The 72089-nt window shown below is 35.4% G+C and overlaps 2 protein-coding genes and 1 long non-coding RNA gene across 14 annotated transcripts; 2 read left to right on the plus strand and 1 right to left on the minus strand.

The window, feature by feature from the left end:
- Positions 1–9775: 9775 nt before the first annotated feature.
- Positions 9776–12257, minus strand: LOC128194025 (uncharacterized). 2 transcript variants are annotated; one of them, XR_008245302.1, is made up of 4 exons: positions 12105–12257; positions 11434–12005; positions 10801–11018; positions 9776–10193 (listed from the first exon to the last, which is right to left on the minus strand). It is a non-coding gene; the product is annotated as an uncharacterized LOC128194025 (long non-coding RNA). The 2 variants fall into 2 exon arrangements; XR_008245301.1 differs by having other exon boundaries at positions 9776–11018.
- A 2821-nt stretch (positions 12258–15078) lies between these two features.
- LOC108347413 (uncharacterized) lies at positions 15079–33462 on the plus strand. Of its 11 annotated transcripts, XR_008245307.1 has the most exons (5): positions 15082–16109; positions 19243–19344; positions 27400–27575; positions 27810–31834; positions 33097–33462. XR_008245307.1 is itself a non-coding variant. In XM_052868541.1 (3 exons), exons 1-3 carry the CDS (start codon positions 15231–15233, stop codon positions 17958–17960), a joined length of 996 nt encoding a protein of 331 aa, XP_052724501.1. In that variant the 5' UTR covers positions 15079–15230; the 3' UTR covers positions 17961–18072. The 11 variants fall into 11 exon arrangements, 6 of the variants coding, with proteins under 6 accessions (XP_052724501.1, XP_052724503.1, XP_052724505.1 ...); XR_008245305.1 differs by lacking the exons at positions 19243–19344; positions 27400–27575; positions 27810–31834; positions 33097–33462 and adding exons at positions 17124–17154; positions 17875–18040; positions 18145–19221 and having other exon boundaries at positions 15079–16109; XR_008245306.1 differs by lacking the exon at positions 27400–27575.
- Positions 33463–40533: 7071 nt separating this feature from the next.
- LOC108346610 (probable protein phosphatase 2C 74) lies at positions 40534–42390 on the plus strand. Its single transcript, XM_052868103.1, is given in 5 exon segments — positions 40534–40719; positions 40971–41309; positions 41392–41509; positions 41744–41967; positions 42169–42390. Coding segments are annotated over 5 exon segments (1089 nt in total).
- Positions 42391–72089: the final 29699 nt, after the last annotated feature.

The raw sequence follows: 72089 nt of genomic DNA on the forward strand, positions 1-72089 counted from the left end.
TCCTCTAAATGATCAGTTAACCATTCTTCCACATAATTTGTTCCTCGTGACGTGGTAGGCTGGTCCAATACATCTTCATGCCAAGTCCAAATAGTATAAGTTCTCATTATGCCGAACATGAATAGATGGTCACACATATTGCCTAAGTCTTGGAGTGTTTGACTAAGACAACGAACACAAGAACAAAAATATCTCTCATTCACAGACTTAGCATTTTGTTCAACATATTGCAAGAACTCTAAAACACCCTCCTCATATTCTTCACTGATGCGACGTTCATTCATCTAGCTTCGATCCATACTATGTTTGTAATATACTTCATCAGTTTCAATTTTTTAAATCTCACAAGGTTAGGCCCTACCCATTCAGAAAAACTATTTTTCATAATTTGCTAAGAGACATGCAAAGAAGTCTATATCGTAAATTTGATAAGATTTCAACAACATTTCGCATTGGTCTCCGATATACATGAAATGAGAGTAGTAAAGGATGACCACAATCAAATATACATCCGGAGAACAACACAAATATTGAACCGAAATTTTATCAATCTTATCCATAAACTCCAACGTACATGTTATAGCAAATTATGAAAAATAATTTTCCCAAACTGTCCAATCGGACAATTCAAAATTTAATACAAACGATTGAAAGATTAATCGTTTGTGCTAAATTTCAAACGAGAACTAAGTTTCACTCAATTAGATACTAATAAACTAACATACCAATCATAACAACACAATGAAACTTTATCACATGCATATTCAAAATCCAATAACATGCATACGCAAAAGCCAATAACATGCATACACAAAAGTCAATGACATGCATACGCTGCCCAAGAACGCAAGAAATCGCCGTCCAAGGAAACGAGCAAAACTGCACCAAAACACAATAAAAACTCATTTTAATCGGTTCAAATGGAAGATAATCCATCAAAGACTAATTTAATCAGAGTAAAAGTAAGTTTAAACGGTCCAAAAGAAAAAAACGAACCTAAAAATGCAAAGTTGCAAGAGAAAACGTGAGGAGGAAGATGATGAATAATGCGTGTAACTGCCTTGAGTTCGCGCAAAGTGTAATAAAACAGCCTTAGACGTCAGGGTCCTCCTCCATCGGACGTTTATAGAGACATCAGACGTCCGACATAGGGCCCCGGACGTCTATGTGTATTTAAAAAAATTAAATTTGGCGAAGGCTATCCGCGTCCAATATATGGGGCCCGGACGTCTATAGAGACATCAGACGTCCAACATAGGGGCCCGGATGTCTAAAGCAATGGAACAGGACACCTTTTCACCTACCTGTCAGGTCATTAGTCGTCCGACATAGGGGCTTGGACATCTAAAGCAATGGAACAAGGCACCTTTTCACCTACCTGTCAGGTCTTTAGGCGTCCGACAAAGAGGCCCGGACGTCTATATAGACATTAGACGTCTGACATAGGGATACTGAAGTACATTTTGTTAGTGGAGGATCAGAGAATAGATGGGATACTGAAGCAACTCCCTCACTAGCTGCATGCCAAAAATATTGTTAGGGTTTACTTTTCGACCCAACCGATTACTGAATTAATTGGTAAGTTAACAATCTCTTGTAACTTGGGTACTTTTGAGCTAATAAAAAGATTTTGTGGTGTTTTCAAGTCACATGACCAATCTATGACATAAGTATGAGGTTGACAAACAAGTATGGGCCGAGGATAAGAAGGCCCTTGAAGCGAGTCAGAAGAAGATGAAGTCAATGAGAACAAGGTGTCTTGAATATAAAAAAAGTTGAATAATGAGAAAAAAGAGTTGTAGAAGGAGAATGAGGAGTTGAGGTAGGTAGTGGCTGCAGAGAAAAAGGCTCAGGCAGGAGCGGAGACCGACTTGGTCAATTTTCAGAAATACAACACTTTTCTTTTCAGTCGGCATGGTCTCGATCCAAATCTTGCTCCTATACTCTTTCATTTCTTCCAACCACATGAACTTAGCGACCAATTGCTTTAACTCGTCCATGTTTGTAGACGATGTCATATAGAGGTTGTTTGTGAAAGGTTTCATATGAATAAACATAAAAGACTTCTTTTATGTTAATTAGATGATGTCATGCCCAATGTAAAAGATATTTTATGTTTGTTCAAATACCAAAAATGTAAAATAAAAGTTCATCTAAGTTTTAATTTTGCTATCCTACATTTTTTAAGTCAGATTTTTTTCCATCTAATATAAAATGGGTGACACTAATGATTGTTTTACATTAGTGGATACTTGTCAATATCATATCCACTAAATATAATGACATCATTATTAGGTCCATGAATTACCTGAAAAAAGAATTAGCCTTATCATAGTTTTTGTTTTTCTTAAACAAACCTAAGAAACTCTTGTTTTGCTCCTTCAATGCTTATTTTTCATACATTCATAAGTGTAATACCTTGATTTTACTTTATGTGGTGTCATATTTAAAAAAATTACTTCATTAATGTTGTTTAATATGTATACATGTGTTTATTTTATAATCTTTACACTTCAAGTACCCTTATCTCTATATCCTCTATCATGTTGAGACTTAGGAATTCTTATTAATTCAATATGTAACATGTACTATAAACAAAATTCAATAAATTATTTTGCAATATGACTATTAACAACAAAATTTTATGGATAATACCAATTGTTCACATATATTTCAAGATTCCCATGTATATTTCAACATGAAACATTCATATAAACTAAAGTAGGTTGCTTTTCAATTTCTTTATACTCAATTCTGCATTATATTTTTATTAATCATCTTCCATTATGGACAATATATATATATATATATATATATATATTAAAGAAGTTTGTCATATTTTCTATCAATGCCACATCAAGTTTTTAACTCTCTAATGATAAACATTTTTTGAAATCTATGCATTATTGACAAGTATCATAAGACCTTACAAGGTCCTTTGTTTCTTCCTCACCACCACTTGATATAAGATCTATTTTAGAACCTCCTAAATCATCTATCCATCAACGTCTTGAAAAGTAGTTTTAAAAAGTCTTTGGAGTCATTCAACTCTTATTTTAGATCTAACCTATTCTTTTTACTAATAATAACACTATTGTCACATGGTAAAGTAATCTTTCTATTGTAAACGTTGTAATCCTTTAGGTAGATTTTTATTATATAGTAGTTGAGAACAATAATTAGTAGTTAAGATATATTACGATTTTGCTATTAAGAGAACATTTGTCCCTTTCTTTTAGCTTGCCCATAACATTAAGTTTCTTCCCCTCCACTTGTACCTTTTTTGTTTTGTTTTACTTTATCTCAATCCTAGTTTACATTACAATAACCCACTAACCTAGAATTTTCCATTCACTTAAACTAACAATCAAGGTTATATATTCCAATGACATAATAAAATATTTTTTTAGCAACTCAAAATGAAATGCTCTTGAGCCAAATTAAAAATAAGCAAATAAACATATAATAAACATAACATCAAGTCTAATGCTAGAAGGTAAAAAGATGAACCAATCACTTGATACAATGTGTTATCTATTTTCATTGATATCTAGTTTCATTAAAGTTGTTGAACGTTGTTAGGCTAATAACTAAAATCTTGTGCTGATTGGTGTTATAGTTGATTGTTAATATCTTAAGAAATTATGTGATTGATGATATCCTGAAAACTTATTGATTGGCCGAGAGCGATGTAATCCATTTGTGGAATTAATATTCTTAAACAGATTTGTAGGTATGAATTAAAAATAAGGCATCCAATATGTAGCCACACACACACACATATATATATATATATATATATATATATAATGAAATTAATTAACAGCTTTAGAAAACAATATTATTGTATAAGGTTATTTTATTAAGAAAAATTGTAAAAAAATATTTGTATGAAAATGTATTTTACAATTCTTTATCACTACTTATATATATTCACACACTTATTCTTTAAAATAATTTTGGAAAATGATACTTTAACAATAACATTTGACAACATTTTGACATTGACCACGTGTCAAAATGAGATTTGTGAACGTGGAAAACAATTTGAAAAATTAGAATGACGTGAAAATTGATATTTGGGAGCATGGGGTTTTGGGGGTTTATTTTCAGCATTTAGATTTTGAATTTGAGACTTTACTAGATAGAGAACAAAAGCTTGGGAGAGAGCGCGAACCCGAGAGAAGAGAGTCCATCTTCCTTCGACCAAGCCGTCCATGGAGGCGTTTTTGAGTCTCGAATCCTCCCACCTGCTTCCTTCCCTGTAGCGTAGTGGTATGTTGGTACATTGCTCGCCAGAGTACCACCTGTGGAACTATTCGCGGACCTTAGAGAGAGTCCCTCTTCCTCCGACTGAGCCACCCATGGAGGCGTTTTGAGTCTCGAATCCTCCCACACACTTCCTTCACTGTAGCGTAGCGATGCGTTGCTCGTCGGAGTGTCGCCTACGGAACTATTCGCGAACCCTAGAGAGTCCCTCTTCCTTTGACCCAACCACCCATTGACGCGTTTGGAGTCTCGAATCATCCCACCCGCTTCCTTCACTGTAGCGTAGCGGTGCATTGCTCGCCGAAGTGCCGCCGGTGGAACTATTTGCGAACCCTATTCGTGATCCAGCTTCAGAACATGATATCTTTGTAAGCTCTTTTCTTGCTTATTCAATGTTTGCTTTATAAGTTCTTGTTAATATAAGTTGATGATATTTTATGGACTTGCAAATCTCTTTTGTCAGTAAACCAACTTCCTTAAATTCTACTAATTTATTGATGGTAGAAATACATAAATTTGTTGCAATATATGTTGTCTTTTTGGACGAATTTCTCAAAAACTATGCTTAGAATCTATGTTCATTAGATTTGATAGAGTATTGTGATCAGGTTCTTTAATTGCTTGAATAGATCCAAAACTAATTTTGTCATTCTTAGGTTTATTTTGTTAATTTGAGTTGACAAATCATGATAGAATGATAATTTTGTTGCAGTTCTTACATGTTTTAATCACATCTATTGGTTTGAAATTCCACATGAGACTAGAAATGAACAAATTATCTGGGGATGTGTCTTCGTTTGTAAATTGCATTAGTCTTTCTTTGATGTATGTTCTGTCTCTTTTGATTTTACTTTTGGAACAATTTAGCATTTATAATTCTTTGGAAAGATCCTATATATTTTACCTAATAGATTGGTTATTGACTTAAAAATTTGTAGTAATGTATCTTACAACAATTTAGTTGGTGTTATTCTCACAAGCAACAATTTTTCAAGGTTTTCTCCTGATAGATTAGGCCATTTCCTAGTGAACCTTTTATCTCTATTGCTTCTAATTTTCAACTCAATGTAGATTTTCAACTCAATGTAGCTTTCCATCAGTATGTTCTTTTGGATTCATTGAAAACACTGGTCTATGTGGCTATTGGCTGGATTCATCTTGTCAAGGGTCTCACCCTACCGAGCGAGGTTAGTTGAACTTTCTAGCAAAATACCATGTTGCTCCTTCACATTTTTGTTTTATGGTTATATAGTAATTAGAAAATCTCTAGTCCTCAAAAGTTCTTCCCATGTTAATTTTGGTTGTTATTCTTGTGAGAATATATTGGGTAATGTAAGGGATTGATAACATTGGATCTCTAAGATGGGAGAATATGTCCCTTTCCATCTATGTTTTGTTGTATGGTTCTATTGTATAGTTATATAAGCACCTAAAAGTCTCTAGTTCCTCCCCTAAAAGATATTCCCATCAATGTTTTATTTTTATAGTTTTGTGTTGTCTAGGTTGCTAATTTGATTCTTCCGCATTTCCTGTGTAAGTAAAAGATTTATAATGTCTTAGTTCATGTCTTCATTGAGATTGGAAATCATGGGCATTTTCCTACAATGTTGTTATTTATATTTTTTTTCCCAAATTTCTCTCAACTGCTCTATCTGTCGGCATGTTTAGCAGCATCCGTTAATTAACTCTCCATCCATCCTGTTATCCTATGTACTATTTTATATAGTAGTAATAGATCATGTAATCTATATTTGGAAGTTGCTATTGTTTCTTCTCCACCCATGGTGCAACTATAGTCTCGAGTAAACTCTAAAATGAACTTGTAGAAGATTTAGCAATAAAGAATATCTTTATTTCTATATTTATTCTAATTTATTTCTATCTGTCAATCAATTGTTGAATTAGATATGTTTTCAAAATAATAGACATCCTTTAATCACTCAGTAACGATGCCTTTCAAATTGTTAAGATGCTCATGTTTTATGGAAGACATGCTTTTATGGAACTAAGTTTTAATTTGATTTACTTCCCCCTTTAAATTAAGTTATTTGATAACATGCAGATGCCCCTGTGGTTCATGAAGAGACAAGATCATCTGAAGTGAACCTTTTCTCTAGAACAAGACTAATTGATTCAAGTCAAACTTCAACAAAGCAAGTGAAACCTTCTTGTCAGCTTCACAAGATTCTAAAGTTTAAACTATCACCTGATTCTGAAATCCACAACATCATCACAGATGAGGAGGTCAAGTGAATTTAAAGCTTACGAGAGAACATGGGAATGGGTGCCAATTGTGTACTTTTTTGAAAAATTACCCATTCCCTTGGATTTTCGTTTAGATTTGTACATAGAATAGAACCTTTTTCGAACATTGTTCTTTCGTAGGTGTATATATATACATATGTTTAAGGATTATACCTCTAGTTTATCAAACAATAAGTTAATGTGTTTGATTTGATAATGTTTTCTTATGAACCTCTAATTATAAAGGGTGGATTCAATGTTGTTATTAAAATTAGAAAAAGAAATAAAATAACCGGGATATGGTTAGAATATCTACATTCAACTGCAATGAAATTACAAAAGTATTTCTGATGTATTTTCTGTTTGTAATATGATTTCAAAATCATTCTTCAGACCTTAGATTATGGAAGTATTTTTTTCTTCACATGTGTGTAGAAATTAAAAAGGCTAGAAAAGTCACCTAAGTCGAGTATTCTACAAGCAGCTAGCTAGCCATGTGACGACTTTATTCCCTAAGCATTCCTTTTCGTAATGACTTTTTTCATAGAGAAATTTTAATATCTAAATTGTCTAAATTGTACAATCATTATGATGATGGCTTTCAAATTAAGCATAATGAAAATGTGACGAAATTGTGAATTTTTTTATTAATTTGTTTGGTAATAGGACTGTTTGTTTAAGTTTTATTTTTTAATAATATCATCACATATTAGCGATTTTTATATGCTTAGATAGACTTAAAAGAAATATAAAATCGAGATTCTGAAGTTATGGGAGCATAGTTCAAATAAGTGAGGAGTTACGTTAGCAGTTCTGCACACCAGGGTAGAATAACGTCAACATAAATATTTCCACCTTCAAATATTGAGTATCATGTACAAACACCTTTAGTTTGAACAAGGACGCCCCATCATGATCAAAACATACCACTTAAGTAACCAAATCATGTTAAAAATAAAGAAATATACCTTCAATATAGGTGTAGGAGTATAGTTCAAATAAGTGGAGAGTTACGTTAGCAGTTATGCACACCAAGGTAGACTGACTTCAACATAAATGTTTCCAACTTCAAATATTGAGCATCATGTCCAAACACATTTAATTTGAATAAGGACGCCCCATCATGATCAAAACATAAGTGGGTACTTCAGGCAAAGGCAAAATAAGTGGTAGCAAAGGAAAAATAAGTGGGTACTTTAGGAAAAAGTTTTGCATAGGCAAGTCAACCACAAAGATGACACTCATTTTGGACTACCTAATTTATTTCTCATCATTTCTTCAACTTAAAAGTGATGTGGAACCATATAGTATGTCATTTATATAGAAGTTCATGACCAATGAACCATAATACTCATGTTGCACAAACAACACTGGTACCAAAGGCAAAATAAGTGGGTACTTTAGGCAAAGGTCTTGCACAGGCAAGTCAACGTTGAAGATGACACTCATTTTGGACTGCCTAATTTATTTCTCATCATTTTTTAAACTTATAAGTGATATGGAACCAATTATTATGTCATTTATATAGAATTTCATGGCAAAGGAACCATATTTAGTAAAACTCATGGTGCAGAAATAACAGTGGTAGCAAAAGCAAAATAAGTGGGTACTTCAGGCAAAAGTTTTGCATAGGCAGGTCAACTATGAAGATGACACTCATTTTGGACTGTTTAATTTATTTCTCATCATTTCTTCAATTTAAAAGTGATATGGAACCAATAATTATGCCATTTATATAGAATTCCATGGCAAAGGAACCATATTTAGTAAAACTTATGGTACAGAAACAACAGGGGTAGCAAATGAAAAGTAAGTGGGTACTTTAGGTAATGATTTTGCACAAGCAGGTCAACTACGAAGATGACACTCATTTTGGACTGCCTAATTTATTTCTCATAATTTCTTCAACTTAAAAGTGATGTGAAACCAAGGTAGGAAAGGCAAAATAAGTGGATACTTCAGGCAAAAGTTTTGCACAGGAAAGTCAACTATGAAAATAACATTGATTTTGAAGTAGATAATTAATAAAAAAAATAGTCAAATTTATTTCAAATATCTTAAATGGTTATATTTTAAAATTTCCATTTTTATACTACTTCTTAAATAAATTTCTATATATATATATTTTTTTTTATTTTTAAAACTTTACGAATTTCAAATAATTCTATATTTTTACTATTTTTTAATTTTCTACTTTCTATTTTAAAACTCTTATAAATTTCAATTAAATATTTGAGATTTTGTTATATTTTTAATTTTCTATTTTTTAAATATAATTTTTTATGATTTTAAACGTTGTTTTTATATTTTTTACAAATAAAAATTTTAAATGTTGTTTTAAAGTTTATTACAATAAAATAAAATTCTAGTGTAGAAAATAAAATAACGTGGATAATAAAAATGTGAAAAAGTCTAGAAAAGAATTTTATATTATTATCCAAGTTAACGCTATCGTGATTAATGGAATAATAAAAATTTATTTAATAACAAAATTTTATTTAGGTTTAATCATTCACTAAGTCCCTATTTTCGCATGGAATCTCAATTTCGTCCCTTTCTTTCTGAAAATATCAATTGGGTCCCAATTTTATGAAAATTGCAACAAATCGATCCTTTCCGTTAATTTGGCTGGACGGCGTTAAAAAAATTGATGAGTGAATGCTGAGATGACGAACGAGCGCTCGTCCACCAGAGAACGAACGCTCGTCCAGCAGCGAACGAACGCTCGTCCACCAGAGAACGAACGCTCGTCGACCTCTTACTGCTGGACAACCGTTCGTTCCACACTGGACGACCGTTCGTTCGGTGGTCGACGAGCGTTCGTTCGCTGCTGGACGAGCGTTCGTTCGCTGGTGGACGAGCGCTCGTTCGTCATCTCAGCATTCACTCATCAATTTTTTTAACGCCGTCCAGCCAAATTAACGGAACGGATCGATTTGTTACAATTTTCATAAAATTGGGACCCAATTGATATTTTCAGAAAGAAAGGGACGAAATTGAGATTCCATGCGAAAATAGGGACTTAGTAAATGATTAAACCTTTTATTTAATGTGGAAAAGTCTACAAATTGAGAGAGTTATACAAATTTTGGATAGTTAATGGAATAACAAAAATTTAATAAAATCATTAATGATATATGTTAACAATCACGTCTTCAATTTAATAACAAAAATGAAAATTAAATAACTAAATATATATATATATATATTTATTATGAACATCCATACAGAATGAAGACAAAGAGTGACATTTAAAGTTGCAAAATTATTGATATGGAAATATTTTAGAGCGGTATTTCTTGGATAAAATCAAAAGGAGGTGAAAGTAAACTAGAATGTAGAAGCACTTATGTGCAATGCTACTAAGGAAGCATAATTACCTTCCTTTCTCACTAATGCTTCATGTGTTCCCTTCTATGCTATCACACAACTTTTTACTACACAATTAAACCAACATCCTTTGTAGTGGTTAGCCTGTGAGCCACTACTATTATGGTTCAATTCACCATAACACGCTCTAGTGCATCTTGAACCACTTTTTCATATGCATCAAATGCACTAGTGGCCTCATCTAATAGTAATATTTTTGGTATTCTTGACTATTCTCGTGCAATTGTCACCCATTGTTTCTGCCCTTCAGATAATTCAATCTTTCCTTCCCCTACTATTGTGTCATAATCCTGCACATACAAATATTGATCAGACCAATGCATACATTATTCATAACATCCTACGGTGTCTTAAAAAACTAGTACAAATTTTGATTTTTGTGCATATGGTGCAATAGTCTTTAAGAGATGTGAGGTTATAAGACACTCTACATTACATTTTATACACATTTGCTTACTATTTTAAAGAAGGGAGGGGGAGGAAAATGTATAGTGTTATAACTGAGTCTTCGTAAGTCATTTTTCTATACCTAAGAAGTCTTCTTTAAAAGTTAACATGATGCACCTTATCTTCCTTATACCCAAAGGCTAAAAAATCACATCAATGAAACTGGTTAATAATTTAAAGTTGTAAATAAAACATTATTAGAAACAAAAATATTTTAATATCTTTATAATAATTATGTGTGTATTCCATCCACTAAGACATGAATGACTTTAAGAAAATAAAATTCTTCACTCTAATCACAAGACTCACATGCTTTCTAGACATTAAACAAAACCCCAGTAAGAAGACGAAAAACAAACCAGACAATTTCAAATGAACCCATGTTGTTAAAACAGTTCAAGACATCATAAGTAAATCATCGTAGGCACAATGGCATGAATTTAAATATACCTAGAGAGGAGTTCCAATCAAAAGCACATGGTGTTTGCTGGAAAATTGCATCAATGAAGAAAAACTCAGTCACTAAGGTGGCATTGCTGTTTCAAACTCTCCAAGTTAATAATAAAGTGATGGGAGACAAATATAAGAGAAGGGAATAAACAGATATTAAGTACCAAGTCTCATTATAAGAGCAGCTATATCACTTATATCTACAAATGGGGCAGCACCTACACAAAAAAAGTTTGGTTTCAATATCCATCACTTTTCGATAAAGGCTCTGTCAATGATTCTCTCCAATTATAATTACTGATATAACTGGGGAAGCATGTAATGGTTCCTACATGAACAATTGATCATTAAAGAGCAGTAGAGAGTATGTAACTGGTGACAAAGCTACAAAAGTGATTCACTAAAAATAAAGAAGAAATGATATACCGGTATAGCATTTTCACACGTCAGACATGCTGATTGCTCTGCTAGTGAAGATGGGGTTGATGGTAACAAGGAATTATGAGAAATTAAAATGCTTGATGGATTCAAAAAACTATGAAGCTTATCAAAATTTAAGGATTCAATAGAACCTTCTAAAATATATGAATTTACACTCTCTTAAATATCACGAGTTAAGGAAAAAATTATTACCTTGTACTTTCTCTTCTTAACATTAAAATCCATTTAAATGCATTCTTGGGAACAAGTTCAGTAGGATCGTGTGAATCCTGTCCATGAAATAATATACATTAACATGAAGATGGAAACATAAGCTATGCTGAGTAATATTTAATCAATATAAAAAATTTAACATTTGAATTTCTAGAGAAAGATATAAAACCAGAGAACGAGCGCAGAAAAAACTAAATAAACATAGTCAAACACTTTTATAGCCATACTTATAAGTTATATTGATCAATTGGATAATAATGAAACTAACTTCCTAGAAGAGACTGGAAGAAGATGATCAGCAACCCAGTAAATTGAAAGAACAAAACCTATGCAAAAAGCTTGTTCATACCAAGAAAATATTTTTTCCATAAAATCCTTTATTCAGCACTGAAAGACCCATAAGTGAAAAACAGGAGATATCAGTGTTAATACATTCAGACAAGTCCATCAAAGTAAAAATATCTACAATAGCACATCAAAATAAACAAAACCCTACATACATTCTTCCTCGTATAGAAGTTTTACTCTATTCACTAAGTTCCTCCATGACACTACACCAAAATCAAATAAGGATAAACAATATATTAATAACACCCATCAAATAATAAAATCAATAAATGGTGGAAAAAAGTAGAACAAAAATAACATACAACAAACAACAACTAAAGAGTTCCTAAATGAACGATCAAACAATTGCGGAACAGTGAAAACGCTCTTTTTGAGTGGTTGTTGCAATCAAAGCTTCGAACGCCGACGATGTTCACCCGGCGAACGGCGCCGGTCAGCGGAATGAACAATACTTTCGTCAATTATTGGTCTATGGAATGAACAATACTTGCTTCCTTAATTAATCGTACCTTTACTGTTTTTGTTTTAATGTTTAATAGCAATTATTGGTCTCGGCAGTTCCTGTAAGATAGATTTCCAAAGCTTTTTTGAAATTAATTTTTGTCTTTTGAAAGACTGAGTGTTAATTTTCCTGCACCTGCTGAGTGTTTGAAGGGATGCATGAATGAACTTGAGAGTTGATTTTTTTCAATAGTCTCAATGACTGCATATCTTTCTTTCAATACTGTTTTATAGGTCCTTATTAGTGAACTTGGTAGGTAGAGGCTACCTATATTTTTGAATTGTATGAAGAGCTAAATTACTTTTGATTTTTGTATCGTGTTGCTATGTGATTGTAATGGTGCCTATGGATTCTGGAAATTTTGATACATATACTCTTTTATATTATATGAAAAAGAAAGGTAAAATATGATTTTCGATTACTTATATGAATCAATTTAAGATTGATTTTTGGTGATTAGTTTATGATGTATAGACTAATCTGTCTAATTTTATAATGGATTGTTAACTATGAACATATTGATTGATCAATCTTTCTACAATCCTTCTGGTGATATATGCAAAATAAAAGTGTATGAGTGTGTCCTATTCTGTCAAATTATGCTGTCAAATTATGCTAATTGATTTTAATGCAGATTGAATGCAAATTAGGAATATGAGCTTGCTGTTTTATAATCAAATATTAATAAACTATTCAGTGTTGTATGTCCTTTTAATGGCTAATGTGCAGTTAGAAGTTTCTCTTAGTATCATTTATAAATATATATATATATATATATATATATATATATATATATATATATATTTTGGTTCTAGATTCAAGTATACTTGAAATTAGAAAGATAATATGTAGACATATGTTACCTTGATGTATGCTTGATTCTGGAATAAAATCTTGTTGTGGAAAGTAGAGTAATGTTGATGTATCGTAAGTTTTGGATGGAGTATGACTTGGTTGAGTTAATATATGAATAAAGTTGAATATAAATGAAGAGCTTATTTTAGGAAGGAAGAAATTTTATTAAATGTATATAAATAGGTGACTTTTTAAAGTGTATGAATATTAAATACTGATGCATGAATGACATATACTTGGTAATGAAGATAAACCTACTTTTTATTCTGTTTTAGTCTAAAATTAGAGAAAGAAAGTTTTAGTGAACGGTTTGCTTTTTTATAATGTTGTTGCCAAAAAGAAAAAAAGTAAAATGTGGTTGTTTTATTCTATTCTGCCAGAAAATTTCTACTGTCTTTATTCTCTTTCGCTGAAAATCTACACTAAAATTTGTTTTATTCTATTCTGCCAGAAAATTTCAACTGTCTTTATTCTCTTTCGCTGAAAATCTACACTAAAATTATTTGTTGTTTGGGTTAAAAAGAAATTGATGCTGAGAGTTTTGCTGTTTTGATTATAATGCTGCAGAAGTATTGATTGAGTTAGTTGATTAAATCTTGTTTAAAATATATATTTATACAGTGTAGATGCAGGACATATATATTATTGTATGGAATGTTAGTCATGATTGATATATATTATATTATATATATATATATATATATATATATATTAAATTTATTACGTTGTTTATTATATTAACATAAGTTTTCGGTTGAAATTTTGGATCTAAAATATTATAATTATTATGTTATATATTATACAGCGTACTAATATATATTTTGTTTAGGACTTTGGGTATACAGGATTACAATGTTATATATATATTATAAAGTGCAATCAACTTTTCTAGTAGAATATTTAAAATAATATATTACAAAATATATATATATATATATATATATATATATATATATATATATATATATATATATATATATATATTAGATAGCTTGTAAAAAGGAGTTATTAGTATATTATATTAAGTATTAGATAATGGTTTGGAATTAAACCATTATATTTTGTGTGACATCCTGGCACTGACGAGGGCGGGGAGTGACGCCGGTGCAAGAGATATGGTGCAGGGGCACAGACAAGGAGCGGCTCCTGGTAGGCTTCGAGTGGAAGGAGTACATGGATGAATCGAACATACACGGAAATCTGGAGACTGTATAAGTATGAGACTATACAGTTGAAGGATAGCTTAAAGGAATTGATTTGACTACTCATATCACCAAAATGCATTTGCTTTTCGGTAGCCTTTGGCCTGGAGTAATTCTGGGATGGGTGACCTTCTGGGAAGTTTTCCTGGAAAGTGTGCATTTGCTTTTCGGTAGCCTCTGGCCTGGAGTAATTCTGGGATGGGTGACCTTCTGGGAAGTTTTCCTGAAAAGTGTGCGAGTGAGGACAAAGCATATTGAAAAGCCTGGTGGTGATTTGTGGGGGCAGTCGATGGTCCCTGTGAGTTGCCGAGACGTAACAGTGGTGGCTGGGTGGAAAGAAGACACTTTCTCTCTCTAGTTTTTGTGCTCGAGTTTCTCTCTCAAATGCTTCTCAGATTGTAAATCTGAAAATTTCGAAATGAAAATGAATTTTGAAATCTGTACTCAATTCTCATTATCACGTAATTATGATATTAAAAAATCATTTTTCACGTACACCACTAAAATTTGAACACGTGTTCCGTGTCTAAATATTGTTTGTTGAAGTATTATTTTCTTAAAATTATACAAGCAATAACTTATGATTAAATTATAATAATTATAATAAACCAATACAAAGAGATTAAATTTTGAATGGTTTCTTTAATATTTAAAACAGTTAAAGAAATATAAGATTTACGAAATTATTGTGATTTTTTATGTACTGTTAACTGAAAAAATTGTGAATATTGAGCATAGAAAAGAAGCACCGGAAAGTGTCTTCGTATCTCGGTTTCAAGACTCTCTACTGGTAAAGAAAAACGGACTCAAGAACGCTCTATTGTGAACAAAGATCCGTGATTCTCACTACTCTCTCTCTCACCGCCGCCATGGACGATCCACCGTTGCAGAAGATCGCGATTTCCGGCCCCACACTTGCCTCCCTCATCCAGCGTTTCTCCACTTCCCCCTCCGCAATCCGCGGCCTCCTCTTCGGCCACGTCACCCACCTTCCCACCACACCCTCCGACGACTCTCCCTCCACCGTCCCCACCCTCCTCGCCACCGTCACCGGCTTCCTCTGCTCCCCCTCCTTCCATGAATCCTCCGGCGATGTCATCCCCTCCGCCCTCCACCCTCACTCCTCCGTCCTCGGGTGGTTCTCCGCTCGCCGCCGATCCGCCCTCCGCCCCTCCATGCGCGATTTCTCCGTCACCTCCTCCCTCTCGTCTCTCTCAAAATTCTCTACCTCAATCGATAACTCAAACCTAAACCTAAAGTCAAATTCCCCTGAACAACCTTCTCTCTTCCCTCCCTGCGTCTTCCTCCTCCTAGCTTCCCCTCCCTTCGACAACGCGTCCTCCTCGCACGTGCACACGCACGAGTACCGCGCCTTCCAGTTCCGCACCGGGGCCCAGTGGTTCGAGCCCCGTTCCCTCGACGTCGTCAACATCGGCCCTGCCTTCCGCGGCCACTACGGTGCTTTCATCCCCACCTCGAGCCTCCCCGCACTCGACCGCGGGCTCTGTGGCTCCCCGATGGATGACGGTGGCGACGAGAGGCTCGCCCGGATGAAGCAGGCCGCCAATGACCAGAGGGAGCTCGACGGGTGCGTCGAGGGGTTTGAGGTTGGGAAGTTGAGCAGAATGGTCGGGTCTGATGCTAGGAGCTACACCGAGGGTTTGGAGGAGTTGTATAAGAAAATGCTTGTTAAGATTCAGAATTTGACTAGCTTGGTGGACGAGAGTTCTGCTATGGTTCTTGAGCAGGTGACATTACTATTAGACTTTAGTTTTCATGCATGTAACTAAGTTTGCATTGTCAATCCATTGGAAACCTTGCTTGTGTTTGATTTCAATTGCAACATTTTATTTGTGTTTGATAGTTTTTTTTATTATTTACTTTTTTCTGATGGAGTTAGAAGGAAAATTTACTTGAGTTAAATGCTACACTAAGTTACATTTTTATTCAATTCTGGTTTAGTTAAACTCAACTTAGTTTCCTAACGAAAATCCAAACTCGCTAAGGGTTACAAACAAACTTATGATGTGCTTTGGGTGTTAATGGATATCCTAGGGACCGAATTAAAGTATATAAATGTGGGCAATGCTTTCAAAATTGAATTAGTTCCAAATCCTACATTCTAAGAGATACAGAGGAGGAGCTTTCAAAAACTCATCTGTTACAGAAAGCTTTATGTTTTTAGCAGAGAAGCTCTTGAAAGCTCTTCTATCTTGAATCCATACAAACTCATCTGTGACAATTTGCTTGTGATTGGATGATTGTATAAAAATCTTAGAAAGCATACACTACCAATTATGAGTCTATCCTTGGAATGATTGGGAGATTCTAAATACTGTTGTTGTTGTTGTGAATGTTGGACAATTATATTTATTATAAACACATGATGACCGTGATTAGAATGTAGTAGTGGCTGTTGCTAACGTTGAGTGCTTGTTTGTTATATGGCATGTTGATTAGTAGAAGAATGTGGTGGTTGTTTAAATGTGGGGAATGTTAATTGACTATAAGTATTATTGCTTTTGATTGGGAATGTGTTGATGTCAAACTACTGTTTTTTAATCAAGTTTTTGAGGTTTTAATTTAGTGGTTGACAATGACCGATTGAAACTAATGTGGCTTGCTGCCATGGCCTGATGCATTGATGGGAATTGAGATGTTGTGGATGTGCCGTTTTTTTTTTTTTGTGGTTTTGGAGTCTTGTACAACTATTTTGTTGAATTATTTTAATTAGAGTAATCAGTAGCACACGTTTGTGCCAGTGTGGAATAGAGCAGCTTGCCCATGCCAGAAGGTTGCAGCCATGGTTATCAAACTCGCGAGTTACTCGTCCGAGTTTGCGTTTCAACATACAGCTTCCGAGTTAACTCGGAAGTAAACTCGCTTTTGATGTAAACTCGGTAAAATCGGAAGCAAACTCGGTCAACTCGTCCAAACTCGAGAGTTTGCAACCGAGTTGGCGAGTTTAGAGAAGAATTTTTTTAAACCAAAAACGACAACAACCATAATCGTTTGGTGCGCAAAACTGAAAAAGGAAAACTTGTCGTGAATAAAATGGCGTCTCACCGCACGATTGTCTCTTCATGCTCGTGGTGCCACCGTTTGCTCACGCTCGCGGTGCCACCGTTCGCGCACCATGTCGTTGCTTGCTCGTCGCACAGTTGTGTCGTCGTTTGCTCGCTTGCCATTCGTGTCTCTGAGGTTGTCTTTAGTCTTCTTTTCGGTTTCAAAAGGATGATTTTTTTTTTCCTTAGCTGCGCACCGTTTTCTGGAGGAAGGGATTTAGGGAATTTGTGAGTTTTGTCGGTTGCAGAAAGGGACTTAGGGGATTTGTGAGTTTTTTTTCTCTCGTGGTGTGCAGCTTTTAGAAAGGTAATATATATATATATTATTTATAGATATTTTAAAATATGTTAACACGAAGTAAACTCTTACGAGTTTATGATTCGAGTTTACGATCCGAGTTTACGAAGCTCCCACGAGTTTACGTAAACTCTCGAGTTTGACAACCTTGGTTGCAGCCATTGTGCATTGTGAATTGTGGGCCACGTTATTTTGACAAAATTGCAACAGATGCGCAGTTGCAGGGAGGTCTGTGATGCGATTTAGGATTCACCTAAGGGACACAATTCCAAGCTGGGAAACAGGGTCACTTAAGTGTTTGTTTTCTTCGTTAAGGGTAGAAGAGTAACTTTCCTTTTTAACTTATGACCAATAATTTTCACTGTCCTATTTATTAAATTAACCCTTCCCTCTCACACTTTGCCTCTCTATTTCCCTCAGTGTTTCCAATGAGGCTTCTGGTGGCACTTCTGGCAGTGCTATGCAACCAACCTGACCTGAAGCTTCTTACAAAAACTGCACCTTTCTTTCTTCCTTCTTTTCCCTTCAGCTATGATGGCTTCGTCTCACCCACCCCACTGCGCCACTCAACCTGCTCAACCAACCTCTTGCTGTTTTCCTATTTTTGAACATGTTGATTTGTTGTTTGCAGTTTTTTGCTGCTCAACCAACCACTCATCTGTTTATCGTTTCTTTCAGTTTTCACTGACATTTCTGGCTTAATGTTTAGATTTATTGTTTGCATTTTTGCTCAATGCTTTTAGTCAATTTTTAAAATGTGGTTAGTTTTCTGCATTTTTGTAATTGATATATTTCTCTGTGCTTTTTTCTTCTATTTTGAAGTTTTTTGTTTTCTGCATTTTGTCTACTTCACTCTACCCTTTCAGTTCTTAATTTTCCTGCTAATTCCATTTTCTCCCATCAGTTTGTTTGCCTTTTATTTAAAATTTTTTTCAAAGCATTTTGTTTTTGACTACTTTTCTTCAGATTTGATTTGTATCTTCCATCTTTTCATTTTATTTCTCTACAATTATTTTTGTAGGCATTATACTTTTCTTTTCGAGATATCTTTTATTGGATTGCTGGAATGCACTTGTGTTTTTTGGATATTTGTATTGATTGTGTTTCTTTTTCTTCATGCTCAATTTTCTCCCCTTTCATCATTGTAGTTTTGTTTTGTCAGTATTTATATTTTCCCACCATTTTAGTCTTATCAATTTCTTTTCCTGACAGTTTACGTAAGCTGTTCAATTACCGAGTTCCTAAACTTTTCCTTTATGTTCTATATATATTTGCCAATTTGACTTGCAAAGATCAATCAATATTTATATTCATGAGTAGTCTCAATGAGACACTTTTCAAGATTACTGAACAGCTTGAAAACCTCCATGAAGTGGAAAGGATTTAAGACTAGTGATTGATTGCTGTGAGGATTGAAAAATCATGACATGGAATTTGTTTGTTGCCTGTCTGCTGATACAAAATGATTGAATTTTAAGTTAACTCGTGCTTGATTTTTCTTTTATCAACTTTGAACAGGAAAATCATAATAGGAAGTTAAAACACAAAATTTTTAGATCTGCTGCTGCCTCAGAATAACTTCCTGTGTCAAATCTGGTGATCCCTTCTTTTTTTGTTCAGGTAAGTCTTGTTTTTTAAATTGCGTTTAGCTGAATTTTCATTTTCAGCAATGTTGTTGAAATAAATAAGTAATTCATATACCAAAGAAAAATACAGTGGAGCTGTTATATTGTGGAAGTAGTTTATCACTTCATTCATACTAGATTTGTTGTAGTAGGTAGGTCTTGTCCCTGAGAATGTTTTCCAGTTTGCACAAGCGATGCTTACAAGTCCAACTGTTATATATCCAGGACCTTTCTGCTAAACATCTAAAGCTTTTCATAAAATATGTACTTTAGATTTCAACTTGTATAATATGCAATTTCATGAAATATATTGGTGTGAACTTTGCCTTTTAAACAATTCGAGTTCTAGGTTAATATTCAGTTATTTAAGTCTGTCACTTCAAGGAAATGACCTTCCTGTCTTGGACATATGTGATCACTCATACTCTAAAACTTGTCACCTAATACAAACTTTGACATCTCCAAGCACGGCAATCTTTGTATATGAAAATATTAATTATGATATTTAACACTTAGATGATTTAAATGTCTTAGTGCCTGTGAAATATATCTCTAATATTTGTATGTTGAATTTATTCTTTTGGACCTAGACATAAAGATATACACACTTTTATAATAATAATAGTAATAATTTTTGTTTTTAATTTATTGTGTCATTATATTATCAAATCTATTGTTAGTTGTTATTTTGTGTTATATTGGGGCTTATAGATAGTGTCCATCCCTATGCTTCATAAGTTTGCACTTTTAACTATTTCATTTGCATTTACTCGTTAAATCTTCTGTTTCAAATTATCAATTCAAGAACTCTGTTGTGTATAATTTTCAAAGCTGTCGTTGTTAGAGACCAAGTATAAGGATCTTCAAGTACCTTGGTTCATTTGTGACCTATGAAGAACGGATGTGGGGACACAACTAAATTAAAAGTCATAGGACATGGGGACACAACTAAATTGTAATCACAAGGCATGGGGACACGGTTAGCAGCCAAAATAAAACTTTATGCCAAGAGTCTGGTATTTTTCCTTAGGTTGGTAATAGGCCATCGTTTGGAGAGTGTATGATGTTTCAATAGCATCACTTAAATTCTTGGTACCCGAAGTATTCTTGGTAATAGGCCATCGTTTGGAGAGTGTATTTTTCCTATCTCCTCCTCTTCCTTGTGGTGCAACCATTGCTGATGTTTCAATAGTATCACTTAAATTCTTGTCTTTTACCAATGTAGGTGTTGAAGTATAGTGTCTTTATTATTATTAATATTTATGTTAGGGCTTTGTTAGGGGCTTCCTGCCCTTTTATATTTCATATAGGCTCATTAAGTGAAAAATATAAGACTTTTCATCTTCTCTCAACTCTTCAAGTTGGTATCAGAGCCAGACCTTTGTGTCTTCTTTGTCTATCGTCGGTGGCATTGTCTCTGTCATTTTCGCCGTTCGCTCCGCTGTCCGTCGTCGCTTTTCGCCGTCGTCGCCGCCAAGCATTGCTTTCTCCGGCGAAGTTAAGGGTTAGGTGCGCCTTGAGAAGCGCAACCCAACCCTGGTGGTCCCATCCTCCGAAGCCAACACACCAGCCGCCACGTGCCGCCTCTTTCTGGCCAGTCTCGGCTGCATGTTCCTCACGCGCCGCCTTCCCGGTGTCGGAGTTACATCGCATCACTCCAGATCGTCTCACCGGGGCTTCTTGAGTGTGTTTTGATTCTTGTTTCTCCGTTTCGTTGGCTTGGGCTCATACCTAGGGTTTCCTTCCTCACGTTTTTGAAACCCTAAGTCCCATTTCTTCTCGCAGTCGTAAAATGGCCTCTTCTACTGAATTAATTCCTCTTTATCTGCTACCCCTATCATTACATCTTCAAAACTGAATTGGAAAAATTATTTATCATGGTCCTCTGCTGTGGAATTGTGGTTTCTTGGTCAAGGACACCATAATCACGTTGAACAAGATATTTCTATGGTCCCAGATGAAGAAAAATCTCAATGGGAGAAATTAGACTTTCAGTTATGTGCTGTTTTTTGGCAATCGGTTAAGCAAGAGGTTCTAGATATCTTGAGACCCTATAAGACATGCTCCTCTTTTTGGAAAAGGGCCCAAGATATTTTTGCTAATGATGTACGTCTTTTCGATGCAACCCAAAGAGCAACTTCTCTCAAACAAGTCAACCATGATATGGTTTCCCATATAGCAAAAGCTCAGGCTGCAGTAGAAGAGTTAAAGAACTTCTTTGTAGCTGATTTATTAGAAAATCTCAACAAAAAGCTTGACAAGTTTTACATGGTCCTAATTTTGAAAAGTTTACACCCTGATTTTGATCATGTGCGTGATCAAGTTTTAGCCGGTGATCAAATCCTGTCGATGGATGGCTTAGTTACTCGACTCCTTCGGGTACCTACATTGGTAAAAGATGAGAATTTAAGTGATGCTATTGAAACATTAGCAATGGTGACACCACAAGGAAGAGCAGGAGGTAGGAGCAATCGTGGAGGACATGGTGGTCGAAGTGGACGTCCTCAATGCTCATATTGTAAGAGAATGGGTCATACCCAAGATAAATGTTAGGCTTAATACCCTATTTTGTCCCTAGTTTCGCTCGAAAATGTCAAATTAGTTCATCCTGTTAGGATATTTATCCTATTTTATCATCATTATAGTGTGTCAAGGGTTATCCTATTTATCATGATTATATTATGTCTAGGATTATCCTATTTATCATGTACTTGTGTATAAATTTATTCTTATAAATAGAAGATTGTGAGAGGGATCAATCAAGCCCTCTAGAATTATTTTGCAGTTTCAATCTTAAGTTGGTATCAGAGCGGGTCGATCCCGCTCTGGTTTCTATCTCGTAATATATATCTGTCCGGCGCCAAAGTTCTTCGTCGCCCGCCACTGTCCATCGCTGCCCGCCGCCGGCCACCGTCAACCGTCGGCCACCGCCGTCCGTCGCCGGCCACTGTCCGGCCACCGTTCGGCCGCCGTCTGGCCACCGTCGCCGCCGGCCACCGCCCGCCGTTGTCGGCCACCGTCGTCCATCACTGTCACAGTTTCCTTCGTCTAAACCCTTAGGGTTTTCTTGTTCCAAATTAGTACTATTCGTCTTCTTCAGAAATGGCGTCTGACAGTACTCTTTCCTTCTCTGGAAGTCCATCAATTACCTCTGAGAAGGTAAATGGAAAAAATTATCTATCATGGTCCTCCACTTCTATGTTTTCTGAGGATGAATATCAAGAGTATTTAAGGTTAAAGTCTAACACCTTGGCACAACCATCTCAATCTCCCAATACATCAACAGCTTGCGTTTCTCAATCTATGGAATGTCAAAATTCATGGATAATTGACTCAGGTGCTTCTGATCACATTTCTGGTAATACCTCTTTGTTCTCATCTATTTCCTTTCGAGAAAAACCTCATTTCATAACCCTTGCAAATGGATCTAAAACTTCTTCCAAAGGAGTCGGTCATGTTTCTTTGTCTCCCTCTCTCAATCTCAACTCAGTCCTTTTTGTCCCTAATTGTCCTTTTAATTTAATTTCCTTAAGCCAGTTGACTAAAATGTGAAATTGTTCAATAACCTTTGATCATAAATCCTTTGTTATACAGGAGCGTGGTTCGGGGAGACAGATTGGAGAAGGATATGAAGCTGGCGGATTATACCATTTTGGATCTCGTCCAAGGGTGTCTTGTGTTGCTACTCCTAATCCTAAAGTGCTACATGATCGACTTGGCCATCCTCATTTGTCCAAATTAAAAAAGATGTGTCCTGAACTTAGTGGTCTCCAAACCTTAGAATGTGAGTCATGTCAATTGGGAAAACATGTTAGATCTTCCTTTCCTAAAAGGTCTCAATCAATATGTAATTCTAGTTTTTCCATCATCCATTCTGATATATGGGGACCTAGTCGTATCTCTTCCTTTGGTTTTAGATATTTTGTTACCTTTATTGATGAATATTCAAGATGTACTTGGGTTTATCTTATGAAAAATCGTTCTGAATTGTTAGCTATCTTTACATCCTTTTTGAATGAAATCAAAAATCAATTTGGTCAAGTAATCAAAATATTAAGAAGTGATAATGCAAAAGAGTATTTCTCATCCTCCTTTTCTGCCATCTTGAGTTCCCATGGTATCTTACATCAGTCTACTTGTCCTCATACACCACAGCAAAATGGTATAGCAGAACGAAAAAATAGACACTTGGTTGAAACTGCTCGTACCCTTTTGCTTGGTGCCCATATTCCTGTCCATCACTGGGGGGATGCCATCTTAACTGCATGTTATCTTATTAATAGGATGCCCTCCTCCTCTCTTGATAATAAAGTCCCTTTCTCCATTTTGTTTCCTAATGATCCTCTCTTTCATACATCTCCCCGAGTGTTTGGCTGTGTATGTTTTGTTCATGACATGTCTCCAGGTCTAGACAAACTCTCCGCTCGCGCTCTCAAATGTGTCTTCTTAGGCTATTCTCGACTTCAAAAAGGATATCGGTGTTACTCTCCTGAAACTAAGAAGTATTACATGTCTGCCAATGTCACATTCTTTGAACAGACTCCTTACTTCTCTCCATCTGTTCAGGATGTTTCTTTCCTCCAACAGGTCCTTCCTATTCCAATGGCTGAGTCAAATAGCTCCACTGTCTCTGTCATTCCAACTCTTGATCACAATCCTTCTACACCTGTTCCTCCACATACTGAGATCATCCCACACAGGGCCCCAATGGATAGTCCACCTCCCCAAGACAATGGTGAATCTCCTACTTCAGATTCTTCTCCCTCGTCACCTCCTCCCACGCCTCCTGGTGCAAATGATTCAGCATGGCCTATTGCCCTCAGAAAAGGTACTCGTTCCACTCGGAACCCTCATCCCATTTATAATTTTCTAAGCTATCATCGATTGTCGCCCTCCTATTTTTCTCTTTTATCTTCAGTGTCCTCTGTTGTTATACCCAAGAATGTGAAAGAAGCACTTGATCATCCTGGATGGCGACAAGCTATGATTGTAGAAATGCAGGCTCTTGACCACAGTAATACTTGGGAGCTGGTGCCCCTTTCCCCAGGCAAAAAGGCGGTTAGTTGTCGATGGGTGTATGCAGTTAAAGTTGGCCCTGATGGTGAAATTGATCGGCTCAAAGCTCGGCTTGTTGCAAAAGGTTACACTCAGGTTTATGGTCTTGATTATTGTGACACTTTCTCTCCTGTAGCCAAGATGACTACTATTCGTCTCTTCTTTGCCATGGCAGCCATTCGTCACTGGCCACTTCATCAATTGGATATCAAGAATGACTTCCTACATGGTGATCTTGAGGAAGAAGTTTATATGGAGCAACTTCCTGGGTTTGTTGCTCAGGGGGAGTCTGGTATGGTATGCAAATTGCATCGATCTCTATATGGCCTCAAGCAATCCCCACGTGCTTGGTTTGGAAAGTTTAGCTCCATTGTTCAAAAATTTGGGCTAAAACGCAGTGAAGCGGACCATTCAGTTTTTTATTGTCATTCTTCTCTCGGAAAATGTGTTTACTTAATAGTATATGTTGATGATATTGTCATTACAAGAAATGATGTTGTTGGAATATCTCAACTAAAAGAGTACTTGTGTAAACATTTTCAAACCAAGGATCTTGGAAGTCTCAAATACTTCTTAGGCATTGAAGTAGCGCAATCAAAAGATGGAGTTGTAATCTCCCAAAGGAAGTATGCTCTTGATATATTACAAGAAACAAGCATGATTGATTGTAGATCGGTAGACAGTCCCATGGACCCAAGCCAGAAATTAAGGACAGAAGAAGGTGAATTATTCTCCGATCCAGAGAGGTATAGGAGGCTGGTTGGCAAACTGATTTATCTCACTATTACAAGGCCAGATCTATCTTTTGCAGTTGGAGTGGTTAGTCAGTTCATGCAAGCTCCATGTGTTGACCATTGGAATGCTCTCATTCGCATTCTAAGGTATGTAAAGAAGGCTCCCGGGCAAGGATTGTTATATGAAGATAAAGGAAGCATTCATGTCTCTGGGTATTGTGATGCAGATTGGGCAGGTTCACCTATTGATAGACGGTCTACAACAGGATATTGTGTTTTTTTGGGAGGAAACATTATTTCATGGAAAAGTAAGAAACAGAATGTAGTAGCTCGATCAACCGCGGAAGCCGAGTATATGGCAATGACATCACTAACATGTGAACTTATATGGGTGAAACAATTCCTTCAAGAGATTAAATTTTGTGACATCCATACTATGAAGATGTATTGCGACAATCAAGCTGCTCTCCACATTGCATCAAATCCAGTGTTTCACGAGAGGACTAAACATAAAGAAATCGATTGTCATTTTGTTCGTGAAAAGTTGTTGACCAAAGAGATATGTACTGAGTTTATTGGGTCAAACGATCAACTCGCAGATGTATTGACAAAGTCATTAAGGGGTCCTCGGATTGAGTTTATTTGTTCCAAGTTTGGTACATATAATTTGTATGCTCCAGCTTGAGGGGGAGTGTTAGGATATTTATCCTATTTTATCATCATTATAGTGTGTCAAGGGTTACTCTATTTATCATGATTATATTATGTCTAGGATTACCCTATTTATCATGTACTTGTGTATCAATTTATTCTTATAAATAGAAGATTGTGAGAGGGATCAATCAAGCCCTCTAGAATTATTTTGCAGTTTCAATCTTAAGTCATCCTTTAAAAAGTGTCAATTATGTCCTCACTTAATAAAATTTACATCAATAAAATCCCTTCCGTTAAATCCGTACAAATAACGATAACTATTTTTCTTTCTCTTCTACTTTTTTTGTACAATGTAGATTTTAGCAGGTTTTTCTCTCTTCTACTGTTCTTCTTCTCTCTCTTCTACCAATTATACAATATTTAAAATAGCAACACCTTTGGAGGAGAGAGGATGGCATAGCGATCGAGGGGTGGCATCATGATCTCCGGTGTAGATAGAGTAGTCAAGGTCAGGGATCTCCTCTTGGATGCCTCTGACGGCGCACCAGAGCACCCTCTCCCTGCCGCCGCCGTCGTTAGTATACGGATGGAAGAATCTGACGGCTCTGCTCCTCCGTCGCTTACCGTTGACTAGAGCAATGCATAATCCAAAAAGTATGATCGTGATGAGCGCAACGATTATCATCGTCAACATCAAATCGCTGAGTTCCAGTGGCAGATGTTTAAGGCTTCTTCATAATTGTTCAACAAATTGAACGAGTAATTCAATTTTTTTGGTTCCTCTTTGATGGTTCAGACAAAAGAAAGAAAAGTAAATTATTTTCCCGCGATCCAATAAAAGATATTCATTTTAGCTCTTTTATATGGTGTAATTAAAAAATAAAAATAACTTTTAATTATGTTATTCAGAAGTTAAAATTAAATTTTAGATTACACAACTTGAAAATAATTTTTTTCTTTAAAAGAAAATTTTCAGATAAATAAACTAAAATAAACAAATGATTTCTAAATTTTTGAATACCGTAATCTAAAAATTATTTTTGTCTTCAAATTACACAGTTCAAAAATGACAAAATAAAAAAAAATCATAAAGGTTTCAGAAAAAAAAATATAAAAATGAAACAAAATACTGCCTGACAGATATTAAACATAGATAGGCTGAAGTTGACCTGTCCTATTAAATAAAATAACATACCTAATATTTTATATTTGAAGATATTAAATAAGTTGACTTTCTATTTAATATATTTTTAGTAACATACAATATTTAACAAAGGTGATGCTATTTTAAGTATTGTATAATTGGTAGGAGAGAGAAGAATAGTAGAAGAGAGAAAAAATCTGCTAAAACCTGTTTTGTATAGAAAAAGTAGAAAAAGTAGAAGAGAGAAAAAAATAGTTAATGTCGTTTGTACGGATTTAATGGAAGGGATTTCATTGATGCAAATTTTATTAAGTGAGGACGTAATTGATACACTTTTTAAAGGATGGACTAATTTGACATATTTGAACGAAACTAGGGACAAAATAGGATATTAAGCCTAAATGTTATTCCTTGCATGACTTTCCAGACATAGCTGTTCATGTGTCTAAATTTGATAATTCAGAATCTAGAACTTTTGATGAAGAATACCAAGAGTTTTTGAGGTACAAGTCTGAGAAGTCTTCTAATCTTGGTCAATCTTCCTCAATGACAAATGTGTCAACTGCCTGCATCTCTGAATCTGTGGAAGGTCTCATAGTCCATGGATTCTTGACTCAGGTGCCTCAGATCATATCTCTGGTAACATCCATTTAATTTCTTCTATGTCCTATCTAAAAACTCCTCATTTCATTACTGTTGCCAATGGATCCAAAGTTGCATATCAAGGGATTGGAAAAGTTTCTCTATCTCCTTCACTAAAATTGAATTCTGTTTTGTATATTACTCATTGTCCTTATAATTTAATCTTTGAGTCAATTAACTCGTTTCTTAAATTATTCTGTAACCTTTTCTGCTAATTCCTTTGTTATATAGGAACATGGTACGAGTCGTTTGATTGGAGAAGGACATGAGTCATGGGGACTTTATTTCTTAAAACCTAACTCCTTAGTTTCCTGTTTTGCAACTTCATCTCCAAAACTTTTGCATGATCGGTTGGGCCACCCAAGCTTATCCAAGTTGAAGATGATGGTTCCAAGTCTCAAACACATTCAAGTCTTAGATTGTGAGTCTTGTCAGTTAGGAAAACATGTTAGATCTTCTTATCCTAAAAGGTCTGAGACGTAATGTAATTTTTCCTTTTCAACTATTCACTCTTATATATGGGGACCAAGTCGTGTTAGTTCTTTTGGTTTTAATTATTTTGTAACCTTCATTGATGAATTTTCTCGATGTACTTGGGCTTATTTAATGAAAGAGAGATCTGAACTTTTGGCAATATTTGTGTCTTTTTTTAATGAAATTAAGAACCAATTTGGGAAGACAATTAAAATCCTCAGAAGCGATAATGCTAAAGAATACTTTTCTGCAACATTTTCTTCATTCTTATCTTCCCAAGCAATTTTACACCAGTCAACATGTCCCTACACTCCACAACAAAATGACATTGCAGAGAGAAAGAATAGACATCTCATTGAAATTGCACACTCCGTGATGTTGAATACTAATGTTCTTGTTCATCATTGGGGTGATGCAATCCTATTACCTGTTTTCTGATCAATAGGATGCCTTCTTCCTCTCTTGAGAATAAAGTCCCTCACTTTGTCATTTTTCCAAATGACCCTCTTTACCTTGTCTCTCGTATATTTGGGTGTACTTGTTTTGTTCATAATGTTTCTCCAGGTCTTGATAAACTCTCTACAAAAGCTATTAAGTGTGTCTTTTTGGGATACTCTCGCCTTCAGAAAGGGTATAAATGTTATTCTCCCTCAACCAAGAGGTATTATATGTCTGCTGATGTCACATTCTATGAGGACACACCGTTTTTCTTGTCCTCCATGGAGGACTGTTCATCTGTTCAACAAATGTTTCCTCTACCATCATGTGATCCCTTGGTTACTCCTGCTTCTTTACCTCAAACTCAAAATGCAAATGACATTGTTCCTCTACCTCTTCTCACATACCAGCGTCGGACACAATCTCAAACTCAGAACATTGAAGATCCTCGAGACTCAGATCCTCCTTCATCAGATTCCCAAACCATGGATCCTTCATCCTTTTGACCCTCTCTTGACTTAGATAATAATTGGCCTATTTCCCTTCGGAAAGGTATTCGCTCTACTCGTAATCCTTATTCTGTTTATAATTTTGAGTTATCATCGTTTATCTCCTCCATATTTCTCTTTTGTTTCTTCCTTATCTTCCATTAAGGTTCCTAATAATGTTCATGAGGCACTTGGTCATCCTGGATGGCGACAAGCCATGATTGATGCAGGCACTTGAACACAATGGCACTTGGGACCTTGTTCCTCTTCCTCCTGGTAAGAAGCCTATTGGTTGTAGATGGGTTTATGCTATTAAGGTTGGTCCTACTGGTGAAATTGATCGTCTTAAAACTCGTTTGGTAGCTAAGGGATATACTCAAGTCTGTGGCCTTGATTATTGTGATACTTTTTCTCCTGTGGCTAAAATCAGTATTGTTTGTATTTTGCTTGCTATGGCTGCCATCTGTCAATGGCCCCTTTACTAGTTGGACATTAAAAATGTCTTTCTTCATGGTGATCTAGAAGAAGAGATATACATGGAGCAACCTCCTGGGTTTGTTGCTCAGGGGGAGTCTGAGTTAGTTTGCAAATTACATCGTTCCCTCTATGGCTTGAAGCAATCACCTCGAGCTTGGTTTGGTAAATTTAGTCGGGTTGTGCAGAATTTTGGATTGAAACGATGTGAGGCGGATCATTCAGTATTTTATAGTCACTCTTCTCCTAATAAATGTGTTTATCTTATGGTCTATGTTGATGATATTGTCATTACAGGAAATGACGTCACTAGAATTGATCAATTAAAGAATCATTTGTTCAACCACTTTCAAACCAAAGATCTGGGTCGACTAAAATATTTCCTTGGTATTGAAGTGGCACAATCGAAGGAAGGTGTCATCATTTCACAAAGAAAATATGCTCTTGATATTTTGGAGGAAACAGGCCTGACAAATTGCAAGCCTATTGATAGTCCTATGGACTCAAATCAAAAGTTAATGAAAGACCAAGGTGAACTTTTCTCAGACCCAGAGAGATATAAAAAGCTTGTTGGAAAACTTATCTATCTTACCATAACAAGACCTGATCTTTCTTATCTGGTGGGAGTTGTGAGTCAATTTATGCAAAATCCACATGTTGATCATTGGAATGCAGTGATTCGCATTCTCAGATATGTAAAAGGAAACCCAGGACAAGGATTGTTGTATGAGGACAAGGGAAGCACTCGAGTTGAGGGATATTGTGATGCAGATTGGGTTGGTTGTCCAATTCACAGAAGATCTAGAATAGGATATTGTGTTTTACTTGGAGGGAACCTTGTATCTCGGAAAAGTAAGAAACAAAGTGTTGTTGCTCGATCTAGTGCTGAAGTTGAGTATCGATCTATGGCTCTAACTACATGTGAACTTGTGTGGATTAGACAACTCCTTCAAGAGTTGAAATTTTGTGAAAATGAGCATATGAAGTTGTATTGTGACAATCAAGCTGCCCTTCACATTGCCTCAAATCCAGTGTTTCATGAAAGAACAAAACACAGAGAGATTGATTGTCATTTTATTAGAGAGAAGTTATTGTCAAAGGATCTTGTTACTGAGTTTGTCAACTCTAATGAACAACTCGTAGACAATCTGACCAAATCTCTAAGGGGGCCTAGAATTCAATTTATATGTTCTAAACTTGGTGCATATGATCTATATGCTCCAGCTTGAGGGGGAGTGTTGAAGTATAGTATCTTTATTATTATTAATATTTATGTTAGGGCTTTGTTAGGGGCTTCCCGCCCTTTTATTTTTTAGAACTACTATCTCCTATAAATACAGTAGTAAGTTGTATTAGGCTCATTAAGTGAAAAATATAAGACTTTTCATCTTCTCTCAACTCTTCAAGTGTAGGTACCCGAAGGAGTCGAGTAACTAGGCCATCCACAACGGGATTTGATCACTAGCTAAAACTTGATCACGTACATGATCAAAATCTGAGGGTAAACTTCTTAGAATTAGGACCATGTAATACTTGTCAAGCTTTTTGTTGATACTTTCTAATGAATCAACTACAAAGAAGTTATTTAACTCTTCTACCGCAACCCTAGCTTTTGTTATATGGGAAACCATATTGTGGTTGACTTGTTTGAGAGAAGCTATAGTTTGGGTTGCATCGAAAAGACGTTGTACGTCATTAGCAAAAATATCTTGTGCCCTTTTTCCAAAAAGAATATCTTGTGCCCTTTTTCCAAAAAGAGGAACATGTCTTATAGGGTCTCAAGATATCTAGAACCTCTTGCTCAACCAATTGCCACAAAACAACAAATAACTGAAAGTCTAGTTTCTGCCACTCAGATTTTTCTTCATCTAGGACCATAGAAACATCTTGTTCAAGGTGATTAAAGCAAGAAACCATAATTCCACAATAGAGGACCATGATAAATAATTTTTCCAATTGAGTTTTGCAGACATAATGATAGGGTTAGCAGATAAAGAGGAGTTAGTTCCAGTAGAAGAGGCCATTCTAAAGCTGTGAGAAGAAACCAGACTTAGCGTTCCAAATAACATGAGAGAGGAAACCCTAGGTATGAGCCCCAACCAACGAAACCGAGAAACAAGAATCAAAACACACTTAGGAAGCACTGGCGAGACGACCGACAATGGTGCGATGTAACTCCAACACTGGGAAGGCGACGCAAGATGAACACGTGCCTGAGACTGGCCAGAGAGAAGCGGCGAGTACGGAGGCTTCTAGGAGGGGACCACCAGGGTTGGGTCGTGCTTCTCAAGGCGCACCTAACCCTTGACTTCACCGGAGAAAGCAACAGTTGACGGCGACAGAGAGACGATGACACCGACGATAGACAAGGAAGATACAAAGGTCTGGCTCTTGATACCAACTTGAAGAGTTGAGAAAAGCTAAAAAGTTCTATTTCACTTAAAAAATCTAATACAACTTACTATTGTATTTATAGGAGACAATAGTTCTAAAAAGTAAAAGGGTGGAAAGCTCCTAACAAAACCCTAAAAGGAAAATCCCTTACATAAATATTAATAATAATAAAGACATTACATTTCAACATACATGAATGATTGAAGACAAGCAATTTGCGTGAAATGCTTATTTTGTCATTCTTTTGTAAGGAAGCAAAGTGCCTACAACAATAAATATACTCTTAGAAGTTTTTTTAGTGCGATTGCCATAGAAAAATGTCATATCAAGTTAAATTACAACTAGGACTTTTCAAATTAAGTGGGAAAAGTTTAGAAAATTATTTGGGGAAGGTAAAATCCTGATTCTTAACTGAGGAGTGCTAGGAAAACAATAACACATAATCTAGTATTGATTAAAATTTATTGAACCTAATTAAGAGAGAGACTCGTTTAATCAGAAGTGAGACTTACAAATTTGTGATTTTCAATAGAATTAGCCAATAATAGAAAATGTTCATGAGAATGTGTTATTGACATTTCTCTTATCAATTTGGGAAATGTGGTTGAATCGTTAGTTAAGAATCTGAATTTTTTCTCATTTTAGTTACACACACATGGAAACATGAATATGGTACCATGTCTTGATGTTTTATTACTGTATTTTTAGACAATGCTAGTATCTGTATGCTGTTCATGTTTATACTTCATGGGTGTTTTATGGTTTAGTGGTACTTCTGCTTCATCATCATCATCTCTCTCTCCCCTCTTTTTGGTTTTTACTCTCAATTTATATTGGAACATTTACCTAATAATATCATTATATTATAGTGTTAAAACTTGTGATTTTTATTTTTATTGGAAAACAAACTAATGCTATTTATATTGAAAATAATTCAGTGTCATAGTTTTGCAATCTAAGTGTCCAGTTTTCGTGGGCTTATTCTAGTGGTGATCTCTAGAACAGCCTGAAACAAGAGGAAGAGTTTGTGGCATAGTTCACCAGGCTTCTGTGTATGAAAAGCTGATCATGAACTGCTATAGGATGAAAATCATGTTTCTGTAAAATCATTTTTATTTTGTGCAATAATATCTCATGGTGTATTAAGTAGCTTCATGTTCTCACTAATGTTATGGTTAGAGAAAATAGTTGTTATCCATTTGGTCAATCATATCGATAATAACAAGCTTATATTATGTGTGGCACGGCAGAGAAGACTGGCTATGGACATTTCAGCGTTCTGTGCTTGATCTGGATCAACAATTTCTTCTAGTCACTTCAAAAGTTAGTTTGCTGATGGACCTTTTGGTGGTCATGTGGTATATGCAGTCCAGCTGTTGTAGATGATGTAATTTTCTTTTTGATGACTCTTCAAGCTGAAGAAGGTAGTAATTGTGCAGAGCAGTTTTGAATGATGTGATCTTTCTCCATATAAGAACAATTAGATATTTTTCATGCAGTGATATATGCCAGCCCTATTCTGTATCTTTTTTTCAGCTTTAGTTGTTGCAATGTCGTGTTCACAAGGTCACTTTACAAGAGAGAAATGAAATCAACATGTGTTGCGATATTGTTAATAGTTGCAAACTTATTATTCTACTCCTTCCATAAGACGTTGTGAAATGCATACCTTTGAAAAGCATACTTGCAGAAAAGTGGTTAATAATTTCCGTTGGTTAATGGAGTGGCAATGTTTTCCTCATGAAGGTATGTTCTATTGTTCTTTCGTTAGTTTGTCTATCGATTGTTAGTCTTTGACTCTATTAATTGGATGCTTCTTTCTGCGTATTATAACTGTCACTTCATTCATTTTTAGAAAGAGATTTTTGGAATATATTAATATTTTGGATTCGGAAAGCCCATCTGGGTATACGAGAATCCAAATTCCTTGCGGGACTTTTGATGCCCATTTGTTCTGTTTTTGTACTTCACATTGTTTTACCAACTTCATTTAATCCTTTTTGAAGTTCACCACGAAGTATTGAAATGGTTGAAATGAATGTTTGGTGCGTTCACAAACAATATTATTTAATACTTGCATCAGCTTAAAATATTAAACTAATTGTATGATTTTTTACGTTAGTGTTTGGTTTCCTGAATTAGATTGATAAATTAATTTTATACTGATAAATATTTTTATCAAGTGATCAAACTAATAAATATGAAATTTCGGAATAATTTTTATTCAGGCAAGTCACATGTAAACCTGTAATGTTTCCTAAAGAGCTTGTCTTATAATTGATCCTGACGAATTCTTATATAATTTCCAGTTAATAAAAATTAACAGTATGCTTGAGCAAGTTGAAAAAAAGATTAAAAAAAAAGGTGAAATACTATTCATAACCTTTATTATGGACTTGTAATTGAGTTTATTTAAGTATTTGGAAGATTAACTGAAAATTTATAGGAATGATTCCCACAGAAAGATGATGCATGAGCAATGAGAGTAAATACTGCATCAGGTCTGTAGAAAGCAGCTTATTCGGAGCAGAGTGTTTATTATTGTACCCAGTCCAATAGATAAAAGGCAAGCAAAATATCCATGTAAAATTCTGGAACAAACCTACATGTATGTGTGGATGGAGATGGATATATAAGATGAGTCCTATGCATGTGATGGTTTGTAATAGTATTAATTCCAATTATTATTATGAGAACATTAAGTTAGGTTAATTAAACATTTAGTTAATTCATTTCAACCGGATTTCATAAACTGAAAGAGAGATCATCTACACGAATGAAAAATATTTAAATTATACATAAATAAATATACTTATGCTTTATCTATTTATTTTTTTATAATAAATCTCCTATCATTTTATCTTCAATAGTAGTACTAGTAGTTGTACTGGCATTGATTACAGTTATAAACGAATATAATTTAAGAAGAGAGTAATCTATTTAATACGTAAATTGCATTTTTAATATAGCTTTTAGGAAGAAATATTAACGAAAACAATATTGAAGAGAATGATAAAAATATCATACTCCAAACTAATGTTAAGAGAAAGGAAGTACAAGAAACTAAAACATGATAACTTCATCTCTTCTCCGGTGACAGAACAATATTTATAAAAGGGGTAAAACTTGAAATAACAAGAGTAGAAGCCGCAAAGTTGGGATGAGCACACGGTCAATTTAATACCGATCATTGTTAAGTACAAACAAAGTCTCACATAAGATATAACAAGATATGAATATGAGTTTATATATATATATATATATATATATATATATATATATATATATATATATATATATATATATATATATATATATATATATATATATATATATATATATATATATATATATATATATATATATAAAAGATACTTTTATTGGTAAGAGGTCTTTTGAAGTGGTATCAAGAGTAAATCCATGAGGTATAGTCAGGTGACCAATGAAAGATATCCAGAAAAATTATGGGAGGTGGAGAGCAAGAAATGCTCAATAACTATGGGTCAATAGACCATGGTGTTCTCGAATAAGAAAAAAGACTTCTGCGATAAGGGAGGTAGAGAACCATAGTCAGATAAAACAAGAGATGGACATGAGTTTATATACACATAAGATACCTTCATTGGTAAGAACCCTTGACCCAAAGTGGACAATATCTTACCACTGTGGAGATCTGTGTGTGTATATTGAACCTCCCTACAATTATTGTTAGTAGTTTGAGGTTGTAGAAAAATAGTTAATGGAGGATAGAGACAATATAGAGATAATAAAATGTAAAAGTAGTAATTGGAAGAAGTGTATTTTGTAATTGTCTTAGTTGTGGTAGATGTTGTCTTACATCAAATGGTGGAATACATAGGTATTTATAAATCTATAGATTCTTTTAAAAAATCCTAGTCACAACATATGTGGAATGTAGTATTTACTTATGTATTCTTGATGTTTTTTCTTCATATCTTAGTCTTTTCTACAATATTCTAGAATTTGTGTTGCATTTTTTATCTTTAAGGAAATTTTTATATTCTTTTAGAATTTGCATTACAAAGCTCAACCATGGCCATATTGCAAGTTTCGTATATGTCTACCCAAGATCTTACTCCTCTTGGAATGGAATCAAGTGAAGAATCTTGTTGTGGAGTGGAGAAAACATACCTAAATTTTCTGTCTCTTCTTGAGTTTCTTATTGACATGTTGCACTGGTACTAAAATATTTCTTTTAAAACATTTTTCTTCTTCCTCATTATAAGAAGCATTTTCATCAACTTCAACATCTCAGTTGATGATGAGCTCTTTTGTTCATAGGTTGTAGACTCGATAACCATTTGACTGTATGCTAAATCTCAAGAATATTCCTTGTATAGTCTTGTCTTCAAGCTTATGACTCATTCGATCAGGAACATATATGTAAAGAATAAATCCAAATACATGTAGGTGTTTAGTTGATGACTTTCTTCCACTCCAAGCTTCAATAGGAGTCTTGTCTTAGACTGTCTTAGTTGGACATCTATTTAGAATGTAAACTGTAATGCAGACTACTTTAGCCCAAAAAATGTTAGGCATACTTTTTTCTTTTAGCATTTATGTTACCATTTCCATGACTATGCGATTCTTTCTCTCTGACACACCATTTTGTTGTGGAGTATATGCGATGATAAGTTGTTGTTTTATGCCTTCATCTTCTCACAATTTGTCAAACTTGTGAGATGTGTACTCCTTGCCACATTCACTTCTAAGTACTTTTATTTGTTTTCCACTTTGGTTTTCGACAAGGACCTTGAATTTCTTGAATATTCCAAAGACTTCTAACTTCGCCTTTAAGAAATAGACCCATGTCATTCTAGAAAAGTCACCAATGAAGATGATGGAATACTTGTTGTTATGATGTGAAGGTGTCCTATCGGTCCTCGAGACTCCATTATGGTGTTGTTTCCCAACTAAACTTTGACATTGATAAATTTATCAATGTCTTTGAAGATGCTTTCATCCTTCGCCATATGATTGTTGCATCCACTATCCAACTACCAACTTCCTTCCCCGCTAGAAGATTCTTGATTGGTATAGAATAAGCGTTGCTCTTGATTATGTTCTTCCACAAAGTTTGCTTGATAATTATTTTTATTTCGACAATACTTCTTTAACTGACCAAAATTCTTGTAATACTGACAATAAGGTTTTCCATGATGCCAATATTTTTTTTTTCAAGTGACTTGTTTTTTTACAAATGCCACATGAAGAATATGTTCCTTGACGATTCATAGAGAAGCTTTATAAAATTTTCTTTATTTCTATAAATTTCTCCTTTACTTGTATTTCCTTCATATTCTTTATTTCCAGACTGTAATTTTAGTTTTGATTAAAAGACATTTTCGATTGAGTCTTCTTTACGCCTTTTCAATCTTTGTTCATAAGCTTCAAGAAAGTCCATTAATTGTGTTACTGACAATGTAGCCAAATCTTTTCATCATATTTTTGGGAAATAGAAATTAAAATTTTCTCAACAATTTTTTTGTCAAAAATATTTTCCTCATACGTTCTTTTATTTTAGAATATTAGTCTTTCATTCTTATTAATTCAAACTCTCGTCTTAGATAATGAAGTTTAACATTGTGTACTTCGTCGCTTCCTTGAAATTCCTTTTGTATTATGTTCCAAGTTTGCTTTGCACTTGACACCTATTATTCTTGAAAAAATTGTGTCATCATTTGCTTGTTGAAGAGTAAATAAAGCCCTTGAATTCTTTTGCTTATTCTCCTTCAACTCCTTCTTCTGAGCTGCAGATTAGAGGTGTCTTTTAGAATAGTGAATCCTTCTTCTATAATCTCGCATAAATCTTGAGATCGAAAGAATGTCTTTATTTTGATACTCTAAAAATTATAATTTTTTCTTGTAAAAATAGGTACTAGAATTGATGATGTTTAATTGGTAGTGACCATAGGTTGAGAAAATATTTTGGAAGTAATATAGAATGAAGTTATAGTTTTGTTTAAAGTGGTTGAAAATTTTATCTATACCTAGAGTAAATGACTGAACGTAGCTCTAGTATTACGGTTAGTATTTTGAGGTAGTAGAAGGAGTAATTGATGTGGTAGAGAAAGTCTCGAGATAATAGAATTTGAAAGCACTAGTTGGAAGAAGTGCATTTTGTAGTTGTCTTAATTATGATAAATAATGTTGTCTTATATAAAATAGTAGAGTACATGAATATTTATAAACCTATAAATTATTCTAGAAAATGTTAATCACAATTTATAATGTTCTAAATTTTTATTTATGTAAGAATGTTTTTTTTTTCTATCTTAGACTTCTAGACTTTGAATTACACTCTAATAATTATTTACCCCAACCATTATGTACCAGCACATTGAGATTGTTTCCAGTTCTATACTCATGACACTCACATATTATCTTCGATTTGCTTCTCTCTCTTTATTTATAAGCTACTCTTCCATCTTCATCTATAATTGTTGAGAAAAACAAAACTTTATATATGTATATTAGAGAATTTTGAAATGGCTAGGTTGAAGGGCATGCAGCATTTCCAGTGTTCTTCACAGCTCTAAGCAAAATATTAGCATTGACCACATAGAAAGATTGCAAAGAGTAAGAAAACGACACTACTTAGTAATGCAGTCAGTTCGTTTCGAATTAAATGACATGAAAGGTCATTGTAAATTAAGTTTCTCAACAGTTACAATTCTAGTCAAGTAAACAAACTGAACCCTTAAGTAATTTAAGAGTTGTTGAATGCAATAATTAAGTTAAATGTGAAATGAGAAAGATGGGAAATGAAAGATATCCTTCGCAGAAATAGTTTTCTATTGGTGGATGTTCATGATTTAAGTCAAAGATGGAGAATTACTTATGGTTCTCCGTCAATATTTATCTCACGGATATGGAAGATTTTAGGTCAACCTTCACCATCATTTTAATTTTAATAATTAGAAATATATATAAATATGATTAATATTTTAAGTAGAAAATAAAACAATTTGTTAATTATAATTTAAAGAATTTATTTTATTTTAAAATATATTTAAAAAAAATAAGATTTGATGATTATTTAGTTAGAAAAACAATATTATTAAATATTAGTTGATATCTACTATACTATAAGATGAGAATAATAAAATATGATATTTTTCCTTAGAAATATAAGATTTATAAAGATAGTAGAGAATAAAGTTTAGGTGGAGACTTTTAATAGAAACGGTGGTAAGTTAAGGAAGAAAGAAAAATTCTTCAAGGTTGAGTTTTGAAGGGGAAAAATGAAGAAGTGATGGGTAAGAGACACGGGAGCTAAAATTATTTTTTTTTTCTTTTATTGTCTTCTTGTATCTTTGTGTGTGATGACTTGACCTAAGGTGGTGAATGATAACTTTACCTAGTTGTACTAGAGATGAATTTCATTGGAATTTTTAAGGGGAGAAATAGAAAATGACACATTTGTACTTCATGGAAGAGAGTAATGGGAAGTGACACACCAATGTATTTTGTTGGGGTTCTCGAGAAGAGTAATGAAAAATTTGTTGGGGTTCTCGAGAAGAGTAATGAAAAATGACACCAGTGTATTTCGTTGGGGCTCTCGAGAAAAGTAATGGAAATTGATACTATAGTGTACTTTGTCGGGGCTTTCGAAAAGAGTAATGAAAAGTGACATTGAGATTACTAGTGGTTGTAATTTGTATAAATTATATATTTTAGGATTGGGATGTTACTCTTTGTGTGACATTCTTTCACAAGGGACCTCCCTTTATTCGTAATTTTGTTAGGAAGAGAGGTAGTCTTTCTCCCGCGATACTCCTCAGCTTTTGACAGCTTCGAATGAGTAATTCTTGCAGGGATGTGAGACGAAGAAGGCCCTTACATTCCAACGTCTCTAGACTTAACAAATTAAATAGATTCAGAGACGTAAGGGATGTAGGCTCTCCTTTGGAAAGGAGTTGATGTCATCGCATGGATACTTTAATAAACCCTTTTCGTAACAATTAAAAAAAATTACATGGAATTTTGGGTTAAATAGTTTTAGAAATAAATAGTTAAGTTTATTTCAACTAATATTGAGTATCTAAAAAAATGTATAACTAACTTCTTCAAATATTGAATTATAAACTAAATTGAGTTGAATTAACAAATAAAAATATTTTATTATAAAAAAATAAGGACGATTCAAGTAGAGATTATTATTACAAGAATAATTTCATACACTATTACGAAAAAAAATTAAAGAAATATTTTCTTCTATATAAAGCCATTTATGCATCACATGGTTCACTTACTATAGTAACTTGTAAAAGAAAGAAGATAGTTTCTTTTTTTATTACCCACATATCCATTGGGATTATTTTCAATCTTACTCACAAAACAACTAAAGCGGAGTTGTCAAATTAGTTTTCAACAATACAGTGAATAGATAAAGATGAAATCGATCTAAATTAGAATTGAGCCAGTTCAAGTACTCAACATATAATCCAAATTAAGTTCGTTATGAAAACTTACCACGAAATTAACAGACTGAACTAATACGGATAAATGGCAGAACTCCGACAACTTTTTTTCATCCGAATTCAAGGTTTAATCATCCTTTGTTCTAAAGAAAACTAAAAGCAACCTTCCTTGAATAAAATTTTCCTTCACTTGTTTTCTCTGGAAATCTGTGGCAATTGTTGTTGTGCATTTGAGATTTCATCATGGGAGGGTGTTACAGCCATGTTTCAGTTCACGATGTGGAATGTTCATGTAAGCATCACCGGGATGATGGTGCATGTGAACATGGTGGGGACAGTATCAGGTTAAGAAGGTCCTGTGAGTTTGTATCAATGTACAGCAAAAAGGGTTCAAAAGGAGTTAATCAAGATGCATTGACCGTGTGGAAGGTAAGATTCTTGATATATATGTTTGCAATTTGGTTTCGTTTTCTATTTTTCTTTCAATCAATCTTCCTGAAACTGTTTTCTTTAGAGTCCTTAAGGTTGGAATTACACTTTTGAAGATGAAATTGCAGATATAAAATTAACTTATCATGGTTTTCAATCATTGAGTTCTGCACATATGGTTTATTAATTAAAAATAATGGATCTTAGTGAATGAAAGGCTTGGATTAATGTTTAATATGATACATTATCAGGACTTCACTGGAAAGAAGGACATGATGTTTTGTGGGGTGTTTGATGGTCATGGTCCTCTAGGGCATAAGTTTTCACAGTCTATACGTGACAAACTACCCTCAAAACTCTCAGCATCAATCAAACAGTCACAAACAGAAAAGGTCATCAAACACAATGAGACTAATCCTACAGATGGAAGTAGTCATAATGTCTACGGTGACGATAACCAAAACATGTCCTTTTCTTCATGGGAGGGAAGCTTCATGAGGTGCTTCAGGGAAATGGATGAAGACCTTGCCAAGAACATAGACACTAAAGGATTTCTTGGGGGTAGCACTGCTGTAACCATTATCAAACAGGTACATTCAGAACTTCTAACAATTGCATTACCACCTTGTCAATGTTATAATTGACCACATTCTTTCCCCCTTTAAATTTCAGCGCGACCAATTAATAATTGGAAATTTGGGGGATTCTCGTGCAGTTCTTTGCAGAAGAGCACATGACAACCATCTTGTTCCTGTTCAACTTACTGTTGACTTGACCCCAGATATTCCAAGTAGGTCATAGTATTAACTATTCTATCTCAGTTTCCTAATCTAAAATCCCTCTTGGTTTGGTTAAATGGTTTAGTTAAACGCTTATTCATTGAGAACTTGTCAAATCAAATGATAGCTTATTGATAACTTGGTTTTAAAACTTAGTGAAATAAGCTAAAACAACTTATTTCTGATAAGACACTCTTCCAAATGTTCTTACGTCTAACTTGCTTTCCTTCTTCAATGTCACTCAGGTGAAGCTTTAAGAATCATTAATAGCGGAGGTAGAATTTTTTCTGCAAAAGGAGATCCCTGTGTAAATAGAATATGGAGGCCAAATGGGGATCGCCCTGGTCTAGCTATGGCAAGAGCCTTCGGAAATTTTTGCCTGAAAGATTATGGTCTCATCTCAGTCCCCGATGTATCATACAGAAAACTTACCAAGCAGGATGAGTTTGTGGTTTTGGCTTCTGATGGGGTAAGCATTTTCATATCAAATAGTGCAAGAAAAGAAATAATCAAGGGAAAATGAATTAAAATACTCTGTTTCCACACATGCATGGTTCAACATATTCTGAAAAAATAATAATAATTTTGTCATTCTCTTGATAGAGCTTTTAATAATTATTTCCCCGACTTTATCTGGCATAAAAAAAGGACTAAATTTTCTTTCTTACAGGTATGGGATGTGCTAACAAACAGTGAAGTAATAAACATAGTTGCTTCAGCACCGAAAAGGTCCATGGCAGCCAAGTTGTTAGTGAAACACGCAGTTCAAGCTTGGAGACGAAAGTGTGTTTTCAAGGTTGATGATTGTACAGCTATATGCTTGTTCCTGAAAGATTAGACTCTTTTAATCCAATCCTGATCCAACGTGAGTGGGAACATTAACATCTCTTAAAGCACCAATAGTAATACTCTAGACATGTAAATACTGAATATGACAGAGTAAATGGTAAGAGTATTTTTTGAATCAAAAGGAAGAAAGTGAAGGTCTTGTAGGGTTATCTAGATTCAATTTTGAATCGTAGATAAATCTCAGTATCCTAAGAGGTAGAAGCTGATCACTAATCCAGCAAGAACTGTACAAATCAAAATGTATAATGTTAAGGTTTTGTTTGGACATAAACACAGAAGAAAGCAATTATTTCAGCCTTCTATTCTGGTATGATTTCATGTGATGCAAGACTTTTCTTTTATCAACCTAAAAAGAAGAATTTAATAAATTGTAACACTTCTTTTGGCTTGGATACAAACAGGTTCAATGAAGAATTATGACCTACTTTTAACTCTTCACTAACTGACACTAGAAAAGGATTTTGGGATTCTACACATACTAACTAAAATATAGCGACTATAGTTTTCTGTTAATTCAGAGGCCGTTATACGGTCATCGACTATAATTAAAGGTTAAGGTTAAATATCGACACAACAACAAATATAGCTGTCACCTAAACGTCCACGTTAATTGAAAAATAGCATCCGTTTTGAGTCTAAAAACAAATAAAAATAATGCTAAGCATAGCCGTTAATAAGTTATGGCGACTTTATTAAACGGATGTTAATACAACTTAGTTAACCAATAATAAATATAATACTATTAAATAGAACCCACTAAGTCAATGCTAATATGTCATTAAATAACATATATATATGAAAAAATAAATAGTTTATGAAGTCTAAGGATTAAATATCTTATATTTAGTTTAAGGTAAAAGCAATTTTTTATAATAGATTAGGACGGAAAAACATATTTAAATCTTCATATAATTAATATTTCTATAATATTATACTTCATGGATATGCTTTTATTGATATAATTTTCGTTCAGAATAACACTACTGTAGATTGGTCTTATAATATGTCATTCATATTTAAAAAATATTTTCCTTAACCAAATATTTAGATAATTTATTTAATTAGGATTGTATTATTCGAACCACGGTTCTCACAAATTGCTACTAGGATTCCTCTTCAATAGCCATTTATCATTGGCATGGCCTGGAAAAACTATCTGTTTCTCAGATTGATAGACAATTTTAAATTTGTAATTGTTTCGATTGGAATTTGTGCAGAACCGAGAGACTAACCTTTCCGACATGTTCTTTCTAATTTTGAATACTTGGATTTTCTTTTTGATGTATTCTCCTTGTCTCCAAACGCCTGGACCATTCTGATCGCTCGGTTGTCCTTTCTTCGCTCGGTTGTACTCTTGACTGGAGGGGAAGGTACCTGCAAAAGGTGTCTAACGCTCAAGTTATGAACGGTTTAATGAACTATTTATCACAGTTGAATATTTGAGTCTCGTAGAGTATGAATGGAACGTAAGTAGAATGTAAGTGGAACGTATCTGGCTTTCGGCCTTGACCTTATATTTATAAGTGTCTCATGGATCCTAAACCAACACATATCCAATAAAATAAAAATATACTTACCTTTAGATTCGGTTGGTTACTGATAAACAACTTATCAATATCTTTAATCAGATATCTTTGATTATTTTATCGTCTGCTGGACTATTGGCCAAATAATAACTTAAACGTTGGTTCAATTATGGGCCAACATTTGTTGTAGCGGTTGGACCCAACGGTAGGTATTATATAGCATATATATGTCAGAGCGGCTGCAGCGGAATGGTTAGCGTGGAATAACAAACAAAGAGGGGGGGTGAATTGGTTCTTACTAAAACCGTGTGCCTTAAAAAATTTCTACTCAATTAAACTTACTTAGCAAATAATAAAGACAATAAAATAGAGTAAGGTTGAGAGAAATTTGCACAGATGATTTTATCCTGGTTCGGATCTTACCAATCCTACGTCCAGTCGCTTATCTCAAAACAAGATAAACACTTCACTAATCACAAAACAATTACAAACTACAATCACACAGATACAATTTGTAAAACTTTAGAAAACACCTCTCTTGATGCCACAAGAGATGAAACAACACCTCCTTTGAATCTTCACAAAGGATGAAACACTTCCTCCGAATACTTCACGAAGGATGACTTCCTCTTCCAAACACTTCCTTAGACGCACCAAGGATGAACAAGCTATTCCTCTATCACCGTAGCAGTATTTCACCAACTCTACAGACAGAGTTTCCTTAGCTGAGCAAGAGCACACAATTCTCAAGAGTTTCTGAGTATTTGAGCACAAGGGAAGAGTTGTAGTTAATCACCTTGAGAGGAAATGAGAGTCTATTTATAGACTCATCCAAAGGCTCTTCCATTTTTCGTTTTCAGCCTTTCTCACTGTGTTAATCGATTATCTTAAGTTGCTAATCGATTAGTCACTAAAAGACAAAACAACGGATAGTCCAATGGCTCAAAAACGGCTAGTTTTTCAAACGGACACCTTGCTAATCGATTAACAGCCCATGCTAATCGATTAACGCTAATCGATTAACAGCCCTTGTTAATCGATTAGCATGCAGTGCTGAGCTTTTCCATTGCTCTCTGGAATAATCGATTACTGACCCCTGTTAATCGATTAGCACTGCACAGTTTTTGCTTCTTGGTACATTTTTACATCACTTTTGAAGGCATACATAAAACCACTAATTTCCTATGTTCATACAGTTATTACAAAAGTTACAAGTCTTCAAAAATCATTCTTCATGAATCTTGATTGTTCTTGACTTGATTTAGATATCATCAAAACTTCATCTTCATCATTTTGCTAACAATCTCCCCCTTTTTGATGATGATCAAAACCTTCTTGATGTTTAAAGCTTTTGATAATAATCTGTATTTAAAACACAATCTTAAGGAAGAAACAATTGTTAGTGTACTTAGAAATAAGTTTTAAGGCTTGAAATATTTCTCCCCCTTTTTGATCATTATTAAAAAGTGATGTATAATTGCTCCCCCTAAATTTATTAGAAATTATACTCCCCCTTAATAAAAGGATATATGCATAGAAATATTAAGGAAAAACAACATATTTTATTGAATTTAAAGAGGCAAGCATACAAAGGAGTAAAATATATAGCACACACACACTATAAAAAGCATAGAAGCATAAAGTGCCTAAGACTCATCCTCACTATCGGGAACATAGAGTTTGGCTAGCTTATCATCAATTTCCTTGAGGTGAGTATTAATTTCATCATAACGACGAGTGTGATAAGCCATCATGTCATCCATCCTAGTTTGTTGCATAAAGGCCATTGCTTCAATTTGTCTAGATATACTTTCTAGACTATATTCTTGGGGAGGATGGGATGGTCCAGCAACATTGGTTGGATGTGGCATAGGAATAGCTTCATCTTCTTCATCTGATTCCTCAGCATCTTGTGCATTATCACCTTCAGCACGGACAAACATATTGCCTTGTCGAATAAAACCCATTTGATGTAGTGCTGATTCCTCAATTTGATGAGTTGGTAAGACGGAGAGAAATTTTTCTCCCGTAACATCAACTCCTTTATAGACACAGATTAAGGAAATAAGGAGAGGATATGGAAGATAAGCTCGGTCATACCTCTTTGCACGTACTATAGTATCGGAGATTAGACTTGCCCAATTGATTTTTAAATGTTGAGTGATAGCAGACATGAGCATCAAATCTGTTTCAAGGCATTGGGCCAAGTTTGAACCTCTTGGACAAAGTAACCACACAATAAGATAATGAAGCACTCTTTCCTCCATTCTAAGATGTCCTACTAGAAGATATCTCCTATTAGGTAAAGGTTGTTGAGGATTACACATGAAAGAGCGATATGCCACAATTTTGTTGAAATCACCAAAGTCATTTGGCACATGCAGATTATTTGCTAGGATTGGAAGATGAGCGACATTTGTCCAAATGTCATCATCAAGAACAATATCTACACCCTTAACACGAGTGGAAACAATACCATTTTGGGCCTTTGGATTATAGTAAAAGACTCTTACCAAATCTGGATAGTAATGCCCTCGAAGTTGCAAGAGATGCTGGACGCCTTGCTCAACCAATTGCTGAGAAAATTGAAATTGATTTACAGTAAACCAATTTAGATCAACAAATTTTTGACGAAGAACCTTCCGTTCTTTCCACCTTTCTAGATATTCCGCATGCCTTCCATCATCTGAAATCCACCCATGAATATTTGGACCACGTGCGGGAGGATTGCTTTCCGATGCATAACTTCTTCTTCTTCTCCTTCTTGAGGGTTCAGCCATGAGAAGAAAAATTTGGACAGCAAGATAATGGTATTTTTGAGTGAAGAAATGAAGAGAATTTGAGTTGTAGAGTGATGGGTAATGTGAGTGGGTAAAATGAGGGATGGTAGGGGTTTAAATAGGCTGAAAAATCACTCCCCAACGTTCAAAAATTAAAAAATGGCCGTTTATAGCCGTTACAACGGCTAGTTTTTGCAGTATTTACTGCCTGTAATGTATGCTAATCGATTAACAGGGTGTGCTAATCGATTAGCGCTAATCGATTAGTGGCATTGACTAATCGATTAACTGACGTTGATTTCCGAAAATCATCAAATTTCACCTATTTCCAATTTTAAGATATTTTTAATATTCTTAAATCTCTTCTAAGCTCATAGAATCTATCCTTAGGCAATGCTTTGGTGAAAATATCAGCTAATTGATGTTGTGTATCAATATATTCTATTTCACAATCTCCCTTTTGTACATGATCTCTAAGAAAATGATGCCTAATCTCAATGTGCTTGGTTCTAGAATGCATTATGGGATTCTTTGTAAGATTTATTGCACTTGTATTATCACACTTAAGTGGAATATGATCTAAATGAATGTCATAATCTTCTAATTGCTGTTTCATCCATAAAATTTGCGCACAACAATTTCCAGCAGCAATATATTCAGCCTCAGTGGTTGATAAGGCTACACATGCTTGTTTCTTAGAGTTCCAAGAAACTAAGGAACTACCTAGAAGATGACATGTTCCACTAGTGCTTTTTCTATCTATCTTACAACCTCCATAATCTGCATCGGAAAAACCTACAAGACTAGGTTCTGTTCCTGATGGATACCATAAACCAAATGATGCAGTTCCCTTAAGATATTTCAATATTCTTTTAACTGCTGTAAGGTGAGATTCTCTAGGACTAGATTGATACCTAGCACACACACAAACACTCTGCATAATATCCGGTCTACTAGCAGTAAGGTATAACAAAGAACCTATCATGCATCTATATTTAGTTTGATTTACCTCTTTACCTGACTCATCTTTGTCAAGATAGCAAGAGGTTCCCATAGGTGTAGATGCTTCCTTTGCTTTGTCCATTTCAAACTTCTTAAGAATTTCTCTACAATACTTAGTTTGAGAGATGAACGTACCTTCTTTCATTTGCTTAATTTGAAGACCGAGGAAGAATGTTAATTCTCCCATCATAGACATTTCAAATTCACCCTGCATAGTCTTAGCAAATTCCTCACAAAGAGATTTATTAGTTGATCCAAAAATAATATCATCAACATATACTTGAATAATCAAAATATGTTTTCCGACTCTTTTAATAAACAAAGTGGAATCAACTTTTCCTCTATTAAAATCTTTTTCCAAAAGAAAATTGCTAAGTCTTTCATACCAAGATCTAGGTGCTTGTTTTAAACCATAAAGTGCTTTCTTTAACTTATAGATGTGATTTGGAAATTTAAAATCTTCAAAACCGGGTGGTTGTTCAACATACACATCTTCTTTTATAAAACCATTTAGAAATGCACTTTTAACATCCATTTGAAATAATTTAAATTTCATTATAGATGCATAAGCAAGAAGTAGGCGTATTGCCTCTAACCTGGCAACTGGAGCATATGTCTCATCATAATCTATACCTTCTTCTTGACTATATCCTTGAGCCACAAGCCTAGCTTTATTCTTGGTGATGTTTCCATCTTCATCCAGTTTGTTTATGAATACCCATTTTGTTCCAATTACTTGATGAGTATTTTCTCTAGGAATCAATTCCCAAACTTGATTTCTTTCAAACTGGTTGAGTTCTTCTTGCATCGCAATACACCATTGTTCATCTTGAAGAGCTTCCTTAATGTTCTTAGGTTCTATCTGCGACATAAAAGCTACATTCATACAAAAATTAACTAAGTTTCTTCTAGTGTTTACCCCTTTTGATATGTCGCCAATGATGTTGTCCAATGATAATCTTCTAGGTTGTTGCCATATTTTGTTTAGATCTTCATCATCTTGAGGATTATTCATTTTCTCTTCATTGGTTGTCTTTTGCAAGTCTTCATTTTCACTTGCATCTGATTCATCTGACTCAAGAGGTTTTACCTCAAGGTCCACAATTTCATCAAAGACAACATGCACAGATTCTTCTATTTCAAGTGTTTTCCGATTAAAAACTCTATAAGCTTTGCTAGTTAGAGAATATCCTAGAAAAATAGCTTCATCGGCTTTGGAATCAAATTTTCCTAAATTTTGTTTTCCATTATTTAAGACAAAACATTTGCATCCAAAAAATTTTAAATGTGAAACATTTGGTTTTCTACCTTTAAAAAGTTCATAAGGAGTACATTTCAAAATTGGCCTAATAAGCATTCTATTCAATACATAACATGCAGTACTCACAGCATCAGCCCAAAATTGTTTAGGAACACTATATTCATTTAACATAGTTCTAGCAAGTTCCTCTAAGGATCTATTCTTTCTTTCTACAACTCCATTTTGTTGAGGAGTTCTAGGTGCAGAAAAATTATGAGAAATGCCATATTCTTCACAAAAAGTTTCAAAAGATTCATTTTGAAATTCACCTCCATGGTCACTTCTAATAGCCTTTATTTTCAAATCCTTTTCATTTTGAACTAAATTTGCAAACTTTTTAAATTCTTTGAAAGCTTCACTTTTAAGAGTAAGAAAGAAAGTCCAAGTATATCTTGAATAATCATCTACAATAACTAAAGCATAATAATTTCCTCCAAAACTTTTTATCCTAGAGGGACCAAATAAATCCATGTGCAAAAGTTCTAAGGGTTTTAAACTAGAAACAACATTTTTCGAATGAAAAGATGATTTTACTTGTTTTCCCTTTTGACATGCATCACACAATTTATTTTTCACATATTTTAGTTTTGGTAGACCAATTACTAAGTCTTTAGAAATGAGTTTATTCAATTGTTGCATATGAATATGTGCAGCTCTTTTATGCCATAACCATGAATTTTCTTCTTTTACTACTAAACATGAAATATTCCTATTTGATGCATTTTCTAAATCAATCAAATAAATATTGTTATGCCTAATTCCTTTCAAAGCAATTTCAGAAGAATCATTTTTATAAATAGTGCAAGAATTTTGTTCGAAGGTTACCTGGAATCCTTTATCGCATAATTGACTAATGCTAATTAAGTTGTGCTTTAATCCTTCCACATATAGCACGTCTTTGATCATCAAGGTATCTTCACTTCCAATATCTCCTATTCCAAGGATTTTTCCTTTGTTGTTGTCACCATAGGTGACAAAGCCTCGTTCCTTTTTCCGGAAGCTTGTAAATTTCTTTTTATCTCTGATCATGTGTTTTGAACATCTACTGTCAAGACCCCATATATACTTCCTTGGTTTTGATAATTCCTACAACATAAAAAGAACAAGCTATTTAGGTACCCAACTACTTTGTATGGGTCCTTTGGGTTAGATTAAAAAGATTAAAATCATTTTACAACCCAAGCAAATTTACCACTTGGAACACCATAATGCTTAATTTTACATTTGTTAGATGTATGACCCTTTTTCATACAATAAAAGCATGATGCAACATTTGTGTTCCTATAAGTTGTTCCTTTTTCTACCCAAGTTCTACGGGTTCTATGATTATGTTTATTTTTAGGAACATACTTATTTTTAACAACCTTGTTTACATTATTTTTACTACATTCTCCAGTGGTTGTATTTTCCGAAAAATATTTGAATTTTATGCAAGATTCACATTCATTATTAGCAATATATTTTTCTTTTTCATAATATAAAACTTTACTTTTTAAATTTCTGATTTCTTCTGCTTGATATAAAAATTTATTTTTCAAACTTCTGTTTTCTTCAGACAAATTTGTAAATTCAGTTTTCAAATTATCATTTATTTTAGAGAAATTTTCAGAAGTAAATTTCAAATTTTCATTTTCTTCAAGAATATTTTCAAAATTTAATTTTAACTCTTTGAAATCCTTTTTCAATTTCTTATGAGCTATATCTAATTTTTCGGATTCTACTAATAAAGCAGCATAAGTATCATGCAATTCAGTTTCACTATCATATTGACTAGAATTATCTGAATCGTTAGATGTACTTACTTGGCTTCCAGCAGTGTCGTCATCCGCCATTAGACATATGTTTGCTTCTTCATCAGAACTGCTCGAGTCAGAAATTGATTCGTTGTCATCGTCCCATGCGATGTATGCTCTCTTTTTCTTGAAGAACTTCTTTTCTTTCTTTTCTTCACCCTTCTTTTGATTTGGGCAGTCTGCTTTTAAATGTCCCTTTTCTCCGCAACCATAGCATCTATAGTTTGAGGAAGATCCTTGATTTTCTCTCTTTTCGTTTCTGAATCTCCCTTTGCCTTTTGATTTCATGAATCTTTTGAACCTCTTGATTAGTAGACTCAAATTTTCATCTTCTTCTGAGTCTTCATCTTCCATTTTGCTTTTGTTCTTTTCTACCTCAGATTTGAAGGCTAGAGTCTTTTTCTTAGTTTTTGCTTCTTCTTCATCTAGTCTTCCGAGGTCAAGTTCATGCTCTCTCAACTTTCCAAATAATGCAGCCATTGTCATTGTGTTGAGATTTTGTGACTCAGAAATTGCAGTCACTTTTGGTTGCCAAGACCTGTCTAAAGATTTCAAAATTTTTATATTAAGCTCATCAGTATCGAAAGACTTACCTAATCCAATAAGATGATTTACGATGTTGGTGAAGCGTTTCTGAACATCTACTATTGTTTCGCCTTGCTTCATCCTGAACATTTCGTATTCCTGGATTAAGGTATTCTTTCTAGCTCTCTTAACATCATCTGTACCTTCATGGGTTACTCTAAGTACTTCCCACATTTCTTGTGCAGTTTTACAAATAGAAATCCTGTAAAACTCCTCAACAGTTAAAGCAGATGAAAGAATATTACGAGCTTTTACATCATTACCAAATTTTTTCTAATCTTCAGCAGTCCATTGGTCACGGGGCTTTGGTTCCTGCATATTGTTAATTGGAACAAAAGAACCAGATACAACAGCATCCCAAATATCTATATCAATAGATTCCATAAAAATTTGCATTCTAACCTTCCAGAATGCGTAATTTTCACCTGTGAATAGTGGTGGTCTATTGATAGAAGCACCCTCTGCAAAGGTTTGATGTGATCCTGCCATTTGAATGACTATCAAAGCAAGCTCTGATACCAACTGTCAGAGCGGCTGCAGCGGAATGGTTAGCGTGGAATAACAAACCAAGAGGGGGGGGGGTGAATTGGTTCTTACTAAAAACGTGTGCCTTAAAAAATTTCTACTCAATTAAACTTACTTAGCAAATAATAAAGACAATAAAATAGAGTAAGGTTGAGAGAAATTTGCACAGATGATTTTATCCTGGTTCGGATCTTACCAATCCTACGTCCAGTCGCTTATCTCAAAACAAGATAAACACTTCACTAATCACAAAACAATTACAAACTACAATCACACAGATACAATTTGTAAAACTTTAGAAAACACCTCTCTTGATGCCACAAGAGATGAAACAACACCTCCTTTGAATCTTCACAAAGGATGAAACACTTCCTCCGAATACTTCACGAAGGATGACTTCCTCTTCCAAACACTTCCTTAGACGCACCAAGGATGAACCAGCTATTCCTCTATCACCGTAGCAGTATTTCACCAACTCTACAGACAGAGTTTCCTTAGCTGAGCAAGAGCACACAATTCTCAAGAGTTTCTGAGTATTTGAGCACAAGGGAAGAGTTGTAGTTAATCACCTTGAGAGGAAATGAGAGTCTATTTATAGACTCATCCAAAGGCTCTTCCATTTTTCCTTTTTAGCCTTTCTTACTGTGTTAATCGATTATCTTAAGTTGCTAATCGATTAGTCACTAAAAGACAAAACAACGGATAGTCCAACGGCTCAAAAACGGCTAGTTTTTCAAACGGACACCTTGCTAATCGATTAACAGCCCATGCTAATCGATTAGCGCTAATCGATTAACAGCCCTTGTTAATCGATTAGCATGCAGTGTTGAGCTTTTCCATTGCTCTCATGAATAATCCCTGTTAATCGATTAGCACTGCATAGTTTTTGCTTCTTGGTACATTTTTACATCACTTTTGAATGCATACATAAAACCACTAATTTCCTATGTTCATACAGTTATTACAAAAGTTACAAGTCTTCAAAAATCATTCTTCATGAGTCTTGATTGTTCTTGACTTGATTTAGATATCATCAAAACTTCATCTTCATCATTTTGCTAACAATATATGCCCCCCAAGTCCGATTTAACCGTTCGACTTTAGCCAAGGTTAACTATAGGACATATATGAGCTTGAGAGAGACTGTCCTTGCTGTATTGGAGAACGTGCTTTAAATTGTTGTTTTGCTCTGGACCGAATGATGGAGTCTAGGAGTTTTCTTTGAAGCCATTTTTTTGTCTAGGCCGAATGATTTGTGTGCAGGATCTTGTCATCTGTACTATAAGGCCGATTGGCAAAATACTTGTGGGGCCGAATGGCCGAATATTTAGGAGACTGGATGGCCGAATACTTGTGACCGCTCAGTTTAGGACGAGAGTAAGAGTTCGTTGAAAACGTTCCTCACACTACAAAAAAGAAGGGCATTACCGAAGGCCAGAAGCCCTCGGTAACAGCCCAAAACCGTCGGTAAAAGGTAATTACCGAAGGCCTATCGACAGCCAAAGAGCCCTCGGTAAATCCCTTGTCGCTAACATTTACCGAGGGCTTTTGCCCTTCGGTAATTACCGAGGGCCAAAAGCCTTCGGTATTTACCGAGGGCCAAAAGCATTCGGTAATTACCTGAGATGGGTATTTACCGAGGGGCAAAAGCCTTCGGTAAGTTGCATGAAAGAATAACAGATTATTGTATTTCTTAAGAAACTAACCACGTAAACAGACCTGCATAACAGTTTCAAGCACAAACAGACCTGCATAACAGTTTTCAAGTACATACAGATCTGCATAATGTGCATCTCAAAGATGCAATCACTAATCAATATCCATAGAACATCCATTAAGAAATAGAACATGCATTAATCCATAGAACATGTAATTTATAGTTAAAACATAAAACATATAGATGAACATTCACTGGTGGTCTAAATGCATGGAAAATTATGGAAAATGGAAAAAACAATAGTGAAACAGTTCGGACATGTTATTGAGGAAAAGAACAAAACAACAAATGAAACCAAGCATTTATGGTAGCCTTTTATGATGGGGAACACCCCACCACACTCATCAATCATTTAAACTCCCTCTCTTTCCTTCTTCCTCCAAATGTCAACTCTTCTACTTCTCTTCATTTTTCTTCTCAATCATCACTATTTATAAGGCTTAGTTTAACTAACTGTTTGCCATTATTTAAAAAATAAAATATCAATTTAAGGGTATGTTTATTTTAAATTCTATGAATGATCTTATCTTTATGTGTTACTAATGATACATATGTTTGCTTCTTCTTATACCTTCTTAATTTTCGATGTATGCATATGTGAATATTTTAGTCAAACAAAAAAGGTGGGGTTCATCTCTTTTCATCTTTCTTAGTAAAGACAAACAAAAAATGGGTAAGAAGACAATTTGGCTTGCTTAAAACATATTTTCTTCTAACAAAACAGACAGTACAATCTATGCAACCCCACAAAGATACCATGACTTAGATCAGTGATGTACAATACCATATTACCCAATCCCCTGTACCCAACATGGAACCCTTTTTACTAACCTATCCCTGTTTTTCGTTCCTCCTTTTCTTTCTAATTTTTGGTACTGTTTCACCCATTACATACATATATATTATGGAGCTGTGTCAGTGAAACATTGATGACAGGTTGGTGCAACCCATTTTATTATTGGTTTATTCACTATTAAACAATGACATTTATTGGTCTATTTATATGAATTTTAAGTTGGTGCGGCCCATTTAAGATAAATTCTTTTTCTTCCCTCCCAAAATGCTGTTATTGGTCACAGGTTTGATGGTAAGAAGTTGTTGGACAGAGACACAGGTAAGAAGATAATGTTTGTGGGGGACTCCTAAGTAACAAGCAGCGCCAGTCTATCACTTCTTTGCTTCACATTGCTCATCCTCAAATATGAGTTTCTTATTAATGATCACTAATCGGGATCTGCTCATCCTCTCACTATATTTTTTTCACAACACACACAGCAAGTTCATGTGTTTTCGTTTCCGGTGCTTGTTTTTTTCTGTTTACATAGCAAAGTTTGGAGGCTTTGTACTTTTTTCATTCACTTATAAATTGGTTCAACTTTTGCTACATTATAGGATTACATAACTTCAATCATGTGCTTGAAGAACGAGTTCTTAGAGGATTTGACTATTGATAAAGCAAAAGGCAGGATTTTGAGGTTGGACAGAATAAGCTGTGGGGATCAGTGGAAAGGAGTTAATGTTTTCATTTTCAATTCTTACCGTAGTTGGTCTCACACAGGACACTAAGCATAATGAAAATCCTTAGATTTGAGCTACCTTTTTTATGCTTTATCAGAGGACGTAACCATGTGGCTAATGGTTTCAATTTAATGATATTAAACGTGTTCCAACTACACAAAACAATCAAACCTTAGGTGGAATACTAATTCTGCACTACATATAGTCCATAGTTTTCTAGTTTCATACTAGACCATATATAAAGTGATTTAAACACAAATGAATGTTCAAGCAACTTTGTTTCATGATTATCATTGTCTTTAAACTCTAAAATGAGTTCAAAAAAACCCTACCAACATATCCATGAATGCCTTTTTAACACACTAAACACAGTCACATTTTAATTTATAACATATAAAAAAATGCTAATAAAAACATAAATATGAACTTAGATGAGAAATTACAAAAAAATAATGACTATGTACAGTACACAAGTGTGGGAGTGGATGAAAGAGTAATTTGAGAAAGATGGAGGCCAGAATTACATAGCATAGATTGATGCAACCAAAGTCCAAAAAAAAATTAGAAAGGGGGAAGTTGAAGGGGGCCACACCCATGAATTGTTTCACAAATTCACTCAGAGAAGAAAAGTAGACACATCCAAAATACCACCCTCTGTCAACAATGATGCTTCACGTTTCTACCACTCATAACCCACGAGGACCAAACTGTCATCAAACTCATTACTTTTCCCCTAACAATTATTATTATCTCAACCACATCTCCTTCTTTTACCAACAAAACTCGTGCTTTAGTATACACACTACCATACACATTTCCTCATAATTATTAGGATTATTATCAATATATATAATAACGTAAAAATAAACACCAACAAATCTTCTAATTAGCTAACACTTGATTCTCAACCAGAGGCTGTGCCACTAAAAGAACCCTCCTACAGTATAATGACAATGCTTAACACCCCTCCATCCTTTTCTTTTTTGCCCTATTCTGGAAGCTTTTTCATGATTTCACATTGCAACATTTGATTTAGTAAATATTTACAGCCAAAAACTGAGAATGACAGTCACATTAGGTCCTTTTAAGAGGATTCTGAAGGGAAAGCTTGTGGAATAATGGTGATGACGAAAAATTTCTAGAAAAGTGTTTGAAAATATCATGGAAGGCTTTTCATCTATATGTATGATATAATTATAAGCTTTGAGGCTTTTGTAGTACATTCTTATATTATAAACTTGAACCAAATTTAATATTTAACATACTTTTGTAAGAAAAATATAAAGTGAATAATACCTCCTTTGAATTTCAAAACCAACAACATACACCATGATACAATGAATTGGACTAATACTAATCAGAACAAGCTTTTGTGTGTTAGCAGACAGCAATGGGAGTGCAGGACAGAATGAAAAATATTGTACTCACAAGGTGGACAAGGCAATGACTGCATTTGACTCAAAAAAACATTAGTCTATTACCGTGGCAGTGCAGGCAAAGGCACCAAAAGTTATTGGATGATGCATGAGTTGACTTGCTACTAGGATTTATAGTTTGGACCGCTACCTACTGTTATATTATCAACCATTTACAATATATAACATTATGTGTACGTTGATTGAAAGCAAATGAATGGGAGGTTTCAAGTTTTGCGTACTTAGAGCACACACTTGCAGGCATTAGAAACAAACGCAACTGTTACAACAATTGCCACTGTTGATCAAGCTTCAATATACTCGTTTGCTTTTATTTTCCCTAAACTACGGTTAAGGTTATTTAAACCTTTTCACTGCTAACTAAATTCCTTGCCCCTCATTCCAATTAAAAACCAATCTTTCTCAATCAAAGATCATACAATCAAGCCACAACAACATCAAACAATTCAACAACATTGAAACTCATAATGAATTTTTAAACGCCCAACTTACCTTAACCCGAGATAACCCTTGACGATGCAACCTTTGTACACCACCACGGCGACGCCCCACAACGGCCACTCCAACGAAGTCCGTCAACCAAGTTCCTTCAATCATATACTAACAAGTGAATGAAAAGTAGATGAAGGCAGCAACACTCTCTACGCTTCACCAATATCAACATCACAGTGTGCATGAAGTTATGTGGAACTTACCTCTACCAAGAAACCGCTTGACGAGCACGACAGCGAGGGAAGCCCACAACGGCCCCTCCGGCAAAGTCCCTCAACCTCCACACCACTAGCCGTCAACGAACCAACCAACCCACCACGAACCCTACCACAACACTCCCCAAACAACCACGCAGCGTCAACCAAGATCGACCAACGCACCACTCACCACCGTGACAGACAACCACCGGTCACTAACCGACAACCTCACGGAGCGTGAAGCAAGGGAGGGAAGTGTTTGCAGAGAGGGATGACACAAACACACACGACGAAGCTCAAGTGAAATGAAATTGGGGATCGAATGACCCAATTTGGGACTTAAATTAACGTGGACGTTACCGATGGCTAAAAAGCCTTCGGTAATTACCTCAATACCGAAGGCTTAAAAGCCTTCGGTAAAAGACCCTCGATAAATCGCGCTTTTCCAGTAGTGTCACCGCTCGGTTTAGGACAAGAGTGAGAGTTCATGGAGAACATTCCTCACCGCTCGGTTTAGGACCAGGGCTTCTCGGATAGCGTTCCCTGGGTTTTGTGGACGAGAGTAAGAGTTCATGGAGAAGGTTCCTCACCGCTCGGTTTAGGACGAGAGTAAGTTCACAGAGAACATTCCTCACCGCTTGGTTTAGGACCAGGGCTTCTCGGAGAGCGTTCCATGGGTTTTATGCGGTGGCCCGAATGGTAAGTTCCCAATTGGCCAAGTGATTCATGTGCATGATCCTGTCATCTGCACTTTGAGGCCAAATGGTTGAATAGTTGAAGTCTTAATGCCATATTTGGCTAAAGTATATGAGGCCATGGAAGACCAATATCTGTGAAGCTGAACGACCGAATACATGTGATTGAGGATAAACTGTTTGGCTTTATTCATACCAAAAGTGTAAGTACGTAAGTTTTGTCAAAAGAATTTAATCGAAACAAAACATAATATCAAAATTCAACTAAAGTAAACTTGAGATGAGTCGCATTCCGAGTGTTAGGAAGGACTTTTTATTAAATCTTCGAGTCGATATGCCGAAGAACTATGCGGTCAGAGCCGTGACTGCAGCTCGACTTCGCCTGTGTATTCGTTCCTCTTTTTTATATGGTCGTTCGGTACTTCTCCGTGGAGACCTTGATGGGTTTCGTAACTGCGATCGTTCCTTCTTTACATACCTACGAAGATGGCCCACACGAATGAGTGCTTCAATTTTATCTTTGAGTGTTGCACACTCTTCGGTAGTATGTCCCAGGTTTTGATGGTATTGGGAGTACTTTCCTTCATCGATGTTCTTAGGTGAAAGAAGTTAAGCACAAAGAGCTTCCTTAAGGATTTCTGCCTTGGATGCATTAACAACTGTGTAATGATTAAAATTAGGCGTTCGGGAGAAGTCCTTTGGTAGAGAATCCCCCCTTGTGGTTGCCGCCAAACAATCGTCTACTGTCCTTTCTATTTCTGCCTACATAAGCTTCCTGTTGTTTTCTTTGTGAGATTCGCATATCTTCAATGCGGATGACCTCAGCTGGTCTTTCTTGGAGTTCATCCATAGTTTTTGGTGGTCATGCATACAACTTTTCTGCAAAGTATCCTGGTCTTAGGCATCACGACAAATTGCTGATGATAAAAGTGTGATTAACATTTTTAACTCGCCATGCGATTTCATTGTATCTTTTCATAAAGGCTTTCAAAGTTTCCTCCTTTTCTTGTTTGGTGTTTACCAACTCCGTCGGTGTTATCTCCTGTCTCTGATTGGTTGTGTATTGTCTCCTAAGGAGGGTTTCTACATTGGCGAAGCAATCCACTGTGTTGGGAAGAAGAGTGTTGTACCACTCCAACGCCTCGTCCTTGAGTGATAAGGAGAAGGCTTTACATATGACAACTATCCATGTAGAACACCATTGCATTGATGAAGATCCTGAGATGATTGTCAGGGTCTGTCGATCCATCATACTTCTTTAATGCAGGAGGATTCTTTTCGGGCATTGAAGTTTGCATGATGATCGTCGTGAAAGGGAGTAAAATGGTAGGCCAAACGGTTTGTAGGGTGTTCCCTTCTTCCTCAACCATTCGGGTTTGTGTGTTGGGATGGTTGTCGATTACAACTTCCATCGTTTTCATTCTCGCGATTGTTATCCCGATCGGTCGTCGACACCGAGTGCTGAGTAGACCAGTTAATGTGACCTCGTTCCGCCCTTAGTGACGCAATCTCCTCTGCATGCTTCCACTGCATCTCTTGCTGTGCTTGGGCTTGTGCTTGTATGGTTCGTGCCTGTGCCTGCATCTGTGCTTGCATCTGTGTTATCAAATCTCTGGTGTTCTATTATTCCTCCATGCTTCTTGTGGCTACCATTGAGTTTCTTCAGCTTGCTCTCGGTCCCACGGTGGGCGCTAAAATGTTTCGGTAGGAATTTGTGCAGAATTGAGAGACTAACCTTTCCGACACGTTCTTCCTGATTCTGAACACTTGGATCTCCTTTCTGATGTATTCTCCTTGCCTCCGAATGCCTGGACCGTTCTAACCGCTCGGTTGTCCTTGCTCCGCTCGGTTGTACTCTTGACCAGAGGGGGATGTACCTGCAAAAGGTGCTCCGACGCTCAAGTTAGATGCCGTTCAGTGAACTATTTATCACAGTTGAATATTTGAGTCTTGTAGAGTATGAATGGAACCTAAGTAGAATGTAAGTGGAACGTACCTGACTTTCGACCTTGACCTTATATTTATAAGTGTCTCATGGATCCTAAACCAACACAGATCCAATAAAATAAAAACAAACTTACCTTTTGATTCGGTTGGTTATTGATAAACAACTTATCAATATCTTTAATCAGATATCTTTAATTATTTTATCGTCTATTGGACTACTGACCCAATAATAAGTTAAATTTTCTAAAAAACTTTTTGGAACTCATGAAAAACCTTCCGAAATGAGTTTTCCTGAATACTCATTCATAAAATGTGTCCCGAAAAGGGCTTTCTGGAATACAAGAAATACTTTTAGTAAACTTTCATAACGAGTTTTTTCTTTCTACATTTTCTCTTTTATTCTTATTGTGCACGTTCTCCCTCTCTTCTCATTTATCTGCTATAGTGATGATAGTGGTGGAAGTGATGATAGTAGTGATTGTTGGAATAAACTTATATTTTAGGGATATATTAACAATTTTGTTTAGATTTTATTTTATCAGTGTCGATTTAGTAATATTTGGTTTGATTTTGATAGAGATAAAATAAGGATAGATAGTTTTGATTTTCCATTTATTTAGGTGTAGTATTATTTTCTTTTGTTGATATAAGATATACAGATAGATTAAGTAGATTTTATTTTGAGTCAGTTGATATTTTGTTTTAGGTTTTTTACACCTATTTAAAGGATGTCAAAGTTCAATAAAAATAATACAGTGAATTTAAGAGTCCAATTATTTGTGTGTCACATTTAATTTTCTACAAAGTGGTATCAGAGTTTTATGCTTTAAGTACTGATAACAGTTGAAACACTGTTATTTTTATGCTTAAAGTTGATACCTAAAGCAACCTTTTTCCTTAGAAACTAGCTTGAAATCATGCTTTTATTCATATTTTTAGAAATAAGAGAGCTGGACAGGTTTATGCTTGATTTCAGTGTTTTTGTGCAGGTTTTAAGGTGAATTTGGTGAAAGAAGTGAAGAAGGAGAGAGATGGAATCAGAAAAGACATCAAAAAGTGCAAAAGGAGAAGCCGCAACTGCCGCTCAGCGGCAGTTTACCGCTGAGCGGCACTCAGGAGTTCACGTTGGCACCGCTGAGGGGCAAAATGGCCGCTGAGGGGAGAAAACGACTCATGCACTTACCGCTGAGAGGTACTTTACCACTGAGCGGCACTATTTTTGGGCTTGGGCCTAATTTTATGTAATTTACGAATAATATATAAGCTTTAGGGTTTCCTAGGGTTAGTATCTTTGGCCGTGAGTCCTTTGGGAGAACTAGGCCGTGAGTCCTTTGGGAGAACTAAACTAGGCCATGAGTCCTTTGGGAGAACGATACTTGGTCTTACCAAGTTTATTACTTGAACGATTCGGTCATACTTGCCGATTGTAAAACAAGTTTGTGACATCATATTTTGGTGTTCATAAATCTGTCATCAAGTTTTTGGCACCGTTGCTGGGGACTCGTGGTTTAACTAGTTAATTTGTGTGATTATTGATTATCTTTGACTTGTTTTTGAATTTTTAATTTAAATTTCGAATTTTTTATTTTCTGTTTATATTTTTCAGTTTTTATTTTATTTTATTTTATTTTATTTTCTGTTTTTATTTTCTGTTTTTATTTTCTGTTTTTATTTTTTCTGTTTTTGTTTTATCTTCTTATCTCTGATTTTATATCTTCTTTTATATCTTTTTGTGCTAACAATTGTTTTTAGGGTTTTGTGCCTAATGTCTGCAGGATGCAATTTGGTCAAGAATTTAATTATATGGGCACTCAATTCTACTAAGGGAATTTCAACCATTGGTGGGAACCTCACTCAAGCATGAATAACAGTCAATTTTGGCAAGCTGTCGAACAATTTAAGAATCGACCACCACAACAATGCAGCAAAAACCCTCTCTATCGGGAAGAAGGATAACGTTGGAGGATGCAGTTCAACAGTACATACAGATACCTAATTGTCATCACAAAAGCACTCAAGTTGTCGAAGAGTTTGATAGGCCATCACCACAACAATGGCCGCCACCACAACAATGGCAGCAACAACCCTCTCTATCAGAAAGTTTGGATGACACCCTTCAACGATTTTTGAAAAGTGAGAAAGATAAAGATGAAGAAAAAGAAAGAGAAGCGGTTGAGAGAGAAGAGAGAAAGAAAATTTGTGTGAAAATAAAGAAGTTGAGAAGAAAAAGAGAAGGGAAGAAAAAAATAAGAGAAAAGAAGAAGAGCAAAAAGAAAGTGAGAGAAGAGAAAAAGAGGACGAGAGAAAAAAAGAAAGAATCATATGAAAAACCTCTTCCTCATCCAAAGAAGAATCATAGGAAGGAGAAGAAATTTAAGTGCTTAATGGAAATCTTCAAGAAATTGGAGATTAAAGTTCCTATGATTGCAACATTGCAACAGGTTCCTGGTTTGATCAAATTTCTGAAGAAGTTCAGTAGAAAGAGGAAAAAGAAGATGGAACATGAGCTTTACTGGGTCAAGCTAATGACGTTAAAAGAGCGCTTGCTGGGAGGCAACCCAGTGATTTAAGAACTTTTGATTTTATTTTGGTTTTGTAATTTTTAATTTGTGGACATTATTTTTGTAACTATTTTGTTGGAAATAGAATCTACTGAAGGATGCTAGGTGGTTAAGTATCTACTGAAGGATGCTAAGTTTGTAACACCTACTGATGGGTGTTGGTAAGATTGTAACACCTACTGATGGGTGTTGGTAAGTTTGTAACACCTACTGAAGGATGTTGGTGGATTTTGGGTCAGGCTCGTGACGTTAAACAAGCGCTACCTGGGAGGCAACCCAGTTGATTGATTGTTTCTGTTTGTTTCATTTTAGTTGCATAATAGGGTTTTGCATAAGTATTCTGAAGATTGAATTGCAGGGAACCAGTGAGGGGCATGTCTAGGAGGCACGTAGGTTAAGAAAAGAAGGAGAAGAGTACTTCACGAAAGTGTCGCTGAGCGGCAACTTACCGTTGAGCGGTACTCTCGCAGATGGGCTTTAGTTTCCCCTTAGCGGGACCTGAACCCATTAGGATATTTTTAAACCCTAAGCTGCGCAATTACTCATTCTTTCAGGCTCTTCTCTGCACAAACACTCCCACATACCTTTTCCAAGGTTTTCCACATCATTTCCCTCTTCCCTCTTAAGAAAATTTTTTTTCCACTCACTTTTTCACTAGTGTATCATCAAAGTTTGGGGTTGGAAGAGAGCATTCTAGCTTGGAAGCATTCTCATTGCATCTAGTATCTCCACCCAAGTAAGTAAAAAGGATTTTGTTCATTCTAGGGTTCTTGATTTTGAGTGTGATTGTCAAAGCATGAATATTTAGGGTTTTTGATTTCTATGCATGATTTGATGATATATTTGATGTTTGAACCGATTAAACTGCATGATTCTGAACTGAAAAACTGAAAATTCCATTTGGGTGGAGTTAGGACAGCTTGAAAAGGGGTATTTCAAAATTCTGCAGAGTTACCGCTCAGGGGTAAACTGCCGTTGAGCGGTACTCTGCCAGACTTGGTTTTTCTGGTTTTTTGTGATCTGGAATGTGGCACTGGTGGCGCTGAGGGGAAATTCTGGCCCTCAGCGGTGGTTTAGCTTCGAAAGGAGTTGTGTTCTGTGTTTTACTAATGATTAACATCATGTTCTGTGGTTTTGTATCTGTGTTTGAATGCAGGAATGGCATCATCTTCAGGTAAAAGATTGAAAACCATGGCAACCAAGAGAAAGGAAAAGGAACCAGAACAGCCCCATTCTAGTAGGTTCCTCTCTCGGAAACATGAGAAGCATTTCAAAGTGGTGCAAGACAGGAGACTCCTTATGGAGAGAAAAGCTGGAATGATACCAAACTTTGCTCCTCAATTTGGAGAGCAATTGTTAGGGAATGACTGGGGAAAGCTAGCCACATATCCTGCACCTGCAAACATAGCTGTGGTAAAAGAATTCTATACCAATGCAAAGAAGATTGGTGATTATCTAGCTGAAAATTATCTGGGCTATGTTAGAGGCTAAGCTATCAGGTATGATCCTGATTCTATCAATAATTTCCTGGATACTGTGTGGGCTGGTGAGCAGTGCCAATTTGCTCTCTACATGGAGGAAGGTGCTGATTATGAGTATGTGGAGAGAGTGTTATGTATACATGGAGGACACTTCCAAAGGAATAGATCTGGCTCAGTGGTCAACATTAGGAGGACGGATTTGACTCCTCTTGCTAAGTATTGGATGACATTCTCTCATGCCAACATTCATCCATGTTCACATGTGTCAGATATTACTCTTAGCAGGGCACTCTTCATCTACTGTGCTATCAGGAACTTACATGTTAATATTGGACAGGTGATAGCTGATGAGATTAATATGTGTGCCAACACCTCAAATAACAAAGCACCCTTAGGACATCCATCCTTGATCACTCACCTTTGCAAGATAGCTGGGGTGGACACTTCTGCTCCACCATTTGAAAGGCCAAGAAAAGCCATTGATGAGGCCTACTATAGACAGTATTGTGGAGGTGAGGAGGCATCTCAGCCAGTTCAACCACGTCGTGCTCGCAGAGAGAGAGGGCCAGCACAGAGCCAGACATCTGCTGAGACACATGAAGCAGAACCATTCCAGATGAGGGACATGTACATGTCTCTTATAGGTGCCCAGTTGCAGTCCATTCACAGAGGGTAGGTGGCTACTGCTGAGATGATTGTGGGGATGTATGATACACCTCCAGCCCACAGGTGGACTATGGATGAATTCCATAATGTGGTAACGTGGCCAGAGGAGCCATTGCATGGAGAAGGAGCTCGAGTAGCTGAAGATCCAGCTAGAGAGATGGAAGAAGATGAAGCTGATGATGATGATGCATTTGAAGATGCTGAAGATGAGGAAGAAGAGGAAGATACAGAGGACAACTCAGATTGATGAGGAGCTGAGATAACATTTACTGATGAATGATATCATATGCTTATGCTTTTGTCGGTTTAAGTTTTCTGAACTTATTTATTTTTGGTTTTAGATTAGGGTTTGATGTACTCTATTGGAAACCTAGTTTGTTATGATGGTTTGCTATTAACTGTGATTGTGTGATAAGTAATGACTTGATGATGATTACTGATTGATTGATGTCGAGATAGATGTGCACATAAAATGCTTATACAGGTGATTCACAAGCTTTGTGAACAAATGCAGGATATTATGATTGTGATTGTGAAAATAAGCAGGATGTGTATGTCAAATGGGAATGAGCTTATATGTGAGGTTTTTGAGCTCCAGAGTTTTTATTGATTGAATGTTATTGCTTTGAAAGCATGAATGATTTTGCCCAGGTTTTCTATGATTGAATCAATTGCTTGTTTTGCATTATATGATCAAGGCCATTTGTTGGAACCTTTTTATTGGCCAAGTTCATGAAGTTAGCCCACTAAAAGAGAACACTTTGTGTTCTATCCTTTGAACCCTTAGCCTTGAACATAATTGAAAAACCTTGTTAAAAAGCTTTACCTTGAGTTAAGTAGAAAATCTTATGTGGTATTGATAAATGTTCAAGTTTGGGGTTGTTGAGAAAGCATGAAAAAGGAAAAGCATTGAGCTAAAAGCTAAGAAATAAGAATGTGAAAATAAAAAGAGAAAGAAAAGAAAAGAAAGGCAAAGCTCAATGCAAAGGCAAGTTGGGAAAAATAAGAATAATTGTGTTGTTATGATTCTCTTAACTCAAGGATTTTGTGATCCATAAAAACCAATTTTCTTGTTAGCCAGCCACGTTATAAGCCATTGAAAAGTCTTTGTGATGATGCATGCTTGTGAATGTTTTTTATTGTGGTAAAATGAAAGGCAAAGTTGATTCATGTGACATTGTGATAGTAGAGTGAATGAGTGATTACCTCTTATACACTTGTGTGTGAGTGAAACACTTTACCTAGTGAGGAAGTATTCCATGAGCACATGAACATCCATGCTTAATTGATTGATCATTCATGAAAAATAGCATTTGTTTGATATTAACCGATTTTGTGAACACCACCAAAGCATGTGCACATCTTGATTGAAATCTTGGTCATAAGTTTGATTGAAGTCTTTACTTATCTTGAAAAGGAGATTTTTGAATGAGTGAATCATCATATGAATTGGTTGAAGATTGAGTTACATCTTGTTTGCTTGCTTGAGGACAAGCAAAGTTCTAAGTTTGGGGTTGTGATAATAGTTGAAAAACTGTTATTTTCATGCTTAAAGTTGATACTAAAAGCAACCTTTTTCCTTAGAAACTAGCTTGAAATCATGCTTTTATTCATATTTTTAGAAATAAGAGAGCTGGACAGGTTTATGCTCGATTTCAGTGTTTTTGTGCAGGTTTTAAGGTGAATTTGGTGAAAGAAGTGAAGAAGGAGAGAGATGGAATCAGAAAAGACATCAAAAAGTGCAAAAGGAGAAGCCGCAACTGCCGCTCAGCGGAAATTTACCGCTGAGCGGCACTCAGGAGTTCACTTTGGCACCGCTGAGGGGCAAAATGGCTGCTGAGGGGAGAAAACGACTCATGCACTTACCGCTGAGCGGTACTTTACCGTTGAGCGGCACTATTTTTGGGCTTGGGCCTAATTTTCTGTAATTTACGAATAATATATAAGCTTTAGGGTTTCCTAGGGTTAGTATCTTTGGCTGGAACGAAGCAAACACTCTCTCTTCCACCCCTTTGAAGGAGGATCTTGGATGCTCAGGCTACCTCTTCACCTTTCTAGGGTTTTATCCTTCATTCTTTCATTATTGTTCATTTAGGTTCACCATGAATATGGTGAACTAAACCTTGTATGTTTGTTGGGGAATCAATGTTTTTGAAGCTCTCATATATGGAATTTGTGTTTACATCTTAATCTAAGACCTATGCTTTCTTTCATCATTAGTTAGGGTTTTTCCTCTTTGCTCAAAGCTTGCTTTGTTTAACTCATTCAATGCATGATTATTGGTTTTGTCGATACGGAAACGTACGGGGAAGTCTAGATCCGGGGAATTTCTCCCAATAGGTATATTGGTTGCCTTAAGCTCCTATGCTAAATAAACTAATTATTAGGGATGCTAGGAATCGTATGAACTCGTAATTAGGGAGAAGCCTTCTTTGAATGGTAATTTAGAGAGTGGCATTAACAATGATGAATTGAATGATGAATTCCTAAAATATATGAGAGTGGATAAGATGAAATTGATAACCCCAACAACATACTCATCCATATATTCCATTGAAAGTGTTTGTATTTTGCTTTAGCCATTGATCACATTCATGCATACATGTTTATTTTCGTCTTTTGCATATTAAAATCCACTTATTTCGTTCTTAAGTCTTAAATAATCAACGAATCACATAACTAAACTAGGCCGTGAGTCCTTTGGGAGAACGATACTTAGTCTTACCAAGTTTATTACTTGAACGATTCGGTCATACTTGCCGATTGTAAAACAAGTTTGTGACATCATATTTTGGTGTTCATAAATCTGTCATCAAGTACCAAGAAAAAAAAAGAGATGAGAGAGTCAAACAACGTGGGGGAAAAATCAGTGTTTGAGTGTTTTGTGAGAGAGATGACAAAGATAGTCAATGGAATGAGTGTGCCACAATTGTTAGAAAATATCAATTACGACAATTGGTCTTTGTAGAAGAAGGTTCTTCTTGGATCCCAAGATGTATGGGATATAGTGAAGGATAGGTACAATGAATCCGCTGATGATGAACATATGATAGTGACCTAGATTGCTACATTAAAAAAGACACGGGTAAAAGACAGATCAACTTTGTACTTTCTATATAATGCAGTGGATGAATTGGGGTTTGAGAAAATAGTTAATGCAAAGTAAGAAAAAGAAGCCTAAGAAAAGGAGATATCTGCATGAGACAGGTCCAGGTACAAGCTCTTATAAGAAAGTTTGAACATATGAAGATGGATGAAAAGGGGGGAGTTGTCGAGTTTATAGCTCGAGTGTAAAAGATGTCAAACCAACTCAGAATGAATGGAGAAGAGATGCCTCCTAACCGGCTTGTGAAAAAGATCTTGAGAAATCTGACGGATGATTTTGAAAGTATTGAGGTTATTATTGAAGAGATAAAGAATTTTTCAACTCTCATTGTGGAGGAGTTAGCTGAGTCATTAAAGGCCCATGAATTGAGGAATAAGAAGAAAAAGAGGGAACCCGACGATCAAGCACTACAAGCAAAGTTTGACTCAAATGGAACTCGGAATACTCAAAGTCGAGGTCCTTGAGGCAGAGGATGAAGAGGCCGTGGACAAGGTGGACGTGGTCGGGGTAATGTTGAGATAATAGCGAAGAGAAAATTGGCCAGCAGAATTTGCATGACGAGGTGATACGACTGTCGCGGTCATACAAATTTTATACAACAAAATAATGCAGTATAGATACTAGGAAGTGACTCCTAGGTCGTCTCTCAAGGACCAATATTGTGCGGTTCAGTTTTAAGTCAATTACGAATTGGGGGGAGTTTTGAAAGTTTGTTTTTGGTTGCGAATGAAATTTAAACACGACTGGATTAAAAACGTTGAAACAAACTTTAGTACAGTAAAACAAAATTAAAACGGTAAAAATGAAATTACTACAGTAAAAACGAATTTACAGCAACAGTAAACAACAAAAATAAATCTGAACAGTAAAAACGAAAATACAGAAATACAGAAAATGAAAATACAGAAAACAGTAAAAACAATAAAACAGTAAAAACAGAAAATAAAATTACAGCAGTAAATAATAACAGTAAAAACAGTAAGTACAGAATTTTCAAAATCAGTAAAACAGTAACAGCAAAATACAGAAAACGAAAATACAGAAAACAGTAAATACAGAAAACAGTAAATTTCAAATATGAAAACGAAATCAACATTATGGCAGCAAAATATTTAGAAAAACACTACAGCTAATAATTTAACGTGCAATAATCAACAACACAGTGTAGACAATAGTATAAATTAAACTGCAGACACACAACAACACAGATCAAATTACAGCAGAAATTAAATCTCAACAACAAAACGGAAGAAGTAAATTGATCAGGAAATTTAACAACAGAAATTAAAACCAAAATTTGCATTTAATTTAAATTGTACATGAAATTATTACAACAAAGAAATTAAAACAGGAACCTAACGTGCAGTGTTTCTCAACCGTGTCAGCCACTACTGTCCCGTGCCATTCTCCATCTCTGTTCCAGCCGTCCAATGCCCAATCCGCTGCTGAGCTTCCTTCTCCACGGGACCCTCTCCTTCACTGAAACGTTACTCTCCTATAATACACTTCCTACACTACACATTTTCAGAAATCTACGCTACGGGAATGAGAGCTACTGGAAGAGAGGAAAACTCTCCCAGACTGTGCCACCACTCTGCTCGGACCACACACATTCCTTTTATATCTTGGAAGTGAATGCTTCCTTCGCTGGAAATGCAGATGCAGTGTCGTGTGGTGCATGCTGCCCATGCCTTCCATTCTGGTATACCATTACCATCCTTTTAAAATTAATTTCTTCCATCACTTTGTGCCAGAAATAAATAAGGTGGGGCCCTCAGTACACTTCCGCATGCTGCCTCATGCTTGCTTCTTTCCAACCGAGAATCCCCCACGGCAGTCACTCTTCTTGCCTCACACGTTGCAGCTGCTGCACCTCCATTCTTCATCATCAATCACCGTGTTCTAGTACCTTGCTGGACCAGGAAGTGTGTTTCTTTCTCTCCATGCTGGACCGTGAAGCTTTCCGTGTGTGCTGAGTGCAGTGGTGTGTTGAAGTAGCTCCTTCTCCACGTTGCATGGACCAGCTGTTGTTGCCGCTTCTAAAATAAATCTCTGTGTGCACTCCCAGCTTCTGAAATCAGCCGTGAATGGTGCTTTCCATGGATGCATATTGTTGCTATTTGAAGGCTCCTTAACCTCTCCAAACTTGCTGGGTGTTGGAGCTAGGTGCTGCACCGTTTGAACGCTGGAGGTGAGCTCTAGGCCGTGGTGTTTTCCAGATCACTGCGCCTGCTGCCGAAGTGATTCAATGCATGTGTGCCACTCCTTTGTTCAAGCTGTCGGATCCATTCTCTGCTGGCTGTCACGTTTCTTCTGCTAGAGTGTGCCCAGCTTTATCCCACCATCTTCTCCTAGCTTGTTGGACGTTGGCTTCTGGATGTGTGTTTCTTCCTAGGTGCAGCCGTGAGTTCTTCTTCTTGACGTGGTGGGTGGAGCTTTACTGGACCTGCAACCAGCTCTGGACCGAGAGTGCCTCTTCATTCTGCCTCTCTTCTTCTCCTCCCCTTGGTCATAACACCCTGCAGCTCTAGAACTCAATCAAAAACTCCACCTCCGTGGCAGCTGGACGAGGCCGTGACTGTTACAGCTCAAGGCCGAGAGTTACTTCCCTTGAGAAAGATGACTTTCTTTGTAGCGGATGACCCCATGCCATGAGCTTCTCTTTCCGTGCAGCAGTTTTCACTTCTTTCAACGTGTGTACGTGCAAGTATGGGCAGCTGCACCTCTTCTACTCATTCCTTTTTGAAAGCAAACTGAAAATTCTTTCAGTATTGTGGGCCATGATGCGTTCCCATCCACCACCAAGCTTTTCTAATCATACTTGTACTCCTCTTTCACGGGCTGATGGAAAACCAAGAGACCCATGTGCTTTGCTTCCATGTCACCATGCACCAACATTATATCAACGTGACAAACCCCAGTTTCTTTGCACATGTCCAATTTGCAAATGAAAACCGAGAGCCATTAACGTGCGTGAGAAAATGTCTCCTTCAAATCAAACCGAGTGTTATCCTTCAAATTAGTCCCTAAATTTTATCCAATAATTTCCTTACAATTAACAATGCAAATAATAAGCTCAGATAATTCAAATTAGTTAAAATAAGAATTTCCAATCAAATTAAGCACAATTAAGAAAAATAGAATAATACTGAACAATTAAGCATAATTTCCTGATTAATTCTAACACAATAAACTAAGTGAAGTGAATAAAATATTGACTCATCACGAGGGTAATGAAAAGGTCGAGGATATCAGTTAGGAATATAATGTTTTAAGTGTCGCAAACGGTCACGGTAAAACCTAAGCAAGCTCAAGGTCTGTAAAGTTGCTCAAACCTAAGTACTAGTGTAAAATAGAAAGTTGTCTAACCTTTACTTATTTTTTTCTCATAACTCCTTGTACAAAATTTCAACTGAATTGATTCTTTTTCTGATAGAAAGTAGACTAAGAGAGCTTCAATTTGATTACTTATATGCATGTCTTTTATTTTGGGAATGGACTCAACCAAATTGGAGAAGTTGCGAAAAGTTTATTTCAAAATTTTGTGTGTTAATTGATTAAAATTTATGTTAATCAATTAACATTAATCGATTAAAATTGAAATTAATCTATTATTCTGAGTGAGAGATTCTTGTTTTGGGTCTCTAAGCTTAAAATATTCAATTATCACCTATTTTAATCAATTATTTACGTTAGGAATGGAAACATGGTAACTTGGAACACATTTTCTTGCGTTGAAAAGTGGGAATATTCTCGAGCTTAAAAAAATTGAAGGTTGCATATCAATTCCTTTAAATTAAATGAATACCCACCGACCTCATCAACACAAGATTAATAATTTCGATAATTTTTCCAAACAACTCAACTATACAGTCATATAAACTATTTTTCTATTGAAATAATACTTTTATAAAGCATATAATAACAATATAGTAAATAAATAAGATAAATAATAATCAACGCTGTTAATTATAACATGTGAATATGATAAAAAAAATAAGTGTAAGTTTGGATTATTTTATAGTAAAAAGAATTAAAAAATCTTATTAGATCAAATTCTATTAGGTCACGCAAAAACAATTTGACAAAACTGAAAAGCGATTCCAAAGAACATAAAACCAGTACAAGTAGTGTAGTTAAATAAATTGTTCTATATTAGAATTTGGAAAATGTTAGGTCGAAAACCATTTGCCAACAATTTGACAACGCCAGGTGGCGTCTTTGCATTGGCCAAATTTAATAAAAAGAAAATAGAGAGAGATTTTCAGACTAAGGGCAAAATTGAAATAAAAATTTACAAGTTTAACATTTTTGGTTTCGCGGTTTTCGTTTTTCGTTTTTTCGCTCTCACCTCTACACTTCTTTCATCCCTTTAATCTTCTCCCTATCTAACCTCTATCTTCTCTGTCGTTCTA

This window comes from Vigna angularis, chromosome 9 (genome assembly GCF_016808095.1).
Source record: "Vigna angularis cultivar LongXiaoDou No.4 chromosome 9, ASM1680809v1, whole genome shotgun sequence".
NCBI lineage: Eukaryota > Viridiplantae > Streptophyta > Magnoliopsida > Fabales > Fabaceae > Vigna > Vigna angularis.

Coding starts and splice junctions, on each gene's coding strand:
- LOC108347413 (XM_052868541.1), top strand. CDS start 15,231: ATGGACGATCCACCGTTGCAGAAGATCGCGATTTCCGGCCCCACACTT. Junction 16,110..17,123: donor CTGCTATGGTTCTTGAGCAG/GTGACATTACTA, acceptor CGTTTGTGCCAG/TGTGGAATAGAGCAGCTTGC. Junction 17,155..17,874: donor GCAGCTTGCCCATGCCAGAA/GGTTGCAGCCAT, acceptor TTTGACAACCTT/GGTTGCAGCCATTGTGCATT.